Here is a 72,089-nt window from a genome sequence, read left to right as displayed (position 1 = left end):
GAAATCGGTCCAAAATTACCAAAATCGGACCCCTGTCCCTTTTAGCTCAAAATCGGTCCAAAATCGCATCCCAGGCCCTTTTAGCCCAAAATCGGTCCAAAATTACCAAAATTGCACCCCCAGCTCTTTTAGCCCGAAATCGGTCCTAAATGACCAAAATCGCACCCCCGGCCCTTTTAGCCCAAAATTGTTCCAAAATTACCAAAATCGCATCCCCGGCCCTTTTAGCTTGAAATTGATCCAAAATGACCAAAATTGTTCCCCAAGCCCTTTTAGCCTGAAATCTGTCCAACATGACCAAAATCGGACCCCTGTCCCTTTTAACTCAAATTGGTCCAAAATGAACAAAATCGCATCCCGGCCCTTTTAGCCAGAAATCAGTCAAAAACGACCAATATCGCACCCCCCACCCTTTTAGCCTGAAATCGGTCGAAAATTACCAAAATCGCACCCCGGACCTTTTTTGCCCAAAATCAGTCCAAAATGACCAAAATCGCACCCCTGGCCCTTTTAGCCAGAAAATGGTGCAAAATGAACAAAATCGCACCCCCTGGCCCTTTTAGCCCAAAATCGGTCCAAAATGACCATAATTGCACCCCCGACCCTTTTAGGACCAAATCGCTCCAAAATGACCAAAATCGCACCCCCGGCCCTTTTAACCCGAATTGGTCAAAAATAAACAAAATCGCACCCCCGGCCCTTTTAGCAGGAAATTGGTCCAAAATGACCAAAATTGCACCCCTGGCCCTTTTATCTCTAAAATCGTGCAAAATTACCAAATTTGCACCCCCCGGCCCTTTTAGCCCAAAATTGTTCAAAAATGACCAAAATCGCACCCCCGGCCCTTTTAGCCAGAAATCAGTCAAAAACGACCAAAATCGCACCCCCAGCCCTTTTAGCCCAAAATTGTTCAAAAATGACCAAAATCGCACCCCCGGCCCTTTTAGCCTGAAATCGGTCGAAAATGACCAAAATCGCACCCCGGACCTTTTTTGCCCAAAATCAGTCCAAAATGACCATAATCTCACCCCCAACCCTTTTAACCCGAAATCGGTCGAAAATGACCAAAATCGCACCCCAACCCTTTTAGCCAGAAATTGGTCCAAAATGAACAAAATCGCACCTCGACCCTTTTATCTCTAAAATGGTCCAAAATGACAAAAATCGCACCCCTGGCCCTTTTAGCCTGAAATCGGTCCAAAAAGACCAAAATCGCACCCCCGGCCCTTTTAGCCCGAAATCGGTCCAAAATTACCAAAATCGGACCCCTGTCCCTTTTAGCTCAAAATCGGTCCAAAATCGCATCCCAGGCCCTTTTAGCCCAAAATCGGTCCAAAATTACCAAAATTGCACCCCCAGCTCTTTTAGCCCGAAATCGGTCCTAAATGACCAAAATCGCACCCCGGCCCTTTTAGTCTGAAAACCGTCCTAAATTACCAAAATTGCACCCCCGGCCCTTTTAGCCCAAAATTGTTCCAAAATTACCAAAATCGCATCCCCGGCCCTTTTAGCTTGAAATTGATCCAAAATGACCAAAATTGCTCCCCAAGCCCTTTTAGACTGAAATCTGTCCAACATGACCAAAATCGGACCCCTGTCCCTTTTAACTCAAATTGGTCCAAAATGAACAAAATCGCATCCCAGGCCCTTTTAGTCCAAAATCGGTCCAAAATTACCAAAATCGCACCCCCGACCCTTTTAGCCCAAAATCGGTCCAAAATGACCAAAATCGCACCCTCGACCCTTTAAGCCCGAAATCAATCCTAAATGATCAAAATCTCACCCACGCCCCTCAAAGCCCGTAATCGGTCAAAAATGACCAAAATCGCACCCCCGGCCCTTTTAGCCAGAAATTGGTCCAAAATGAACAAAATCGCACCCCGGGCCCTTTTATCTCTAAAATGGTCCAAAATGACCAAAATCGCACCCCCAGCCCTTTTAGCCCGAAATCGCTCCAAAATGACCAAATTTGCACCCCCGGCCCTTTTAGCCCAAAATTGTTCAAAAATTACCAAAATTGCACCCCCCGCCCTTTTAGCCTGAAATCGGTCGAAAATGACCAGAATCGCACCCGGACCTTTTTTGCCCAAAATTGGTCAAAAATGACCAAAATCGCACCCCCGGCCCTTTTTGCCCGAAATCAGTCCAAAATTACAAAAATCGCACCCCCAACCCTTTTAGCCAGAAATTGGTCCAAAATGAACAAAATCGCACCCCGACCCTTTTATCTCTAAAATGTTCCAAAATGACAAAAATCGCACCCCTGGCCCTTTTAGCCCGAAATCGGTCCAAAAAGACCAAAATCGCACCCCTGGCCCTTTTAGCCCGAAATCGGTCCAACATGACCAAAATCGGACCCCTGTCTCTTTTTGCTCAAAATCGGTCCAAAATTAACAAAATCGCACCCCAGGCCCTTTTAGCCCGAAATCGGCCCAAAATTACCAAATATGCACCCCCAGCTCTTTTAGCCCGAAATCGGTCCTAAATGACCAAAATCTTACCCCTGGCCCTTTTAGCCTGAAATCGATCCAAAATTACCAAAATCGCATTCCTGGCCCTTTTAGCTTGAAATTGATCCAAAATTACCAAAATCGCACCTTCGGCCCTTTTAGTGCCAAATCGCTCCAAAAAGACCAAAATCGCACCCCCCGCCCTTTTAGCCCGAAATCTGTCCAACATGACCAAAATCGGACCCCTGTCCCTTTTAGCTCAAAATTGGTCCAAAATGAACAAAATCGCATCCCAGGCCCTTTTAGTCTGAAATCGGTCTAAAATTACCAAAATCGCACCCCCGGACCTTTTAGCCGAAAATCTGTCAAAAATTACCAAAATCGCACCCCCGGACCTTTTAGCCCAAAATGGGTAAAATATGACCAAAATCGCACCCCCGGCCCTTTTTAGCCCAAAATGGGTCAAAATGACCAAAATTGCACCCCGGCCTTTTAGCCGAAAATCTGTCAAAAATGACCAAAATTGCACCCCCGGACCTTTTAGCCAAAAATGGGTCAAAAATGACCAAAATCGCACCCCCGGACCTTTTAGCCCAAAATGGGTCCAAAATGACCAAAATCGCACCCCTGGCCCTTTTAGCCCAAAATGGGTCAAAAATTACCAAAACCGCACCCTGGCCCTTTTAGTTGAAAATGGGTCCAATAATGACCAAAATCGGACCCCCGGACCTTTTAGCCAAAAATGGGTCAAAAATGACCAAAATCGCATCCCCGACCCTTTTAGTCCAAAATGGGTCCAAAATGACCAAAATCGCCCCCCCCCCCCCCCGCCCTTTTAGCCTGAAATCAGTCAAAAATGATCAAAATCGCCCCCCCCCCGGCTCTTTTAACCTGAAATCGGTCAAAAATGATCAAAATCGCACCCCCGCCCCTTTTAGCTCAAAATCGGTCGAAAATGACCAAAATCGCACCCCCGGCCCTTTTAGCCAGAAATTGGTCCAAAATGAGCAAAATCGCACCCTTGGCCCTTTTATCTCTAAAATGGTCCAAAATGACCAAAATCGCACCCCCGGCCCTTTTAGCCCGAAATTGGTCAAAAAATGAACAAAATCGCACCCCCGGCCCTTTTACCAGGAAATTGGTCCAAAATGACCAAAATCGCACCCCTGGCCCTTTTATCTCTAAAATCGTCCAAAATGACCAACTTTGCACCCCCAGCTCTTTTAGCCCAAAATTTTTCAAAAACGACCAAAATCGCACCCCCCGCCCTTTTAGCCTGAAATCGGTCGAAAATGACCAAAATCGCACCCCCCAGCCCTTTTAGCCCGAAATCGGTTGAAAATGACCAAAATCGCACCCCCGGCCCTTTTAGCACGAAATCAGTCCAAAATGACCAAAATCGCACCCCCGGCCCTTTTAGCCCGAAATCGGTGCAAAATGACCAAAATCTCACCCCCAACCCTTTTAACCCGAAATCGGTTGAAAATGTCCAAAATCGCACCCCCGGCCCTTTTAACCAGAAATTGGTCCAAAATGAACAAAATCGCACCCCGGCCCTTTAATCTCTAAAATGGTCCAAAAAGACCAAAATCGCACTCCCGGGCCTTTTAGCCCGAAATTGGTCCAAAATTACCAAAATCGCATCCCGGACCCTTTTAGCGCCAAATCACTCCAAAATGACCAAAATCGGACCCCTGTCCCTTTTAGCTCAAAATTGGTCCAAAATTAACAAAATCGCATCCCAGGCCCTTTTAGTCCGAAATCGGTCCAAAATGATCAAAATTGCACCCCCGGCCCTTTTAGTCTGAAATCCGTCCTAAATTACCAAAATCGCACCCCTGACCCTTTTAGCCCGAAATCGGTCCAAAAAGACCAAAATCGCACCCCCGGCCCTTTTAGCCCGACATCGGTCCAAAATTACCAAAATCGCACCCTCAACCCTTTAAGCCCGAAATCAATCCAAAATGACCAAAATCACACCCCCAGACCTTTTAGCCTGAAATCGGTCCAAAATGACCAAAATTGCACCCCCGGCCCTTTTAGTCCGAAATTGGTACAAAATGACCAAAATCGCACCCCCGGCCCTTTTAGTCCGAAATCGGTCCAAAATGACCAAAATCTCACCCCCGGCCCTTAAAGCCCGTAATCGGTCCAAAATGACCCAAATCGCACCCCCGGCCCTTAGTAGCCCGAAATCGGTCCAAAATGACCAAAATCGCACCCCCCGGCTCTTTTAGCTTGAAATCGTTCCAAAATGACCAAAATCGCACCCCCAGCCCTTGTAGCCTGAAATGGTCCAAAATGATGTTTTTGTGGGTTTTTTTACTTTTGTGTTTCTTTACCTCCACAACAGGAACTGAAAGGAAATCTTTTTAAAAAGAAGGAAAAATCCCTTCTTAAACCATTGTCACTAGAACAGGATTTTGGAGTCTTTCCTTATTTTCAGTCCCAAGAACAATAGCCCCCAGGACAAACAGAGTAAATAATACCGATTGAGGACAAAGACAGCTACAAAAATCCAACCAAATGTTTGTAATCTTTTCTCACTCTATCCAAAACTAGAAAAAAAAGTTTTATTTTTTATATACTTTATTCATTTTTTTCCTGAAATATTTTTAGTAAAAAGGAAAATCAATCTGACACAAAAAAGAACAAAAGACAAAAACAAAACAGACATTATGTGCAAAAGCATGCTGGACATTTCAGAGAGATAATTCTTAAAATCAGACAGGATTAAAACATTTCAGGACATACTTATTATGAAGTAAATATAACTTCCACCAAACATAAAAAACATGCACCTATAATAGTCATCTATGATTCGGATTTATTGCTTTAAAACATATCCCATATGTGAAAGTATGCCGTAAATTGCAGTAAGTTTTACATGTAGATTTAGAAACACACTACAGGCGGTCCCCTACTTAAAAACATCCGACTTACAAATGACTCCTACTTACAAACGGGGGGAGACAACATGAAGTAAGAGGAAATCTACCCCTAGGAAGGGAAATTCACTCCTGTAAAAGTTAATATGGGGGAAAAGGTACCTCCACTGATGCTTTATCACCAAGGCATGTTTCCACAACAACCCAAAATTTTAAAAATCCAATTGTCATTGAGACAGAAAGTGAGGTGAAATCTTCTGAACAGGGGCACAGACAGCAAAACAAACTTTGCAGGGGATTTAACCCTTCCCTATGCTATCCAAAAAGCTTAAAACTTTTGGCTGAAGCTACACTTAAAAAATGTACCTGTTCCGACTTACAAACAGATTCAACTTAAGAACAAACTTACAGACCTGATCTTGTTTGTAACCCGGGGACAGCCTGTATTTAGAAATAGCAACAAAAAGGAGAACTTAATGCTATGAGAAAAAAAAACAGCCTCTAGAAAAAGAGTTTATGAGATTAAAGATACAAAGAACCAGCTAGCCAGTCTGAGGTATACACAGGACACACATTCTCAATATTTTCTAGGACCAGTACCAAGACCATTACTAAGACTACAAAATACACTGACACAGTTAAAGGCAAAGTACAGATCAGACTCCAGGTATGTCTATACTTTTAAGAAATTGTTGTAATGATTAAGTTTGTAAGATGCAAAAAATAACTGACAGTCTGGCCAGCCCTTAATTGTCTTGTTGGGTGGCTACAGAGGAATGGGGTGGCGGTGGAAATGTTTGAGTGTCCTAAACTGGCCTTACACCTGAGCTGGCCTTACATCTGTGGAGTTTTACTAGAAAATCATTGTTTTTGGAATATTCATTCAATTATCTAAGAGTTAAAGGGGGTGGTTCAACAATTGGTTTCAGCAACCGCAAGCAAAAAAATCAAAAGACAAGAATGGAAAACTTTTGTGAAATCTAATGGGAACTAAACAAAAATTCTAACATTTGAATTATCTTCCTGCTGAGAAATATTATAACTAGTCTTAAGCACATGCACTTGTCATAGTTAATGCAGAAGTAGACTGTTTGTTCTATGAAAATCAAGACATTAATATGGTACTTGGATGAAAAGTTATTCAAAATAAGTCAAGTCCATGAAGGCACCATTGAATGGTCAGACAAAAGATTGTAATACTTTCTCATCTGAATGTGCAAACAAAATTCTACAGGTGTAAGGCCAGCATTAGAATGAGACTTCACTGGTGAGAACAAGAAGCAAATTGCTGGGATTACAATTTCTGCAACAGACCACACACCATAAACAATAAGGAATCTTGGAAGAGAGTGTTTTCCTTTGATATGACTGTTGTATGCATTTTTCAGGATATATGTTCTTGTTATCTAATAGGTCAATCCAGGTTCAAATGACTCTACACCAGGGATGTCCAACCTTTTGACCTTCTTGGGCCACATTAGAAGAAGAGAAATTGCCTTGGGCAACACATAAAATACACTAATAATAATAAGGATAGCCAATGAGCAGAAGAAGTCAGGCAGATCACAAGTTAATGATCACTGATATAGATAATGTATCTGAGTAAAAAAATATATATATATTTTATCATAACAGTAAAAGAGGGCAACATAAAACTAATACAATATCTGACACTGTTTTTGATAAACGAATGCATCGATGTCTGGTTGGACTTATGGAGTAGCAATTCTCAATGAATTTCCAAGGTGGTTTTCAGATATTTTGGTTCTTATTTTGCCCTTTATGTGCTTTATCCTTGTAAATAGTTGCTCACAAATATAGGTGCTGCCAAAAACTGATGACATAAATAAGGCGTGACTGTGAAGAGTAGGATATTTTTCTTTGGGAAGATAGAACTTATAAAAGTCCAGTAAACAGACACGGTCAAATTTTTCTTCGGCTGCATGTGTTCCCTAAGTGTAAAAGCATTTTTGCAAAAAAAAAATGTAGATTTTTTTTAGATAAGTCAAAGATTTCATTTTAGGCAACATTCATAGTCGCCTTGGGCTGCATGTAACCTGTGGACCACAGGTTGGTCACCCCTGGTCTACAACTTTTCCCATTTTACTAAATTTGCAAGAGACTGGGTAAATACTGCAGGAAAGTCACATGTTTTTGTGGTCATGCCGTGACAAAGTTAATTTCTACACTTGCCTACACCCTAGTGGAAGTGGTCTCGACTCAGAACCCGCAGGGGACCATAGGCTGCAATCTTTTTCTTTCTAGTTTTAGACATTAGATCATATCCTTGTATAGTTATAGTCACTTGCTTCTTACATATTCAACTTCCTCCCCATTGGTAATGACACTTCCAGTCCATTGTGTGTTATAGATTTTTTAAAGCAACCCTTTAAGGAGAAAAATCTTTGTTCTATCTTTAAAAAAAAAAATTAACCAGTTGCCTACCTCTGTACACAAGGCGTCTCCTGTGCGTCCTGCAGTTTCTTATCTCCCCTGCTCCCTTTTCATGCACAGCCCTGTGAGACCTGGTATCTGTAGAAAGATGATCCTATGACTGGGAGCCAGTCAGAAGCCTTCCTCATTGAATGATCACTCTGACAGACAATCACAGGGAGCATTCAGTGTAACATTTTAAATTAAAACAAAAGTAACACAGTAGCTATCTTATCTCCTCCATTCCCTGTGAGACTGATTTGTGATTGAGAGAGCTGCAGCTGACAGAAAAATGTTTATTGTGTGCACAGGGAGTTAGTTAACTCTTAACATGCTCTTATTTTACTACTTAACCCATTAATTTCAACCTATAAAGCACATTATAAAACACATTTATACATTGTTATCTTTAAGGATTTATTGTTAAAAATATGCGTTTTAGGATATATCAGTTTTATTTTAACTCAGTAAGAACTATAAATTACTGATGCATTATGAGAAAAATGAAATGTATGCAAAAAAATATTATTTCTTTTGTAAATAACTTTAACATGCTTTGTACCAAAAATTGAATTTCAATGTTGCAGTAAATAGAACAAGAGACAGAATAAAATATTTTCCCGACAGTAATGGTGTTCAAAATATTACTGATCAAACTTGAAAAAATACATTTTTTCATCAGATTTTTACTCTTTTCCCCTTAAAATGCAAATAAATTAAAACAATTCTCAGAGGACTTTAGGGTCACAAGAAAGCCCAGTTTGCCCCCCATAAACAATATATGTATCAATTATTTTTCATAAGTAATTACAAAGTTATAAACTCATGAACAGACACATAGCAGAAATGTGAAAATATGGTCTGGTCCATACGGGGTAGACAGGTGAAAAAATCTTAACAAAATCTAAAAAAAAACACAAAATAAATACTGAAATAGATATTTTTTTTCTCTTAGATCCCTCTGGCTAATATAGTTTATTTATCATTGTATATGTGTTATGTTTCTTCATGTCTGTTTCAGTATTTATTTTGTGTGTTTTTTGAAATTGTGTTAGAGCATGTACCCTATAGAAGCATATGTAGCGAAATGCGTCGGTGGTGACACACTTGCTATACCTATGTGCATTTGGTTGATTGTTTTGTACTGTTGATTTTAATCTAGATGCCATCTTTTAACAAGATACAATTAAACTGATGTTTTTATGAAGTGAGGATTTTTTGCATATATTATTTCTCACTTGTTTGGTACATTTAAAGCCCTTTCCCCATGGAGGAATAGCCTTGTATCCGGTTGGATCCTGGCATCGCTTCATTAGGGGAATTTACATTGTATGGAATTTTAAACTAATGGGATGGTGCCACAATGAGACTTTTTTTTTCTTTGTTTGAGTTTGCCGGGTCCACCTTTTCTTTTATTCATATTTATGAACATGGAGTGAAGGAAATTTCCCCACAGCAACATGGATAGAACTACTAATCTGATGGAGGTTCTGGCTTTCCTATATTTGCATTCACCTCACTTCCAGTCTGGTAATATAAAGTCAGCAGGACAGAAAGTCTAAGATATATACTTTAAAAAGTATTAAATACAAAGACATAAATGTGATTACCAATGGAAAAAATTACAGCAAGTAAATGGTCTCATGTATAAGGATGATCAGTGCTATGTGTACTGTAAGTTCCTGTGTGGTTTATCTAAGTTACATAAGTTTTTCCAATGAAGTGTAGGAAACAAGAGTATGAGAGTAGAGGACATTGAGCTCCACAACAGAGGGCACAGCTAAACCAGGCAAGTACGGTATATAGAGCCGATCTTTGTTGCATTATTATTATTATTATTATTATGTATGTTTGTATTTTATGTTAAATTATTATTTTATAAATAAAAAGTTCCCAATGTAATGATTATGTGCATATATCACATTGGGGTTGGTTTACTTAAAGTGGTTGTAAACCCTTTACAACAACTTTATGCTACAGGTAAGCCACTTTAAACTGGAGACTGCAAAATCTGGTGCAGCCATGCATAGTAACCAATCAGCTTCCAAGTTTTTTTTTTTGTCAAAGCTTAATTGAAGAAGCTGAAGTTAGAAGCTGATTGGCTACCATGCACAGCTGCACCAGATGTTGCACTCTCCAGTTTTAGTAAATCAACTTCATTGTGAAATCCTTATTATAAGTCAGTTTATGTTCACCAGTTTCTTTATTAGTGGCTGCTAAGTATTGCATTAGTTTCTGTGTATTTATTGTGTGCTAAACGATTACTGGCAGGCATAGGCGTGCGCAGCCTATTGCATTAGGGCATGCACCCCAGAGGTAAAACACACATGTGCACATGTGTGTGTGTGTATATATATATATATATATATATATATATATATATATATATATATATATATATATATAGATATACACATACACACACACACACACACACACACTATAATGTCAAAAGTACACGCCCATGAACTTTGAGATCCCAGTCTTAGGCCGTAGGGTTCAATATTGAGTTGGTCCACCCTTTTGCAGCTATAACAGCTTTAACTCTTCTGGGAAGGCTGTCCACAAGGTTTAGGAGTGTGTCTATGGGAATGTTTGACCATTCTTCCAGAAGGGCATTTGTGAGGTCAGACACTGATGTTGGATGAGAAGGCCTTGCTTGCAGTCTCCACTCTAAGACCCCTTTCACACCGAGCCGCCTATAGCGTCGGTGGTAAAACGCCGCCATTTTTAGCTGCATTTTACCGTCGGATTAGCGGTGCATTTCGGCTGAGAAAGGGTTAAAACCGCCCGCAATGCGCCGCAATAGCGGTGTTTTGCCAGCGGTATCCCAGCGCTGCCCCATTGATTTCAATGGGGAGCAGCGGTGGAGGAGCAATAAACACACCGCTCCAAAGAAGCTGCTGACAGGACTTTTCCTGATGTCCTGCCCTCGGGCTTTCACACTGGAGACAATGCTGCAATTAACTTCAAGTAAAATAATTCACATTATAATAGTAACTAAAACATAAAAAAGTGTAACAATCTAGAAAATAAAAATTCCAAAGTGCTATAATGGTGTGAACCTCCCAACTAAAAAGTTGTTGCACTTGAACTTAATTTGTATTGCCATTATCCCTAGAGGGGTTTCCACCATCCTTGCTAAGTTAAAAAAAATGTATGTCTTATTCTCATTTTGATGTGTATTACATGTGAAATCACACATCACTGGAATTATTGCAGTTGAAGTTAATCTGTATGGCAAATATCTATAGGAGGGGTTTTCACCATCCCTGCTAAGTTTCATTTTTGTCTTTTTTCAGTTTGATGTGTATTATATATGATGTTACATATCACAGAGACCGGTATTGTGGTAATATTGACGTTTATTGAGATTTCTATACATTAGAGGGTTCCACCATTATTGTTAAGTTATTGATCAATAATCTAGCGCAGCGCTTTTTTTTGTGGTGTGGGAACACATAACAGTGCTTAGTGGCAGGCCTTTTACTGACACTTTTTTATTTTACCTTCAGTAGTTTATTTTAAATAGTAGTGTGGTGATTACCTATTATACTAAAGTTTGCCATGTGGCATTAATAAACACATTCCCCCCCCATGAACAATGTGCCTGGCTGCAGAGTTCATCTCCCCATCCCTGCACTGATGGGCACTGATGGGCACTGATAGGCAGCACTGATTGCCATTGATAGGCATGACTGATTGGCATTGATAGGCTGCACTGATTGGCAGCATTGATGGGCACTGATAGGTGGCACTAATAGGCGTCACTGATTGGCACTAATGGACACTAATAGGTGGCACTGATAGGCAGCACTGAGCGGCACTGATAGGCAGCACTAAGTGGCACTGATTTGCAGCACTCATGGGCACTGATTGGCACTGATAGGCAGCACTTATGGGCACTGATTGGCAGCACTCATGGGCACTGGCAGCATTGATTGGCACTGATGGGCAGCACTGATTGGCACTGATGGCGGCAGTGCCAATCAGTGCCAATCAGGCAGCCCTGATTTGCACTGATGGTGGCACTGATAGGCAGCACTCATGGGCACTGATTGGCAGCATTGATTGGAACTGACAGCAGCACTGATAGGCAGCACTGATGGGCACTGATTGGCAGCATTGATTGGCACTGATAGCAGCACTGATAGACAGCACTCATGGGCACTGATTGGCAGCATTGATTGGCACTGATACCGGCACTGATAGGCAGCACTGATGGGCAGCACTAATTGGCACTGATAGCGGCACTGATAGACAGCACTGATTGGCACTGACTGGCAGCACTGATTGGCACTGATGGGAAGCAGTGAAGGGCACTGATTGGCAGCATTGATTGGCACTGATGGGCAGCACTGATGGGCACTGATTGGCAGCATTGATTGGCACTGACGGGCAGCAGTGATTGGCACTGATGGGCAGCAGTAATTGCAACTAATGTGCAGCAGCACTCATGGACACTGACAGAGGAGAGGAGTTTTACATGCAGTAGATCGTGGCAAGAGCTGCTCGGTGTGTGAAACTGTCATGATGTAATGTATCTGCATGCAGTGAAAAGACCAGCTGTTACAACTCAGGGGTGATGTCGGGGGAGGGGCAGGACCGAGCAGCTATCAAACAGCCAATGATCAGGCTGCCTAAGAAAGGGGGCGGGCCACATACATGTAGCGGCCCACCCAGACCACATCCCATTGGCTGGTGTTTGATGGCTGTTCAATTCCACCCACCCCCGACATCACTCCATCTGCCCATCAAATGCAGCCACTTGTGCCCATCATATGCAGCCACTTGTGCCCATAATATGTAACCACTTGTGCCGATCAAATGCAGCCACTTGTGTACATCATATGCAGCTACTTGTGTCCATCAAATGCAGCCACTTGTGGCCATCATATGCAGCCACTTGTGCCCATCATATGCAGCCACTTGTGCCCATCATATGCAGCCACTTGTGCCCATCAAATGCAGCCAATTGTGTCCATCATATGCAGCCACTTGTGCCCATAATATGTAGCCACTTGTACCTGTCAAATGCAGCCACTTGTGCTCATCATATGCAGCTACTTGTGCCCATCATATGCAGCCACTTGTGGCAAACATATGCAGCCAATTGTGCCCATCAAATGCAGCCATTGTGTCCATCATATGCAGCCACTTGTGCCCATCAAATGCAGCCACTTGTGTCCATCATATGCAGCCACTTATGCCCATCAAATGCAGCCACTTGTGGCCATCATATGCAGCCAAATGTGCCCATCAAATGCAGCCACTTGTGTCCATCATATGCAGCCACTTGTGCCTATCAAATGCAGCCACTTGTGTCCATCATATGCAGCCACTTATGCCCATCAAATGCAGCCAATTGTGCCCACTGACCCCCCCACACTCACAGGGCTCGTGGCTCTGGCAGCACCCCCGACCCCTGCGCACGGCTCTGATATTGTGGCACTTACTGTGACCTCCACTCCAGCGTGTGTCTCCTAGTCCTCTGCTCCTCTTTCTAAGCGCCAGGCATCCAATAGGGTGGCCTGGCACATTGGCCAATCAGGAAACAGGTCTGACTCCCTGCCTCCTGATTGGCGGGGAGGAAGGTTAGTGTGAAAATAGCGAAAATAGTGTGCATGAGGCCCTAAAATTGTACAATGCCTTTAAAGTTACCCTGTCAAGTATGAAAATTAGGCTATGTTGAGGTCCCTGCAAGAAAATAAGTATTATGCCGTGTACAGACGATCGAACATTCCGACCACAAAATCCTGGATTTATTTCCTACGGATGTTGGCTCAAACTTGTCTTGCATACACACAGTCACACAAATGTTGTCGGAAATTCTGATCGCCAAGAACGCGGTGACTAACAACACATACGACGAGCCGAGAAAAATGAAGTTCAATAGCCAGTGCGGCTCTTCTGCTTGATTCCAAGCATGCGTGGAATTTTGTGCGTCAGAATTGTGTACACACGATCAGAATTTATGACAACAGATTTTGTTGTCGGAAAATTTGAGATCCAGCTCTCAAATTTTTTGTTGTTGGAAATTCCGACAACAAATGTCTGATGAAGCCTACACACAGTCGGAATTTCCGACAACAAGCTCACATCGAATATTTGTTGTCGGAAATTCCGACCGTGTGTACGCGGCATTACACTCACTACTCCAGCAGCCATGCCTTCCACCTTCCCTCCATTCCAATGCTGCAGCTTCCTAAACAGCCTTTAGCATTTAATATTCCAGGAGTGTTGGATGCCAGGATCCCCAACTGTGTGTGCTGCTTCATCACTCCAAATGTTAGGTCACTACAAGACTTAGTAATCACCTAGGGGCTAAGAGATGGAACCACAACATGTAGAGAGGTACATGGACATCTGACATTCCTGGAAGTGCTGAATGCCAAAGAGACTGACTTAGGCTATGGTGTGGAACAGACACGGTATGTTTCTTAGTTTTCCATCATTTATTTTTTTACAGATCTTTTTCAGAGCTGGTGCTGTTCTTATAGTCAGGATGCGGCATCAGAGAGGTGTGATCTTGGTGCAGATGGTGGCAGTACATTGGTTCCTGCTCTGGAAAGGTATGTATTATGTATAAAATGTGGGAGATTTTAAATAGATCAGTGAAGCACTGGGGATTTAACCTGAACATTTTAAAGGAAACCTCCTGTATTGGGAGAAGACTGTTGCTGACCCCCCTTTAAAAACGCTTGTGGCCTTGCTGTGTCTTCCTTCAAAACTTCTGGTGTCTCATAGGATTCACACAGCACTGTGGGTTTCTGTGATAGAACAAAGCAGAGGATGATTACCTTCAGTTTCTCTGTGTGCATCAGGAAGAACATCCAAATCCAGGACCTCTACTGTGTCTGGCAATGGCATTTCCTACTGAGCCACCTGAAGCTCTGAATATCTCCTTGCTTGATCTCTTAGTCATTATTTATTGATACCCAATTTCATGCTGAACTCAGAACTCCTTGCTCCTCTTTTGAATTTCCTATTTAAACCATGCCTCTACAATTCCTCAGTATCTTGCTTTTGTTGCTACTGCTACACTCATCCTTATCTACCATTACTCATATAGACATTGTTGGCTACAGATTTACCAACCACTCTTCAAATCCACCTAAAACATGATACCTTCATCTACCTACTTTGGCTTGGCCTCCAACTCTTTCTGCTTGATCTTTTACTTTTTTTGCTATTTGTGTACAAAACCTGGCCTGTTACAACCACAAACTGCCTGCTGTTTAAGCAACTGGACTCTGAGCTGATCCCAGATCGTGACACTTTGTGTGATTAAAACATCTTAAGACCCCAGGCGGGGGCTGGGCTACCAAAGCTATAGCTAACTTTAAAAGCCCCCAAAAAATTAGAGGGGGGCCAAGCCGACCATAGTGTAGAAAGCAAGTTTATTGTAGAGATAAAAAAAAAAGATAAAAGTTGCACTCACAAACAAAAGTAAATAAAAGCATATCTCTTAAATCAGTGTGTAGTCTGGACATCTCTGGAGATAGAAGCTCCCTCTGTGGCTGCTATACCAGAACCACTGCAGCCAGGCACTATAGACAAACAGATAGCAGTGCATGATTCTCTTTAGTAAAATGATAACAATTTATGCAACAAAAAAAAAATACTACACTTACATGATAGATTCTTCATAGTCAGCATATAAACTGGATAGGAACACTGCAGGGCTGTCTTTCTTTGTCAAAACACTGGCATCCCAGTGCCAAATGCTGAACATTGGCGGGACCTTGGACAGCTGTCAAACCCAGGCAGGTAGAGATACACACCAATGCCGATCCACGCTGTGCATTCCACAAGCCTCTGTACTTCTGATACATGCTGACAGCCCTGCAATGTATATATTATGTAAGTGTATTATTTTTTCTTGTTGAATAAATTCAACAAGAAAATTCAACTAATTCAGGAGGAAGAACCACCCTTGCTGGACAGAGAAAACATTGCTGGATGATGTGCTTACACTGCCAGGACATATGTAGTCCCGCCCCACGCTGATGAAGTCCCGCCCATTGGACGTAACGCGTACGGGGGTCAGGAGCGCATGACGTCACCCGCGGCCATTGGCAGATACGATCACAAGCTTTCTAGCCGGCACTCGGATCTGAGTGCCGGTCTCTGTGAGTGTAACATTTTATCATTTTTATTCAATAAACTGGCTACGGAGAGCACTATGTTTTTTGCCTTTTCTATTACATATGCAACATCCGTTTTTATATGCTGAATGCTGAAACGTGAGGGGGATACCACCATTATTAGGATCGATCCATCCAGGGTATGCTGTTCATGCTGTATGACCTGTTTCAGGTCGAGTATCTAAGGTGAGGGGCCATCCATGTCCGGTGGAGGGATCTTAGTCACCATTCAGATATTTTTGTCACCCTGAGTGTCCACTGGTGGTTCCTGTCTTCCAATTTACTCATCACATCTGATATTTGTTGTTTTAAGGACTTTTATTTGCGCAGCACTATTTTTTAGTATAAATGCCGAACATTGGCGGGACCTTGGACAGCTGTCAAACCCAGGCAGGTAGAGATACACACCAATGCCGATCCACGCTGTGCATTCCACAAGCCTCTGTACTTCTGATACATGCTGACAGCCCTGCAATGTATCTATTATGTAAGTGTATTATTTTTTCTTGTTGAATAAATTCAACAAGAAAATTCAACTAATTCAGGAGGAAGAACCACCCTTGCTGGACAGAGAAAACATTGCTGTATGATGTGCTTACACTGCCAGGACATATGTAGTCACAAGGGCTGTCAGGAAATGCCTTTCAGAGGCTAGGACCCACCTCCTTCCTCAGTCCTTTTTTTTTTTTCTTTAACCTCCCTGGCGGTATGATTATTTCAGATTTTAGGTGCTGAAAGCGGTACCATTATTTTGCATGCAAATTTGGCGTTTTATATTGTAGGCCTGTAATTCTTAGAAATAACTCACTTAAATCTGTCCAAACAAGAGTCTAGTAGACATCCTGGGTATGATAAAGTTTAAAATACGAAATCATAAATTATAATATAATAAATAACTATAAATAATTATAACAAATAATAATAAAAAAATTTCAATTATGTAATCAAATCAAAAACACTGAAATTTGCTCAGTTGCAGAATTGTCGCTGTCGTTACTTTTAGTGTTTGATGATGAATTTCCCCACAAATCACTATCGCTCAATTCTGCAAGTGATTCTAATTTATTATCGCTGTTTTCTAGCTGGTCTAAAACCACTTTTGACGTAAATGGACATTTTGTAGTTGCTATGGACAATCTCAAGTTTCCTGGCAAAAAGAATAGTATTTATAATATAAAACTGCATGCAGGACACTGGACAAACCACTAGGGACAAAGGGGATGTGTAATTTTTTGATACAGTACTGTAATGTTTTTTACTTTTTGAATGTGACGCCGAACTCCGTCCCTGTGTGTCACAACACTTGCAGGGAATGGAGTTCGGCACTGTGAATCGAGCGAGACACGGTGGCTTGCAGATCACAGCGGGGAGACATCCCAGGATTCAGGGGACAAGGTAAGTAACCTCTACATGGACCCTGCGATGCGATCCTGAGTCTGGCTCAGGGTTACCGCTTTTGGTACTGAAATCTCACCCCGATCCAGACTCGGGAATACCACCAGGGAGGTTAAGAGCCCCCTCACAATTGTGGTGCATTGCATTGCTGCTCACACATGCATTGTTTTAAGACAAACTAATTTTGAATGAGCTGCTTACACAACACAGAGCAGCTAAATCTGGACCTGACCTCTTGTTTCTTTGTTTTTATTCTCTTCCCTCCCCTTCCCAGCAGAGCCGGTACAAGGCAGGGGCGGGGGGTTGATGCCCTGGATGGTACAATATTCTGGAGGGAGGGGGGCACAGGTGAAGTGTGGCAGTGTTCTTCACAACTGTGTGTGTGACTGTACACACTAGCCACTGGCGCCGCTAATAGCGATAATCACAGCTGATCCCAGGCAGGTGCCACGATCAAGGGCAGAGGGGGGAGGGGCCCAGAAGCCCAGTTGCTGCGGAAACTCTTTTTGATGGCAAATGATAGAAACGGTGAGCGGGTGTGAGAAGTAGAAACTGTGCTGCCCCCCTCGAGCCGCTGCTGTCAGGAGAGGGCTCCGTTTCCAGCCCATTCCCCCTCCTTCTTTCTGTCAGCACTCAGCAGACTGCAGGCAGGAGAGTGGCCATGTCTCTATGTAGAGAGAGCAGCCGCAAGATCTTCTTTCCCCCCCTTCTCCGGCTGCTGTACACGGGACCGGGGAGCGGCACCCTCTCTTTCCTATTGGGCAGAAGAAAAAAAAATTGAAAAAGGAGCACAAAGGAGGATCATGGGATATGTAGTGCTGAGGACTGCCCCAATGCATTTCCAAGAGGAAAACTGCAGCCCCAACCATGCTGAACTGAAGGGGAGAGAGAGAGAGCCAGGCTATGGAAGGCAAGTGACATTTTGAATCTAGCAGGAGGTGATGGTGGTGGTAAGTGACACATGACATCTGGCAGCAGATGATGGTGGTAAGTGATGTGTGGTATCTGGCAGGAGATGGTTGTGAGACGTGGCATCTGGTAGGAGGTGACAGTGGTAAGTGACATGTGGCATCTGGCAGGAGGTGACATGGTAAGTGACACGTGGCATCTGGCAGGAGGTGATGGTGTTGACATCTAGCAGCAGGTAACGGTGGCAAGTGACACGTGGCATCTGGCAGCAGGTGACAGTGGCAAGTGACATGCTGCATCTGGCAGCAGGTGACGGTGGCAAATGACACATGGCATCTGGCAGTAGGTGACAGTGGTAAGTGACATGTTGCCCTGAGGCCTGTGCTGATAATCAATGCAGGACTCTTTACAGAGGGAATGCTCGCTTTTTTCCTTACACCCGGGGGGGGTTGCCATCTTCGCTCTGGGCACCGAATGACCTTGTCCCAGCACTGCTTCCCATTGTCCTTTTAACAGGGTCCATGTGTTGTGGGCATGAAGGATCAGCTGATCACATAACCACTGTGATTGGCTGTCACAATGGACACATATACAGGAGCTGTTCCTGGCTTTGACAGCTCAGTCACTGTCAGGAATCAGCAGCAGGGATGGGCAGATCTGCATGGCTACACTTAGGAACCTGAGAACGGAGTGTGTATATTATAAGTAAGATTTATTTTCAGTGAAACCAAAGTCCAGCCAAACACCTGAAAACAAAGCAAACATGAAGATACAGTTGAATAATAAACCAAGTGAAAAAATACCTAACAATCTATCTACTGTATAATACAAAATACAAAATAAGGGACACAGATCACAGGGAATACTGGAAATGCAAGGAAGGGGGGAACCAGCACTGGAAATTAAAACAGGGGGCGCAGGTACAAAGCAGCATGGTACAAGACAGTAGCAAGATATAGGTGAAAGGCAGGAGCAGGCTCAGGATTTACCAGCAAGCATGCATCTTGCTGGCAGGCAAAACACTGATGTGAGAAGCACTGGTTGAGGAGGAACTACAGTAAGTACCCTCCCAGCAGCCAGCATTAGGTGGAAACTGTTTACTAGACATGTGCAATTCGTTCCAGTCCAAATACAAATTCGGACACATTTTGGTTATTCGGAGATTCAGATGTATCCAAATCTCCGAACAAAATAGTAACGAATAGCAGTGATGGGAGTAAGTCACACATGTGCAAGTCACAAGCAAGTCTCAAGTCTTAACCTTCAAGTCACAAGCAAGTCCCAAGTTACTGTGGTGAAAAGCAAGCAAGTCAAGTCGAGTCCTTGCTAGAAGTCAAGCAAGTCAAGTCAAGTCATTTATTTTGGTCGTCACAAATTAAGTCAAAATACTGATCTACCCTGAAGCCGGGACTCGGGGGGAGCTTTCTTTTGTGGGGGGGCGGCTTTTGCCTAGGCCAAGACACAGCACTGGTGGTGCCAAGTCATTGCAAGTCAAATAGCCCAAGTCAAAGTCAAGTCGCAAGTCATTAGTGACAAGTCAAAGTCAAGTCGAGTCATTTATTTAATTTTGTCAAGCAAGTCGCAAGTCCTCAAACAGGTGACTCGAGTCTGACTCGAGTCAAGTCATGTGACTCGAGTCCCCCACCTCTGACGAATAATAACGAATTTCATTGAAGTCCGTTAAAATTTGTTTTGCTTATTTGTTTTCTAACAAATTCCAACTTTTCAGAACAATTAGAATTCAAGATCGGTCGAAAAACGATCGACCAATTCGAATTCAGTTTGAAGAAATAGCTGGTTGTTAAGAAGCTGGTCACCCAGGTCCTTAACAACCATGAGTCATCATTTGTCAGCGGGCTTCCCCACGGACAGACAGATGAACGTAAAGATAAGGAATACCGGCATTTCCCGGCAATAGAAAAATGTTTTAAAAAACGGCGTTGGGTCCCCCCCCAGTCCATACCAGGTCCTTCAGATAAGGAAAGAAACAAAATGTTACCCCAGCTCCACTGCTTTGATGAAGGTTTCAAAGCCGAAACGCGTCAACATATAGCCTATGCCTGTGTATCCATGTAACCAATAAAGTACTTTTATTCAAGAGCATCCGAGTTGCCAGCCTTCCTGATTTAAGAATTGCACCTTCAGTTAAGGCTCTGGTATTGATTTTGGTGTGACCCTACTGTGTTTAAAAAAAAAAATGGCATGGGGCGCCCGTGAAAATCCATACCAGACCCTTAACCGAGCATGCAGCCTGGCAGGTCAGGAAAGGGAAGGGGGTGAGTGAGCCCCACCTCAAAGCACCTTGTCCACATGTTGATGGGGACAAGGGCCTCTTCCCAACAACCCTTGGCTTCTTATTGGAATCTGGAAGCCCCCTTTAACAAGGGGGCCCCCAGATCCCGCCCTCCTCATGTGAATGGGTATCAGGTACATCATACCTACCCATTCACCAAAAAGTGTCAAAAAGTAATAAATACCAAAAAAAAGTAATAAAGACAAGAAACAGTTTTTGACAAGTCATTTATTAAAAAAAGAAAAAAATAGTGTCCCTCGATGTATATTCATTGTCAAACATGATGCCCGCTGCACCCGAAAAATAGAAAAAAAAACGCTCTGCCTCCTGCTGTCTGCCTGCTCTGAGCTTTGACAGTTCTTATATAGGCAAGGGGCGGGGTCACCCTGCTATGTCACCCAGTGGCACCGTCCCCTTCTGACATCACATGACATCAGAAGGGGGCGGTGCCACCGGGTGACGTAGATGGTTTACTCCGCTCCTTGCGTATATAAGAATTGTCAAAGCAAAGAGCTGGCATTCAGCGGAAGGCCTTTCCTCCCCTTTCCTCCCCGCTCATCTCCTCCCCTTTCCTGACCTGCTGGGCTGCATGCTCGGATAAGGGTCTGGTATGGATTTTGGGGGGACCCCACGGCATTTTTTTTTAAACTTTTGGCATGGAAGGGCCTGCTATGGACTGGGGGGGCATGCAGTTTTTTTCTTTTAAATAGGAGTCATGGGATTTGACTCGTTTTTTTTTCATTTAGAAATGTCATTTTTGCTGTAGCATGTTTTATGTATGCTACAGATGCACCATTTTACAGGCACATTAAGGGGACCCCCGGGCACTATATTTAAAGGAATTTTTCATGTTTATTGTTGCACTTTAAGCATAATTAAAAGCACTGCTTCTGAAATAAAAAAAACAATTGTTTAAAAGAAAAAAAAATATTGATACATGTCCCCCAGGGCAGTACCCAGACCCCCATACCCCTTTTATGGCCAATTACTTGCATATAAGCCTTCAAAATCTGCACTTTTGATTTTTCCTGTTCGGCACCCATAGACTTTAATGGAGTTCACCATTCAGGTTTTCAGGTTAGAGGGTCTTTGGCCTATCCCTAGAGATCATATCAGTGTGTGGGAATAAGTCTCCATTCTCAGGACTTAGGGTCACCTGTATGGCAGTGCCATAGCAAAAGGAGATATGGTGTTAAATAAAAAATGAAGAGGGACAAAGAGGGGGTAAGCTACAGGAAATAAATAAGAGAAAGAATAAGGGAACAGTTTATAAATTATATTATCTTTTAAACAATGGATACTCTGTGCTCTTTAAAAAAGACTACTTGTATTCTGTAGTCAGAAAACTTTCTTTTTTTCACAGGTGTCATTTATGGTCATCAACCTGGATATTCTATCCAAATAACCAACAGTGTCACTGTGCAGGAGGGACTATGTGTCACCATTTCATGTAACTTTACTGCTGATAACAGGACAACATTTATAAACTCTACTGGCCTGTGGAGCAATTCCTCTGGGAAATATGTTGCGTATAGTAATAAATCTACAAAGGGGACAAAACCAAACTTCCATGTAGTGGGAAATCCAGACAATGGAGATTGTACCCTGAACATAACTGATGCCAGGAAAGAAGACGCTGGAGCATACTATTTCCGGTTTGAAGACAGTGAGAAAACCTCAAAACAATTTTCCTATCTATCAGGTGTAGAAGTGAATGTTACCGGTATGTTTATATGAACAAGATACAAGTCTAGATCTTAATACATTTGTACATTTTGTAAGTTAAGATCCATAATCCATTTAAAAAAACGCCGTTCACTTTTTACTTTTAATTTTACAATTTCATAAAGATGCGACTTGGTTCGACATCACCACATCCAAAATATAAATATCGACATAAAAGAAAAAAGAAAAAGGGATTATTATGGTGCCCAAACTCTTAGTAATAAAGTCATTATCATCACTCTAATGCCTCGTACACACGGTTGGACTTTGTTCGGACATTCCGACAACAAAATCCTAGGATTTTTTCCGACGGATGTTGGCTCAAACTTGTCTTGCATACACACGGTCACACAAAGTTGTCGGAAAATCTGATCGTTTTAAACGCGGTGACGTAAAACATGTACGTCGGGACTATAAACGGGGCAGTGGCCAATAGCTTTCATCTCTTTATTTATTCTGAGCATGCGTGGCACTTTGTCCGTCGGATTTGTGTACACACAATCGGAATTTCCGACAACGGATTTTGTTGTCGGAAAATTTTATCTCCTGCTCTCCAACTTTGTGTGTCGGAAAATCCGATGGAAAATGTCCGATGGAGCCCACACACGGTCGGAATTTCCGACAACACGCTCCGATCGGACATTTTCCATCGGAAAATCCGACCGTGTGTACGGGGCATTAGGCTGGGTTCACACATGTGCCATGCGAATTGCAGCTCCGGTTTCCCTGTGAAGATAAAAATCAGTTGTTCAGGGGTTCCTCAGCATTTTATCTGCGGATCAGTTGGCCAGGGAGAGGGGGGAGGTGTAGTAAGGAGGTGGAGAGAATTTGTGTTTAGAACGGAACACAACTGCGAATCAGATGCGTTCCCATTGAAGATTATGTGCCTGCCTGTGGATGCAACACACATATGTGAACCAGACCCATTGAAAAGAACATATTATCAAATGTTCTGAGAATTGGATGCGGTGTAAGCCACATCCAATTCCCATATGTATGAACCCAGCTTTAAGAAGCATAACATTTTTACAAAATATACAAAACATCAAAATAAAATAAAAGCATTAGTAAGAGAGATAGATTATATATATATATATATATATATATATATATATATATATATATATATATATATATATATATAGAGAGAGAGAGATATACATACATACATACACTATAGTGTCAGAAGCATTGGGATGCCTGCCTTTACACGCACATGATCTTTAATGGAATCCCATTCTTATGCCCCGTACACACGGTCGGACTTTGTTCGGACATTCCGACAACAAAATCCTAGGATTTTTTCCGGGGGATGTTGGCTCAAACTTGTCTTGCATACACACGGTCACACAAAGTTGTCGAAAAATCCGATCATTCTGAACGCGGTGACGTAAAACACGTACGTCGGGACTATAAACGGGGCAGTAGCCAATAGCTTTCATCTCTTTATTTATTCTGCGCATTCGTGGCACTTTGTGCATCAGATTTGTGTACACACGATCGGAAATTCCGACAATGGATTTTGTTGTTGGAAAATTTTATAGCCTGCTCTCAAACTTTGTGTGTCGGAAAAAACGATGGAAAATGTGTGATGGAGCCTACACACGGTCGGAATTTCCGACAACAAGGTCCTATCACACATTTTCCATCGGAAAATCCGACCGTGTCTACGGGGCATAAGTCTGTAAGGTTCAATATTGAGTTGGCTCACTCTCTGTGGCTAAAACAGCTTCAACTCTTCTGGGAAGGCTGTCCACAAGGTTTAGGAGTGTGTCTATGGGAATGTTTGACCATTCTTCCAAAAGCGCATTTGTGAGGTCAGGCACTGATGTTGGACAAGAAGGCCTGGCTCGCAGTCTGCGCTCGAATTCATCCCAAAGGTGTTTTATTAGGTTGAGGTCAGGACTCTGTGCAGGCCAGTCAAGTTCCTCCAGCCCAAACTCGCTCAGCCATGTCTTTATGGACCTTGCTTTGTGCACTGGTCCAAATCATTGGGTGGAGTGGGGATTATGGTGTGGGAGTGTAACATGGGAAGGACACATGAACATGAGTGATATAAATGCTACCGCCCCGAATGGGTTACAATATGGGAAAGTCTCCCCCAGTGGGGGTTTTCCGCAGCAGAATTACAATCGAAGGAAAAATTTGAAAAAAGTTTTTTATTTTTGAAAAAAATGGCAACATGGCATGGACACAAACATTTCAAATCTGAGCTCTGGTCGGAGATATATAGCACCATTCTTGTAGAATTTGAATGGTGCTATATAATCTCCGACCAGAGCTCATATTTGAAATGTTTATGTGTCCATGCCATGCTGCCATTTTTTCAAAATTAAAAAACTTTTTTTAAATCATTCCTTCAACGATTGTAATTCTGCTGCAGAAAACCCCACTGGGGGAGACTTTCCCATATGGTGTGGAGTTGTTTTTCAGGGGTTGGGCTTGGCCCCTTAGCTCCAGTGAAGAGAACTCTTAAGGCGTCGGTATACCAAGACATTTTGGACAATTTTATGCTTCCAACTTTGTGGGAACAGTTTGGAGATGGCCCCTTCCTGTTTCAACATGACTGCGCACCAGTGCAAAAAGCAAGGTCCATAAAGACATGGATGAGCGAGTTTGGGGTGCAGGAACTTGACTGGCCTGCACAGAGTCCTGACCTCTACCCAATAGAACACCTTTGGGATGAATTAGAGAGACTGCAAGCCAGGCCTTCTTGTCCAACATCAGTGCCTGACCTCACAAATGCAGTTCTGGAAGAATGATCAAACATTCCCATAGACACACTCCTAAACCTTGTGGACAGCCTTCCCAGAAGAGTTGAAGCTGTTATAGCTGCAAAGGGTGGGCCAACTCAATATTGAACCCTACGAACTAAGACTGGGAGGCCATTAAAGTTCATGTGTGTGTAAAGGCAGTCGTCCCAATACTTTTGGCAATACAGGGTATATATACAGTGGGGACGGAAAGTATTCAGAACCCCTTACATTTTTCACTCTTTGTTATATTGCAGCCATTTGCTACAATCATTTAAGTTCATTTTTTTTCTCATTAATGTACACACAGCACCCCATATTGACAGAAAAACACAGAATTGTTGACATTTTTGCAGATTTATTAAAAAAGAGCATGGTTTCTTGAGCACTAAGAATTATTTGAGACACATACTTTATAATATTGACATTTTACACTTTAGCGCAGCGTATTTTTATATATTTTTTCCGTCGTGACACACGGTGTATGAAACGTGTTCTAACCAGGCAAGCTAGGTGTTTTCCACTCTTGAGGCATCAAATCATTGTGGCTCGCAAGGTTTTCTTTTTTCACTGAAATATCACATGGTCCTAAGTATTCAGACCCTTTGCTCAGTATTTAGTAGAAGCACCCTTTTGATCTAATACAGCCAGGAGTCTTTTTGGGAAAGATGCAACAAGTTTTTCACACCTGGATTTGGGGATCCTCTGCCATTCCTCCTTGCAGATCCTCTCCAGTTCTGTCAGGTTGGATGGTAAACGTTGGTGGACAGCCATTTTTAGGTCTCTCCAGAGATGCTCAATTGGGTTTAAGTCAGGGCTCTGGCTGGGCCATTCAAGAACAGTCACGGAGTTGTTGTGAAGCCACTCCTTCGTTATTTTAGCTGTGTGCTTAGGGTCATTTTCTTGTTGGAAGGTAAACCTTCGGCCCAGTCTGAGGTCCTGAGCACTCTGGAGAAGGTTTTTGTCCAGGATATCCCTGTACTTGGCCGCATTCATCTTTCCCTCGATTGCAACCAGTCATCCTGTCATTACAGTTGAAAAACACCCCCACAGCATGATGCTGCCACCACCATGCTTCACTGTTGGGACTGTATTGGACAGGTGATGAGCAGTGCCTGATTTTCTCCACACATACCTCTTAGAATTAAGGCCAGAAAGTTCTATCTTGGTCTCATCAGACCAGAGAATCTTATTTCTCACCATCTTGGAGTCCTTCAGGTGTTTTTTTAGCAAACTCCATGCGGGCTTTCATGTGTCTTGCACTGAGGAGAGGCTTCCGTCAGGCCACTCTGCCATAAAGCCCTGACTGGTGGAGGGCTGCAGTGATGATTGACTTTCTACAACTTTCTCCTATCTCCAGACTTCATCTCTGGAGCTCAGCCACAGTGATCTTTGGGTTCTTCTTTACCTCTCTCACCAAGGCTCTTCTCCCCCGATAGCTCAGTTTGGCCGGACGGCCAGCTCTAGGAAGGGTTCTGGTCGTCCCAAACGTCTTCCATTTAAGGATTATGGAGGCCACTGTGCTCTTAGGAACTGAAGTAGAATAATAAAGTATCGAACCAGGCAGAACTTAAGCAATGCAGGTTTATTAACAGCTGATAACATTCAGGTTTATGTTCAAAATATTACAATATACAGGTCTAATTTATACAGTTTCTTACAATGCAAGCATATTAGATATAACTATTCTTATCCTCTACCCCAATTGATATAATTGTGAATTGTTCTTACCTTGAACCAGAATGGGTCATTATTGCCAATTCTTGGGAACCTGTCACCTGATAGGGACCAGCCGGTCGACCAGTGGTCTGGTCCCCTCACAGAGTTCTGGGTTCCAGCTCGACCAAGTCTTTGAGGGAAATTCACCTGAGACCACATTCTGGAACAAGTCAAGAAGTCTTCTCCGACTCGTACGAGGAGACAAGTCAGGACAGATACTTGCCCATTGGTTCTGACCTCTATGACCCGTGCAATAGGGCAGCATACATAGAGTTCAGCCTTATGAGCTCCTATCTGACTTGTCCGAGGGGACAAGTTAGGACAGATACTTGCCCATTGGTTCTGACCTCTATGACCCGTGCAATAGGGCAGCATACATAGAGTTCAGCCTTATGAGCTCCTATCTGACTTGTCTGTCTAACAATTGCAGAGCTTGCATTTATATACCATTTCACAAGTCTTATCTCAACTATCTTTCTTACCTATGATTGGTCGCTAAGATCTACATCAAAGTAACCAACCATAAATCTAACACCTGTTCTACAACCAGACAAACTTAATTATTCCCAAAATTCCTATATGTTCATTAAAGTGATTTATAACTGTTTTTGTCCAATTAAAAACACCTGTATAGAGACAGTCTGGCACCCAGCTGTGTTATCAAACTCTCCTTATCTTGATAAGATTTAACTAGCTTTAAGGATTTGCAGATTTACAACTTTGAGACAATTAACTTTCAATAACCCCACCAGATGTTTTATATGTTTCACTATATGTATGTATTTTAACAGTTTTAATGAGGGCACAAGCAGACCTTTGTTTGACCCTGTCAAACTTAATTAATGTTCTGTACATAACTTTCCTGTATTCCACCTAATTATTTTAACCACCTGTTTTCTTATCTGTCTGAGACCATTCTACATAACTTGAATCTATTCTAATGAACTTTCATCCAGTAGACTATCTTAATACATTTTCGAGAACACCTGTTTACAAGTACTTGTCATAAAGCAGAGGTCATTTAAAGTTCAACACTTATAAATGAAGACTTTCTAAATCTATGGAAAACACAGTATACATTATTAAAAGATTAATAATTGTTGCTTTACTTATTGAATAATAATATTGATAAAACCACTACTATATAATAATATGAATAATAATAATAATAATTATTATCAATAAAATATATGCAAATCAATATATACAATATGAAATACATTGGCTAATATGAGATTCCACAACAGAACCTTAAGTTCAGCAGAATTTTTTTGTAACCTTGGCCAGATCTGTGCCTTGCCACAAGTCTGTCTCTGAGCTCTTCAGGCAGTTCCTTTGACCTCATGATTCTCATTTGCTCTGACATGCACTGTGAGCTGTAAGGTCTTATATAGACAGGTGTGTGGCTTTCCTAATCAAGTCCAATCAGTATAATCAAACACAGCTGGGCTGAAATGAAGGTGTAGAACCATCTCAAGGATGATCAGAAGAAATGGACAACACCTGAGTCAGATATATGAGTGTCACAGCAAAGGGTCTGAATACTTAGGGCCATGTGATATTTCAGTTTTTTTTTTTTTAATAAATCTGCAAAAAATGTCAACAATTCTGTGTTTGTCTGTCAATATGGGGTGCTGTGTGTACATTAATGAGGGAAAAAAATGAACTTAAATGATTTTAGCAAATGGCTGCAATATAAGGGGGTCTGAATACTTTCCGTCCCCACTGTAAATCCCAAAAACATCTAATCCATATAAAAAAATTGGAGATAGAAAGCAGGACTTTGTGTGAGGCATGTTGGTGAATGGGTCCACATAACAAAAAATGTTGGGAGGGAATATCTGAGATAGATCCTATATTGAGTGATGATACCACAATATATGTTACAAGAAAAATGATATATATTTTAATAAAAACAAATGAAAGACAAATTACAATGTAAAAAAATATACATTAGAACTACAATGAGGCATGTTAGCATACGTCAGTTTACAGACATAATTGGAATATTAATTGTACATATACATGTTACAATGAGATGGTATATAGTACAGTAGATGAAAGTATGCATCAATAGATGTTAACTCTACGCGTTTCTTGGCTTGAAACCAATCGTCAGGAGTCTGATGCAGTATAGCTACATTGAAGAAATAACTGTGTGTCAATAAAAGTGTGGAAAAATGGACACCAAAAAATGCAAATATGTTTTGATATACTCACAAAAAATGCATGGGTGGATGATGTCCCATACATTGTGGTGCAATGTTGGCCCGGGTATACTGACTCTCCCCCGGGGTTGAGGCAGAGAGCACGCTACACAAGACCATCGGCCCCGACCGACAAAATGGCCGGAGCACCTGCAAGGGCCACCAAGAGGGAAGGTGACGAGGCCCAGGAAATGGAAAACACACTGGGAATGAAAAAGGGGGGATTATTGAGTGTCAGTGACATAGGTGAGAAGTGAGTAGTGAAGGTAGGAAGAGGGACAGGAGATAGGACCCAAAGTGTGCATGGATGTGAAAATGTGGGAAACCCAAGACCAAGGGGAGGGGTGTGAGGGGCAGAAAGTGAATGTGCAAAGTGGGAAGCCACTGTAGGGGTACGTGGAGGATTGTGAGAGTGTACAGGGGGAGTTACCTGTAGTGAAACTGCCGGGCCAGGTGACGTGCCCCAAGGAGACATGATGAGCGCTCGAGGTGCCCGGCCAGTGACGGCCGTTTTAAAGCCGAGGGCTAGGGGCGCGCTCACGCCAACGTCATGAGCAGGCGTGATGACGTGAGGGGGGCGGGAAGCCAGAGACAACGTACAGCCAGCCTCCCAACCCCGCAACGCCAAAGCCATAGATGGTGATTCACCAAAGAGGCTCCGCCCCTGACAACCAGAGGCGGGACCTGGGAATCATGACGCCGATGCGTCGAGGCCAGGGCCCGCCCCCGTCAAGGTAGGACGGGTAGCGGGTCGTGGGCTGGACGCTACGCAACCCCGGAAGAGGACCAGATAGATCCCGGGACCAACTACACCAAGGGGTAGTGAAAACATAATATGCATGAGTAAGGAGAATAATAATGTAAATATTATGAAAAAAGAAAGAAAAATAAATAATAATAATACAGTAAAAAGAAAAACCGAAGTGTGCAAAATGAGCAAGCCTTATAAGGGCAAGTAATCTCCCCTTTTGTGGGCAGAGAAAGTAACATAAAAGCCACAAAATCTTGCAATGAAAAAAATCATTGAGCAAGAGAGTGTGGACAGAATTAGCTATAGCTCTGAATAATCGTGAGATATGACTGAGGGAAAAACCGAAATAAAGGATAAAAGTAAGGAACAATTGGGAAGCGGGTATATAAAGATAAAAACATAAATAAACGCGAACAAAAAAGCAACACACAAACAAACAAAACACGAAAGGCAACTTTAGCCCTGAATTAAATCAGTTTATATTATCTGACTAAAGGAAGAAAAAACAAAAAACAAAAAACAAAAAACAAAAAACAAAAAACAAGAAAAAACCACTTTAGCCCTGAATTGAATCAGTAATTACCTAACTAAAGGGGGAACAATAGCAACATAAATTTTAGCCCTGAATTAAATCAGTATTATTATAGCTAAAAAAAGGGGGGGGGGTTTTATACTAGCGGTATCGATAATAATGTTAATATAACTCTGGCACTGAAATAAATCAATTAGCTATAATAATACTGATTTAATTCAGGGCTAAAATTTATGTTGCTATTGTTCCCCCTTTAGTTAGGTAATTACTGATTCAATTCAGGGCTAAAGTGGTTTTTTCTTGTTTTTTGTTTTTTGTTTTTTGTTTTTTGTTTTTTCTTCCTTTAGTCAGATAATATAAACTGATTTAATTCAGGGCTAAAGTTGCCTTTCGTGTTTTGTTTGTTTGTGTGTTGCTTTTTTGTTCGCGTTTATTTATGTTTTTATCTTTATATACCCGCTTCCCAATTGTTCCTTACTTTTATCCTTTATTTCGGTTTTTCCCTCAGTCATATCTCACGATTATTCAGAGCTATAGCTAATTCTGTCCACACTCTCTTGCTCAATGATTTTTTTCATTGCAAGATTTTGTGGCTTTTATGTTACTTTCTCTGCCCACAAAAGGGGAGATTACTTGCCCTTATAAGGCTTGCTCATTTTGCACACTTCGGTTTTTCTTTTTACTGTATTATTATTATTTATTTTTCTTTCTTTTTTCATAATATTTACATTATTATTCTCCTTACTCATGCATATTATGTTTTCACTACCCCTTGGTGTAGTTGGTCCCGGGATCTATCTGGTCCTCTTCCGGGGTTGCGTAGCGTCCAGCCCACGACCCGCTACCCGTCCTACCTTGACGGGGGCGGGCCCTGGCCTCGACGCATCGGCGTCATGATTCCCAGGTCCCGCCTCTGGTTGTCAGGGGCGGAGCCTCTTTGGTGAATCACCATCTATGGCTTTGGCGTTGCGGGGTTGGGAGGCTGGCTGTACGTTGTCTCTGGCTTCCCGCCCCCCTCACGTCATCACGCCTGCTCATGACGTTGGCGTGAGCGCGCCCCTAGCCCTCGGCTTTAAAACGGCCGTCACTGGCCGGGCACCTCGAGCGCTCATCATGTCTCCTTGGGGCACGTCACCTGGCCCGGCAGTTTCACTACAGGTAACTCCCCCTGTACACTCTCACAATCCTCCACGTACCCCTACAGTGGCTTCCCACTTTGCACATTCACTTTCTGCCCCTCACACCCCTCCCCTTGGTCTTGGGTTTCCCACATTTTCACATCCATGCACACTTTGGGTCCTATCTCCTGTCCCTCTTCCTACCTTCACTACTCACTTCTCACCTATGTCACTGACACTCAATAATCCCCCCTTTTTCATTCCCAGTGTGTTTTCCATTTCCTGGGCCTCGTCACCTTCCCTCTTGGTGGCCCTTGCAGGTGCTCCGGCCATTTTGTCGGTCGGGGCCGATGGTCTTGTGTAGCGTGCTCTCTGCCTCAACCCCGGGGGAGAGTCAGTATACCCGGGCCAACATTGCACCACAATGTATGGGACATCATCCACCCATGCATTTTTTGTGAGTATATCAAAACATATTTGCATTTTTTGGTGTCCATTTTTCCACACTTTTATTGACACACAGTTATTTCTTCAATGTAGCTATACTGCATCAGACTCCTGACGATTGGTTTCAAGCCAAGAAACGCGTAGAGTTAACATCTATTGATGCATACTTTCATCTACTGTACTATATACCATCTCATTGTAACATGTATATGTACAATTAATATTCCAATTATGTCTGTAAACTGACGTATGCTAACATGCCTCATTGTAGTTCTAATGTATATTTTTTTACATTGTAATTTGTCTTTCATTTGTTTTTATTAAAATATATATCATTTTTCTTGTAACATATATTGTGGTATCATCACTCAATATAGGATCTATCTCAGATATTCCCTCCCAACATTTTTTGTTATGTGGACCCATTCACCAACATGCCTCACACAAAGTCCTGCTTTCTATCTCCAATTTTTTTGCACAATTTGGGATGGAGGCATGCTGGTGCATATATACAAAAATAAGTGGACAGGTCACAACCCCAATTTTAAACATCTAATCCATATAGTTCTTCATGCTAGAGGTGTCTCTAGTATGTATTCATTTTGTGCCTTCACACAACTGTTACGTGCTCTCAGAACTCGCACCTTAAGACCCCTTTCACACTGAGCCACCTAGGGAGTCAGCGGTAAAGCGCCGCTTTACCGTCATTTTGGCGGCGCTATTTGGCCGCTAGCAGGGTGGTTTTAACCCCCGCTAGCGTCTGAAAAGGGGTTAAATCCGCTGGCAAAACTCCACCAGAGCATATTGCAGCGCTGCCCCATTGATTTCAATGGGGAGCAGCGGTAGAGGAGCGGCGCCTTCACCGCTCCAAAGAAGCTGCTGGCAGAAGATTTTCTGACACCCTGCTAGCGCACCGCTCCAAAGTGAATGGAGCCGCTTTTTTCAGGCGCTATGCAGGCGCTATTTTTAGCACTGTAGCACCTGAAAAATGCCCGCAGTGTGAATGGGGTTTTAACTAGTGAATATCCAGCCTCTAGTTTTAAAGGAATATCCAGCCTTCAAATATGTCACTCCAGGATCCTCTTACTGGTATATTCACACCTTCCTGAAACCCATAGGGTAAGCCAGCATCCGGACTTCAAAACACCCGACTTTAAACTGAAACCAAATCCCTATAGGCTCCAGTTGGAATAGGAATCAAAGAGAAAAAGAAAAATGCCCTCCATAGTGTAGTAAATTCGAATTTGTTTGAGCGCCTTCTCACTTCACGTACGGTCCGGGTGGCCATTGACAGACGTGGACCAGAAGTGAGGTGAGAAGGTGCTCATACGCCGTGTTTTTATACTTATGGCAATTTTAAAGCTATATTATTTATAATAATAATATTTGATAATATTTGATGTAAGAGTCCACTTATTTGCAATAAATATCACTTTATTCGAATTTACTACACTATGGTAGGCATTTTTCTTTTTCTCTTTGCAAAGCAGGAATGAGAAACTTAAAGATCTATTAGTAAAAGTAGCACACTTTACACATATTACACATCCTGTAGTTAGACACACATTTAATCCCTTGATCACTCTAGATGTTAACCCCTTCCCAGCCAGTGTCATTAGTACAGTGACAGTGTATAGTATAATCACTGATCACTATATTAATGTCACTGGTGATGTCAATGGCAGTCAGTCAGTTCCCACCCAGTGTCAGTTAGTGTCAGATTGCTCACCGCACTATTGCAGTCCCATTATAAGTCACTGATCGCCGCCATTAGTGGTATATAAATAAATACAAATTTATTTATATTTATTTATATTATTTATTTAAACTAATATATATTATAACTTTCACGCAAACCAATCAATATACACTTATTGGGATTTTTTTTCTATCAAAGACATGTAGCAGAATACATTTTCGCAAAAATGTAGGAAAAAAATTAATTTTTAATTTATCTTTATCTTTCTGATTTTATAGCAGAAAGTAAAAACTATTGTTTGTTTTTTTCTTTAGATTTTGTGTCTTCTTTCATTTAAAACGCAAAACATAAAAAAACCCAGTGGTGATTAAACGCCACCAAAAGAAAGCTCTATTTGTGTAAAGTTTTCTCCTTCACTGATGTGCGCTGATGAGGCTGCACTGATGGGCACTGATAGGTGGCACTGATAGGCAGCATCGATGGGCACTGGTAGGCACTGGGAGGCGGCACTGATAGGTGACACTGATGATTAGGCACTGGTGGGAACTGATGAGGTGGCACTGATGGGCACTAATAGGTGGTACTGATTAGGCGGCACTGGTGGGCACTGATGAAGCTACATTGTTGGGCACTGATGAGGTGGCACTTTTGGGCACTGATGAAGAAGCACTGGTCAGCCTCAGCAACTGCCCTCACATCCCCACCTCCCCCTTTTTCTATATGTCAGCTTGGATGATAACTATCCAATAATATGTGAGGCTATACTCAAAAATCAAATTGTGATGAAGAGGTACTGATGAGGCTGCACTGGTAGGTGGCAGTGATGGGCACTGATAGGTGGCAATAATGGGCTCTAATAGGAGGCACTGAAGGGCACAGAGAGGCGGCACTGGTGGGCAGGACTGATAGGTGACACTGATGAGGCACTGGTTGGCACTGAGTAGCAGCACTGGTGGACACAGATTGGGACCGATGTCCCTGTAATGCCCCGTACACACGGTCGGATTTTCCGATGGACATTGTCCGATCGGAGCATGTTGTCGGAAATTCCGACCGTGTGTGGGCTCCATCGGACATTTTCCATCGGATTTTCCGACATTCAAAGTTGGACAGCAGGAGATAAAATTTTCCGACAACAAAATCCGATCGCGTCAATTCCGACCGTGTGTGGCCTGTTCCGACGCACAAAGTGCCACGCATGCTCAGAAGAAATTCCGACACGGGACAGCTCGTTCTGGTAAACGTAGCGTTTGCAATGGATACAGCACTTTCGTCACGCTGCAATGTTAAAAATGGTTTAATACAGCGCACTCTCTTCTTCTTTATAATGTGACAAGAATTAAGTAGTTTTGATGCTCATATTCACACACACTTCTCACAAACTTCTTTCGTTACTATTTATCGGGATTCCCTCAATATATTTTGATTTCTCACATCTGACAACATATATTTTTTTTTGTTACTTTAATGTAGAATCTTTTTTTGTGTTTCTCTTTTTAAATTTTTTTTTTTTGGTGATTTTGATTTGTACTCCCGAAAATGTTTGTGTGTTTTTTGTGACAAGTTCCCACAACACCATTGATATGTTGTTCTATTTAATCTGTAGGAGATTGTTTGGTGTTGTTGTCCCTTGTTAATTTAACATTGTACTTTAGAAATGTACCTGAATCGTCACCAACAAACTGTCCTTTTTGGATGAAAACACACACAGGAGAGTAGAATTTACCTAAAAAATTTTATTAAGGGCTCACAACTATAAACAAAGAGGGAGGCAACGCTGGAGAAACTGCAGAAGTGGACGAAGCCTTGGACCCCCAGGGCAGACATCAATTATTTAAAAGCAAAATTGGTGGCCTGAGGAGTCCATATCTAAGGGAGGGCAGTCTGGTCCAGAAGTCACAGAGATCCGGAAAGCAGCAGATGACATCTGTGTCCCCAGGCTGTGGTCATACGAGAGACTGCAGCTTTTGTCAGACCAGACTGAACCCAGGGCCATCACTCTTTGGTCTTCCTTCCACGCTTCCTTCCAGCCTTTGGCTGTGGTGGTGGAGTTGTGGCAGCAGGAGGAGGAGGAGGATCGTCGATCTCAATGACATCCGTCTTGTGTGTCAGTTCCCCACTCTCCCCCTTACGTAGGACTTTATAAATCAGTCCTCAGAGATCTTGCGTTGGCCCTCCTGCATGCCCAGCAATTTGGTGGCAGCCATGCAGGCAAAGGCCTCTTCAGGACTGGGGAAGGCTCTGAGGGACGCAGAAGCCTCCTGGATCAGCCTGTATGCTGAATCCTGCACAGGACTGGGAGTGGCCTTCCTGGCTCGTTTATGTGGCAGGCGGAGGGGAGGAACCTGAGACTCAGTCAGGCTGCGACTGGTCCCTGGCTTCTCTTGGCTGACACTTAGCCCCGCCTCCTCCTGGCTGCCACTAATCCCCGCCTCCTCCTGGCTGACACTAATAATCCCCGCCTCCTCCTGACTGCCACATTCCACAGCCTCCTCCTGGCTGAGGTCTTCCTGTGTATGAAAAAGGGACATAGTTTTAGTTTTTTTTACATCAATCACACACAATTTTCACCTCCAGACTGCTGCAAATTCAATGTTAACAAATATAACAGACTATCCTTCTGAGCCCAGCATTTTGCATTCTTGTCCCAATTTTTGGTGCCCACTACTGTCTATTGATATGTAAAACACTTTTTTTAATCAGCAATTAATGATCAATAATAACATCTAGTAAACATCATTTATTTATTGCCCAGAAATCTGTAGAAGAATGCTATACCTGACTCCAGCTGGGCTCCTCCACTTCTTCCTGGCTGGAAGGCCCAGGTTGGACATCGGAAGCCTCAGCTGGGATGGAAGGAAGCGTGGAAGGAAGAGTGGAGAGGGATTCCCTGACTTCAGTGTGGTCTGACAGAAATCGCAGTCTCTCGCAGTACCACAGTCTGGGGACATAAATGTCATCTGCTGCAGCTCCGGACCTCTGGGAATCTGTGACCTTCTTGCGCTCCCTAAGATAAGTGCTCCTCAGGCCACCAATTTTAGCTTTTAAATAAGGGATGGTTGCTGTGGGGACCACCGGCTTCACCAACTCCAGCAGTTTCTCCAGCGCTGCCTGCCTCTTCTGTTTGTGATTATAGTGGGGGTGTCTCACCTGCCACAGACAGGGCAGCTCCCTGTACTTGTCTATGAACAGGGGCAGGAAATTGTGGTCATTGAACCCATCCATTTTCTCTGCAAGACACAACACAAGACAAACCCTAATATCAGGCCAAACTCCCCTAATCTTGTTACAATATAGGCTTCCATTTCGAAGCAGTATAGGCCCAAGTTTAGATCCTACCTTCGTTAGCACGATCGGCGTCTCCGATGCTCCTTCCCCTGCTCACAGATCGTACGTAAGACGCGCGCGTTACGATTTATACACACTGCGCATGCGTATAACTCCGCCCGCCCCTGACGTTCTTTCTATTCTATTCCCCGCCCCTTTTCGTTCAGCGCAGTGGAGGAAGAGCACATGGCGGAGAGACAGCAGGATCCTGATAATTGGAGCAACAAGGAGGAGGAGGAAAGGCCGGAGCCTGAAACGTCCCAATCCAGAAGGAGATTAAAGGACTCAAATATGTCCTTTGGGGAGATGTTGGAAATGGTGGACATCCTGAAGAAGGCCGACTATGATGGAAAGTATGGGCCTTACCCCAACCACAATGTCCAAAAGGCCAAGATCATGGCGAAAGTGGTCAAGAGTCTGCACCAGAAATTCAGGGTACGACGATCGAAAGATCAGCTCAGGAAGCGGTGGTCGGACCTCAAATTACGAGAACATGAGCAGTACAGAAAGATCCGGAGAGTGCTGCAAAAAAGTAAGTAGTTGTGTTCCTATTGTTCTTGTGTTTATTACGTTCATGCTGCTCCATGTGCTTTTAGGAACTGTTGTACAGTTTAAAATGGCAACTTTCATGTTCATGGGCACATTATTCGTTCGGATCACACATTTTTATTTCGGACTATAAAATACCATTGTTTAGGCCATATGCATTTGGTCACCATTTTGAGGCCCTATACTTGTCTTCAAAGAATTGGGTTGTGTAGATGGCTTGGTTACTAGAATGAAATGCAAACTAGATTCTGTGTAAGGAGAGGACACTCAGCAGCTGTTTTCACATCTGGACACTGGAGCACTAGTGTGGGACCCCAGAACACCCTTTTTATTAGGGGGGCCACACAGGTGCTCCAGTGTATACTATAGGGGGGGCTACATCTGTGAAGCTTGTACCAAACAGGTAAAGTATTGCAGCTTGACAAAGGGCACTAAAAAAGCTACATCTTGGAACTCTGCTAAAATAGATCATTGTACCCCACTTCCAAGCAATGTTTCATCTTTCTAGTTCTGCCATCAAATATCTGTGTGCTAATTATACCATTTTTGTTTTACATAGGGGAGAAAAGACTCGGAGGACACCCCTCATCTGAGGAGACCAGAGACACCCCCCCTCTGGAAGAAGGGGAAATCCACCCAACACAAGATGAGCAGGAGGAAGAAGACGTGGTGGAACTAGTCACCACAACAGGTGAGTGTCTGCGACCACAGGCTCAGATAAGAGATGGATGGCGGCATTTTTTTTTCGACCTAATTTATTTTGGGTTTCCTCTCTTTTTAGGTGATCGTGAGGTTGTGGATGAAGATCCTTTCACATCAGAAAGTACCCAGATCGTGATCGGGGAGATCATGGGGTGTAATTTACAATTGGAAAACATCAAGCAAAACATCAATGATGTTATTCCAAAATATAAAAACATCATTGATGTTTTGGGGCGAGTTTAAAGCCCCTCCAAATCACTTTCTTCTTTTGTGTGCTACAATGTGCTAAATGTTTTTGTGATTTTTCCCAAAACCAAATTTGGAGGATGCACACAGTGTGTCAACATGTGCTATCTGCCATCACGGGAGATCAATGGACGCGTTTTGGGGGTGCAACCCCTTCCTCAATTATAAAGTCGCGTTGAGGAAGGGCTTTCTCACCCAAAACACGTCCCTTGATCCCCCGTGATGGCAGATAGCACATGTTGACATTGTGAAATTTGTGTGCATCTTCCAAATTTGGCTTTTCCAGGGGTGATTTCCCCCCATCTGAACGCAATATCAAACACAGTTCCTAAATACTCATGTCTGATATTGCCTTCAAGTTCTACCAAATGTGAACTTTGTAAGATCAAGATTTGTGTCTTTCTTGTGGGTTTTACACAGGCCTGTTTTCTATAAAATGGACATTTTGATTTTGGATAATGACACCACAAAAATTGTTATACGACAAACATGTTGGTTTGTCAGAAAAACCTTTCGTAAATGTACATGTGATTGTGCAGGTATTAAAAAGATTGCTCATCAAGAATGTGTGGATTATTGTCTCAACGCTACAACACTTTTGGGGTGATGAAATTGTTGTTTTATGAGAAAATGGGGGTAATTTCCTAAGGGCAAATCCACTTTGCACTACAAGTGCAGTTTCAGTGCAGTTGCAAGTGCACTTGTAGTGAAAAGTGTCTTTGCATTTAGGAAATAACAGCCAACAGTGCTTTGTATAAGGTTACACAATCACGACATTTTCTGCACTCCACACATTTCTGTCAGGGTCAGCTCAAACAAACACAAGCAGTAAATGTCCACAAAGAAGAGCCTGGGGGGAGATGCCTGTCGAGAACTTGAGGTCCTGCAGGCTTCTCCCTGTCGCCAAATACCGCAGGGTAGCGACCAACCTCTGCTCCGGAGTGATGGCTTGCCTCATGCAGGTATCCTGCCTGCTGATATAGGGGGTCAGGAAAGCCAACAAACGGTGAAATATGGGGTCCGTCATCCTGAGAAAGTTCCTGAAATCATCAGGATTATTCTCACGGATCTCACGGAGCAAAGGCATATGACAGAACTGGTCACGCTGAAGCAACCAATTCTTGGTCCATGAACTCCTCCCCACCCTGTTCATGGACTGGACTTGTGTCAAGGTCAGGACCCCAACACCAAGCCCCCGCACAGCACGAACTGTACGAGGAGTACGTATACGAAACATGGCTAGAAAACGGTCGGCTGCTCAGAACGAAGTAACAGAACGCACTGAAGAACAGCAAGGCCTGTGAAGAGCGACCTGAAAAACAGCAACGAGCAGGCAAGATCACACAGAAAACTCTGATACGAACTGACTGCACGCACTGAAGAGCAGATACAAACCCACAAGCACAAACTGAACGGCAGAAAAAGATCTGAAAGCCACGAGTCTGAAAAAGCGCGAATCGTCTCTCACCAAACTTTTACTAACACGAGATTAGCAAAAGGAGCCCAAAGGGTGCCGCGCTTGGTTCTGAACCGGCCTTTTCTAGTCTTGTCGTACGTGGTGTACGTGACCGCGTGGTTGTCGATTGGAAATTCCGACAACTTTGTGCGACCGTGTGTAGGCAAAACAAGTTTGAGCCAACATCTGTCGGAAAAAATCCTAGGATTTTGTTGTCGGAATGTCCGAACAAAGTCCGACCGTGTGTACGGGGCATAACAGAAGCCAGTTACTGGCTTTCTTTTTTTTCTCCTCACACTGATCGTGAGGAGAAAAAAAGCGGATAACTGGCTTCAGTTTAATTCCATGCACAGCTGTCATTGGCTGACAGCTGATCACATGGTAAAGGGCCGCTATGATTGGCCCTCTACCCTGTTCTGTGATCAGCCAAGTCCAAAGGACTCGACGACCACAGAGCGTGCTGCAGGGGGAGCGCGAGCAGCGCGATCACGGGAGGATCTCTATTGACGCCCTCCCAGCACTGGAAGACTGCGCTGTAGCTGTCTTCTTCAGCGGGCGTTCCGCTTTCAGATAAAAGTGGTCTCTGTGGCTGATTCATTCGTGAGATCACTTTTATTGGCGGCGGGAAAAGGGCCGCCCCTCCCACTGCGCTCCGGGGCCCTCCGCTGCTTACCGGAGCCATCGGTAGCGGCGGAGGTGATCGGATCCTTCTTCCTGCTAAGCATGGAGATGAGTGATGGGAAGATGACCCCCACCTGTCTCCATATCATTGCAGGGCGGAAGCGACGTCAAAACATCACTTCCGCCCATAGCTCTTAAAAGGCCTATTTTTTTTTTTTTTTCAAATGACTATTTTTTATTTAATTATTTTTTTTATTGCATTTTTGACCCCAGATCTCATATTTAGGAGGACCTGTCATGCTTTTTTTCTATTGCAAGGGATGTTTACATTCCTTGTAATAGGAATAAAAATGACACAATTTATTTATTTTTTTTAAGAGAACAATGTAAAAATAAAAATTAAAGGTAAAATAAATAATAAAAAAAAGGTTTTTAAATGCGCCCCGTCCCAACGATCTCGTGTGCAGAAGCGAACGCATACGTGAGTAGCGCCCGCATATGAAAACGGTGTTCAAACTACACATGCGAGGTATCGCCGCAATTGGTAGAGTGAGAGCAATAGTTCTAGTCCTAGACCTCCTCTGTAACTCAAAACATGCAACCTGTAGAATTTTTTAAACGTCGCCTATGGAGATTTTTTAAGGGTAAAAGTTTCTCGCCATTCCACGAAAATTTCCAAGCGTGACATGTTGGGTATCAATTTACTCGGCGTAACATTATCTTTCACAAAATAAAAAAATTGGGTTAACTTTACTGTTGTCTTATTTTTTAATTCAAAGAAGTGTATTTTTTCCCCAAAAAAGTGCGCTTGTAAGACCGCTGCGCAAATACGGTGTGACAGAAAGTATTGCAATGACCGCAGATAATGAGTATTGCAATGATTGCAGATAAATCGGTTACATTCATTGGGGTTGGGGTGTAAATAGGTTACTGCTTTATGATTAACCATGTCCTGTATATTGCACAGATCTCAAAGACAAACCTCAAATCACAGTAAATGGAAAACTGATCGCAGGTGAAGAGACGACTCTGAAATGTAACCTTCCTGGAGATTGTAATGGAACATCTTCACGTGTTGAATGGGTGAAGAATAATACAAAAAAACCCTGGAAAAAATCAACATTTGTAACATTTGTCCCTTCAAAGAGTGACCACCAAATAAATGTGTCCTGCAAGGTGACCTTCAAGAATGGGAAATCTGTCACCTCTGACAGGAAACTCGACGTTCTTTGTAAGTCCACAGTCCACCGTACTCTCACTTAATTAGTCCTTATTCATGTAACATTGGACATGTCTAGATTGCTATGATGGAAGAAAAGAAATGATCACAGTTTTATTACACATCAAACAGCTGAATACAAATTGTCAAACTCACATTAGCATACTAATCTAATGGAGGATCATGTCATTATGAAAGTGGTTGTAAACCCTTCCATATACCCAGTGTAGTGACTGGCCTCAGGTGATACACAGAGATGAAACAAATCCTCCTACATAAGTTGTTTCTGTTTATCTGCAGTCTTCTCTGCTCTACATCCATTCAAAGTGCCCAGTTTACACGGCTTTTATGAGCTTCCAGGAGGTTCTCAAATCACACACTGCACAGCTCAGTGTAATCTCATCCTGAGGGGAAGAAATGGACACTAGACATGTGCGGTCCATTTCATTCCGAATCAAAATTCTGACTAATTTTCCGTTACTCGATTACAATAACGTGTTTAAACTAATCTGAGAAACCGAAATGAAAATTTCTGACGAAATTCGAATAGTTTTATAATCAAATTCGGATAATTTTCTTATTAAATTTGAATACTGTTCGAATCAAAATCAAAATTTCATAAGAGAATAAAATAGAATAGAAAATAATGGCATAGAATAGAAAATAAAGAATAGAATATAATAAAGTAAAACAGAACAGCATACAAAATAAGAGAGTGAAAAAAAAAAATAGAATAGAAAATAAAGGGATCAATTAAAAAAGTAAAGGAATAGAATAGAAAATAAAAGAATAGAATAGAATAGAAAAGAAAAACAGAACAAAATAAAATAGAAAATAAAAGGACGGAATAAAATAGAATCAAAAATAAAAGGAATGAAATAGGTAAAAAAAGAATAGCATAGAATAGAATAAAAATAGAACATAACCATCTTCTGAAATTTCAACAAGAATAAACGTAAATTCAAATAGACAAAAAAATAATACAATAAAATAGAATAGAAAAGAATAGAATAGAAAAAAAAATAGCATAGAATAAAATAGAAAGAATATAACCTTAAATTTCAATTTCAAATAGAATAAATTCGATTTAGAATAAAATAGAAAGTAGATTAGAATAGAAAATAAAAGAATAGAAGAAAACAATAGAATTGAATAGAATAGAAATATAACCATCTTCCAGAATTAGAATTTTGCATAGAATAAATTATAATTTGAATAGCATATAATAGAAAATAATATAATTGAAAATGAAATAATAGAAAATAATAGAGTAAAGAATGTAACAATATTATAGGGACTATATACAAGATTTTAGTAATGAGAACGATATCATTAGCAGTAATCAGCATGGATTCATGAAGAATCGTTCTTGCCAAACCAATCTATTAACCTTCTATGAGGAGGTGAGTTGCCAGCTGGATTTTGCAAAAGCATTTCACACAGATCCCCATAAATGTTTACTGTACAAAATAAAGTCCGTTGGCATGGACCATAGGGTGAGTACATGGATTGAAAACTGGTTACAAGGGCGAGTTTAGAGGGTGGTGATAAATGGGGAGTACTCTGAATGGTCAGGGGTGGGTAGTGGGGTCCCCCAGGGTTCTGTGCTGGGACCAATCCTATTTAATTTGTTTATAAACAACCTGGAGGATGGGATAAACAATTCAATCTCTGTATTTGCAGACTATACCAAGCTAAGCAGGGCAATAACTTCTCCGCAGGATGTGGAATCTGTAAGAGCGGCAAGGATGTGGAATTCCCTTCCACAGGCGGTGGTCTCAGCGGGGAGCATCGATAGTTTCAAGAAACTATTAGATAAGCACCTGAACGACCGCAACATACAGGGATATACAATGTAATACTGACATATAAGCACACACATAGGTTGGACTTGAGGGACTTGTGTCTTTTTTAAACCTCACCTACTATGTAACTATGTAATCATAACCATCTACCAAAATTAGAATTTTGAATAGAATCAATTTGAATTTGAATAGAATAGAAAATAAAAGAATAGAATAGATAATAACAAGATAGAATAAAAAAACAATAGAATAGAATGGAATAGAAAGAATATAACCATCTTCGAATAGAATAAATTTGATTTTAAATGGATTTCAAATGGAATTTAAATGGATTTCGAATGAAATTCGAATTGATTTGAATTTTTTGAATTCGGTCAAATTGAGTTTGAATAAACTAAGCAAATTCAGAAAACAAATTAAATTAATTAAACAAATTTAACCAAACTAATTTATGCAAATATCGAATCGAAACAAAACACTTTTTTTCGTTCTGCACATGTCTAATGGACACCCCCCTCTATGCAATCTCATAGGGAAATAGGCACAGCTGAGACAGCCAATCACAGGCTGCTGGAAGCCCCTTCACCTCCCAATCCCTTGGAATTGGCTCAACCTGTCAGAAGTGACTCAGATAGCAGAGGAAGGGGGCACCAGACAGAGATCACTTTGGATTGAGGCAAGTACACACTATAGAATGATATACTTTGTTAATTTTTCATGTCAGAGGTTTACAACCACTTTAAAGCTGAACTCCAGGCATGCAGTTGAAATACACATATGTGAATTGTCTTATCTACTAAACCATTTGGAATTATTTCCAGCCACTTTTGTGATTCATAAACCTCCTACAAACCACACATATAGGAGGGTGACACCACCTACATCATATGTAAACCCTTCATCTTTATTTTACTATCTCCAGCATCATGTCCCACAGGCTTCATAAGAAAATCAAATTTCTTCTCTTGGGATCCTGACAGAGTAATTACTTCCTGTTACAGGTTGACAACACCTTGTCATCCTGCCATGTATGACCCTTTACTTGGTCATTGGGCTGCTATCTTATAGTCATGATAGACAACCTAACAACCAACTAAAGGAGGGGTTGTTCTCATTCTTAAGCCAGAAGCTTTCTCCCCAGTCCAAGCAATACTCTTATTGCAATACATATGCCGTCCTTTTTCAGGATGAAACACCTGATGATGTAATAATGAGAACTCAATGTTTCAAGGGGGTTTGGGCATGGACAGGATACATATCTTTACCCGTAGACCTTAAATGAAATGCAGTTTTATTGCAGTTCTATAAAAACAATTTTCCTGACAGACTTCATGGCAGCATATGTATGGGTTTAGCCCCACCTCCTCTCCTACCCGATAGGACCCCACTCCCATAAATCTTTGCTCTGAGCCAGCGGCCGTGTTCCTTTTTTGTCCTCCTCCGAAGCCTATGTATTTTTCTGATACCTAAGGGGGGCCTACCTACCATAACCCACTGTAGAAATTGAAGTGGACTATGCTGTTAGAGGTACTACTCTGCATGTCAAGTGGGCACTATTAACCATTTAGCTACCGGACAGAAGTCCACAGTATTGACTCCTGCTCCTTGAAATCAGGATCCAACACAGAGACTCAGCTTTGCATGATATTAGAGAGACCTAGAAAGAGAAAAACCTTCAATGATGTTCGCAGACGACTCAGAGATAAGAGCATTAAATACAGCATGCTTTACCCCGGAACGGAGGACCACGAGGTAGCTCTCTAACGCATACCTGTTGGCCAGGAGGGCCAGCAGGTGGCTGTAAAACGAACCCCAAAATATGGCGTCTGTCCCATAAATACCCTCGCCCAGAATGCAACTCGGAGGACCACCTCCACCGAGTCCTCTCCGGGACAGAAGAGCATCCATACGCTTTGACACGTTGCCTTTCCAACACTAACCAGTGATAACAGCGACACCCACTGGTCAGCACGGAAACACACACAACATCAGCCAAGCTGAAACAGAGGCAAACTTAACCTTCCTAACGAACAAGTTACTAAATTTACCTAACATGCGGTAGATCGCAAATCTACCAGCGCTACACACGCAAGGTCATCGTACTCCAGTGGAAATCTTCTACTGCACCATCCGTCAATCTCTGTAAATGGCTGATTAACTTTGCCCTTCCGTTGTATAAGGCCACTTACTTATCCAGAGGATGTGCTAAGAAATTTCATAAAATGTGGGACATATGGGTGGAAGCCCCATCTTCAAATATAGACTCTGTAGATGACTTGTAAATATCCGTACAATTATTCAACCATTCCTAGTTAACGGAACTTTGAATTCTTGTTGCACTAGTCAGAAATCTTACAGGTGCCTAAGGTCTGAGAGGGAATCTATCTTCATAGTGAGCTAGATTCTGAGGTTTAACCGGTGAGGCAGATATGAATCAAACTGCATAGGTGGTCCGAGCATACCTAGTTTTTAGGGGTTGTGTTCTAGTTTTATAGTTGTTTTAGTTAAGTCTGCTTTTTTTTTGTTCGAGCCTGGGTATGCCCACTAGGCTCTATTTTGTAACTAATTGAAATACTGCAATAAAAAGAATTTTCAAAAAATATACAGTCAGGTCCATAAATATTGGGACATCAACACATTTCTAATCTTTTTGGCTCTATACACCACCACAATGGATTGGAAATGAAACGAACAAGATGTGCTTTAACTGCAGACTTTCAGCTTTAATTTGAGGGTATTTACATCCAAATCAGGTGAACGGTGTAGGAATTACAACAGTTTGTATATGTGCCTCCCACTTTTTAAGGGACCAAAAGTAATGGGACAATTGGCTGCTCAGCTGTTCCATGGCCAGGTGTGTGTTATTCCATCAGTATCCCATTTACAAGGAGCAGATAAAAGGTTCAGAGTTCATTTCAAGTGTGCTATTTGCATTTGGAATCTGTTGCTGTCAACTCTCAATATGAGATCCAAAGAGCTGTCACTACCAGTGAAGCAAGCCATCATTAGGCTGAAAAAACAAAACAAACCCATCAGAGAGATAGCAAAAACATTAGGTGTGGCCAAATCAAACAGTTTGGAACATCCTTAAAAAAGAAAGAATGCACCGGTGAGCTCAGCAACACCAAAAGACCCGGAAGACCACGGAATACAACTGTGGTGGATGACCGAAGAATTCTTTCCCTGGTGAAGAAAACACCCTTCACAACAGTTGGCCAGATCAAGAACACTCTCCAGGAGGTAGGTGTATGTGTGTCAAAGTAAACAATCAAGAGAAGACTTCACCAGAGTGAATACAGAGGGTTCACCACAAGATGTAAACCATTGGTGAGCCTCAAAAATGGAACTGGTTCTCTTGTATTTATTGATGATGTAACTGCTGACAAAAGCAGCAGGATGAATTCTGAAGTGTTTCGGGCAATATTATCTCCTCATATTCAGCAAAATGCTTCAGAACTCATTGGACGGCGCTTCACAGTGCAGATGGACAATGACCCGAAGCATACTGCGAAAGCAACCAAAGAGTTTTTTAAGGGAAAGAAGTGGAATGTTATGCAATGGCCAAGTCAATCACCTCACCTGAATGCGATTGAGCATGCATTTCACTTGCTGAAGACAAAACTGAAGGGAAAATGCCCCAAGAACAGTCAGGAACTGAAGACAGTTGCAGTAGAGGCCTAGCAGAGCATCACCAGGGATGAAACCCAGCGTCTGGTGATGTCTATGCATTCCAGACTTCAGGCTGTAATTGACTGCAAAGGATTTGCAACCAAGTATTAAAAAGTGAAAGTGTGATGGATGATTGTTAATCTGTCCCATTACTTTTGGTCCCTTAAAAAGTGGGAGGCACGTATACAAACTGTTGTAATTCCTACACCGTTCACCTGATTTGGATGTAAATACCCTCAAATTAAAGCTGAAAGTCTGCAGTTAAAGCACATCTTGGTCGTTTCATTTCCAATCCATTGTGATGGTGTATAGAGCCAAAAAGATTAGAAATGTGTTGATATCCCAATATTTATGGTCCTGATTGTATTAGCGAGGCCTGTATGTCTGTTTGTGGTGGCCACCTGTGTCCTTAGAACAACTGTCTATTTTACATGTATGTGGGGGAGGTTTGGTTTCTTTATACATTTATAAAATGTCATTATGTGGATTTTTCAATAAAGTAATTTTTTATTCGTGAATACTGATAGTTCCTTTTTGAAAAATTCTTTGGGAAACGCTTTCTTTTCCCTCCTTTTTGTATGATTACTTTAATTCAGAGGAACACACCTATATGGTTGATTACTTTTAATCCCTGAGGTGACGGTTTGCTATGACTGCTATCGGTACTACTCTACTGTATAAGTCCCCACTCTAGTTCTCTTTACTGGGATGTAGCCCTGGTGTCTTCTTTTATATTTTTGTTTTGTTCAAATTGGTTGTTTTCCTAACTTTCTTCCTAGACAGAGTGGTTCTAATTCCTATGCTGGGGTTGAACCCCAAAGTTACCTCAGTCTTCCATGAAAATCAGGAGATTGTGCTTGCCACCTCTAAATCAGCCGAAAATGCTGATGTCCATCCTCTTGATGTGGGAGATACCTTGAAACAATATCTGAAGGCTACGGCTTCCTTTCTTCTGTCCGAATACCTTTTTGTCCTCTGCCACAGGAAAAACAAGGGGATGCATGCCTCAGCTAGATCCATTGCTGCGTGGATCGTTCAGTCAATCCAGTGGGCCTATAGAGCAAAGGGCTTGGTGGTAGTGACAGTGCATTTAACCAGAAGTGTCTCAGCATCATGGGCAGCCTCACGACATGTCACTCCCAAGGTGATCTGCAGGGCAGCTTCCTGGTCCTAAATTAACAAATTTATGTCTGATTATTGTGTTGAACCTCTCTGCTCTATCTTCTGTTAATTTTGGTTTACAAATCCTGTCAGTTGACAGTGTTAATTAAATCTTTTCTTTGCTCGGCAATTGCCCACCTGGGTGTGTATGGCGAGTTATTTCCCATACGTATGCTGCCATGGAGTCTGTCAGGAAAATGGAAAATTCCCTATCAATTACTTACCATAATTTTCCTTTCCTGATGGACTCCATGGCAGTAGGATCCCAATGTCTTGAGTTGGCTATTTACAAAACAAGGCCGCTTGCTCAGAGCAAATATTTATGGGAGTGGGGTTCTATAGGGTAGAAGAGAAGGCAGGGCTAAACCCAACCCATATGTATACTGCCATGGAGTCCATCAGGAAAGGAAAATTACGGTAAGTATTTGATAGGGAATTTTCCGTTTCTTAAAATTTTCCTTTTATTAAAATCTAATATTTGTCATGGATTCTACTTTGTTACAGATCCTCCCTCAGTTACGATCACAAATAAAGGTAAGAATGAAAGGCTTCAATGTGCACCATATCAAACATATTGGAGGGGAAAGAGGGGATATGTTTGTCTCTCTCTCTCTCTCTCTCGTCACTTTATTAGGTACACCTGTTCAATTACTTTACTTGTTAACACAAATTGTTAATCAGCCAATCACATGGCAGCAACTCAATGCATTTTGGCATCTAGATCTGGTGAAGACGATTGCTGAAGTTCAAACTGAGCATCAGAATGTAGAGAAAAGGGGATTTAAAGTGGAGGGCCACCCTTAAAAAAAAAATTGCACCAAAAATCTTTAAAAAATTTAAAAAAAAAAACATGTGAAAAAAAAATTTACTTACCTGAAACCCTTGTTGCTAGGCAGTCTTCCTAATCTGCCTCTTCCTATTCCGCGGCATGTCCTGCTTCTTGGTGAGCGGCCCCGTTGCCTTCTGGGAACTGTGTGTGTTCCCAGAAAACCACGGGGCCATTCACAGAGCCCCGCGCCGCTCACGTGTGCGCAGTAGGAAACTGGCAGTGAAGCCACAAGGCTCCACTGCCTGTTTCCCTTACTTAGGATGGCGGTGCCGGGAGCTGAGAGCCGAGGGACGGGTCGGCCTCGGCGGCCGACATCGCGGGCATCCAGGACAGGTAAGTCTACTTATTTAAAGTCAGCAGTTACAGTGTTTGTAAAATTATCCTGGCCGGAATCCCGCTTTAAGTGACTTTGAAGGTGGCATGGTTGTTGGTGCCAGACGTACTGGTATTGAGTGAATGTACAGCTTGTATAACAGTGTAAATTTGCTGTCCCCTCAAATAAACTCAACACACAGCCATTAATGTCTAAACCGCTGGCAACAAAAGTGAGTACACCCCTAAGTGAAAATGTCCAAATTGGGACAAAAGTGTCAATATTTTGTGTGGCCACCATTATTTTCCAGCACTGCCTTAACCTTTGTGGGCATTAAGTTCACCAGAGCTTCACAGGTTGCCACTGGAGTCCTCTTCCACTCCTCCATGACAACATCACGGAGCTGGTGGATGTTAGAGACCTTGCGCTACTCCACCTTTCATTTGAGGATGCCCCACAGATGCTCAATAGGGTTTAGGTCTGGAGACATGCTTGGCCAGTCCATAACCTTTACCCTCAGCTTCTTTAGCAAGGCAATGGTAGTCTTGGAGGTGTGTTTGGGGTCTTTATCATGTTGTAATACTGCCCTGCGGCCCAGTCTCTGTTTGCAGGCTTTCTTGTGCATCATCTTTAGAAGAGGCTTCCTTCTGGGAGAACAGCCATGCAGACCAATTTGATACAGTGTGCAGCGTATGGACTGAGCACTGACAGTCTGACCCCCCACCCCTTCAACCTCTGCAGCAATGCTGACAGAACTTATACATCTTTTTTCCAAAGACAACCTCTGGATATGACGCTGAGCACGTGCACTCAACTTCTTTGGTCAACCATGGCGAGGCCTGTTCTGAGTGGAATCTGTCCTGTTAAACTGCTGTATGGTCTTGCCCACTATGCTGCAGCTCAGTTTCAGGGTCTTGGCAATCTTCTTATAGCCTAGGCCATCTTTATGTAGAACAAAAATTCTTTTTTTCAGATCCTCAGAGAGTTCTTTGCATTGAGGTGCCATGCTGAACTTCCAGTGACCAGTATGAGAGAGTGAGGGCGATAACACCCGATTAAACACACCTGCTCCCGATTCACACCAGGAACCTTGTAACACTAACGAGTCACATGGCACCGGGGAAAATGGCTAATTGGGCCCAATTTGAACATTACTTAGGGGTGTACTCACTTTTGTTGCCAGCGGTTTAGACATTAATGGCTGTGTGTTGAGTTATTTTGAGGGGACAGCAAATTTACACTGTTATACAAGCTGTACACTCACTACTTTACATTGTAGCAAAGTGTAATTTCTTCAGTGTTGTCACATGAAAAGATAGAATAAAATATTTACAAGAAATGTGAGAAGTGTACTCACTTTTGTGAGATACTGTATGCCACAAAGAATGAAGGCAGGTCTAAAGACAATAGGGGGTCCAACCCGGTACTAGCAAAGTGTACCTAATAAAGTGGCCGATGAAAATTATATATATATATATATATATATATATATATATATATATATATATATATATATATATATATGCTCTGTACAGACAGGAAGTGTGGTGATGTCATTTATTATTTGCTTCTACAGCCCCTATAACCAGGCTCCATTTTAAATGAGCACTGGGGATTCACATGGTTATGTGTCCAACCAAACTGGATGGACTGGAGAAGAATTGGTAACATCTACTACAGAAACACAGACACCACACTCTAAACTTCTAAAGGAAAAGGAAGGAGCGCGCCATATAAAAGCATTCTATGCAAGTTATTCAGACTTTCCATAGTCCAGACAATTCCACCTGGTTTGTACAACCTTTAACCTGTTTAACTCATATCAGAGCTTACTCTAATCCTTCCACACTCTCTCCAAAATAAAAAAAAGAAAGTTTTTTATGGACATGTGCTTTATTAATTTTTGAGGTTGGGGATAATAATAATAATAATAATAATATTAATACAAAAATACATTATAAATATTATTAGTAGTAGTATTTTTTTATTTATTATTATTGGTAGTATGGTAAAATTGTCTCCTTATCACTCCAATAATGTTTTGTAACCTATTGGTAACTCAGAGGCAAGATAATGCTCCTTGTGGTTTCCTGCCCAAAGACAGGTTCTCATTAATTTATGCAGCTTTGTTGACTGGCAAAAATGGAGCTCCAAATAACATCTTTGCACCTTCCGCAGCATACATTATAAAGAACTGTTGTATGATAAAAAAGTATCCTTACATATTAGCACTGGTCATTCTTGTACTTAATTTAAAAACATGTATAATGCTATTGAAAATAGGAAAGAATCAGCCACACTCTAATTAAAGTGAATGTAAACCCAATGTCATCCTTTCTAAACTACTGCCATAGGGGTTATCTATAAGGATATACATGTCTCCTTCCTGCATGTATCTTTACCTGTCAAATGTCTCCCCTCTGTCTGTTATTAGACCCGAAAAACTGCAGATTCTGTGGGCGGGTCTGTTGTCTGGAGCTCAGTGGGTGGAGTTGCGATGTCAGTAGACTCCCCGCCCACCTCTACACTCCCCTTGTCAATATGCATTTTCTCCTGTGTATTTCTAACACTGAACTTCTGCTATGATCTCTAACATCCAGTGAAAAGACAGGAAAGTAGCCACATGACTTCAGCATGCCAAATCATGCTGAAGTGTGGAACAGCCAATCCCTGCAGAGCTGCTGAAGAAAGAAGTGGGGGTGGGAATTAAAAAGTAATGCCTGTGTCTTAGGCTAGTGCATGAGATATGTAAATCACCTGTCACTCACAGCAAGGGGGAGGATTTGACAAAGTTTTTCTCAGTTTGTCAAGAATTGTCTCACTGAACAATAAAAGAGGATTGCTCAGAGATGGATTAATTCTTTGTGGCAAGATTGGGCTCAAATGATAGGAAATCTTATACTCTACAGTATGATTAAAAAAAAAATCAGGTTTACATCCACTTTAACTCTTGAAGTATTTTTAATAATCAGTGCGCTGACTGCATACAGTGAAGTCCTCAACACCAAACCAGCCTTCCTTCACACTGTTCACCAGTCCTGGCTTGCTCAAAAGGATAGGGGAAGTCCTTGTGAGCAAGCAAGGAGTGGTAAAACGCCTCAAGAAAGGTTGGTTTGCATCACTATATGCAGTCAATGCACTGATTAATAAAAACACTGCAAGAAGAGCTAATATAAGTGAGGCTGAATTTTTACTATTTTTAATGAAGAATGGAGATGGACTGTGATGGATGGCAACCAGGGTGTCCATGTGCAGAAGAGGCCAGTTATGAATGAAGCTATAGATCTGTGTGTATTTATGTATAATGCTATGCTGTATTCTGGATCTATGACTTTATTGCATAAATAAATGGTAAAATTAAAAAAAAGTATAGTTTCTTAATTGTATAATTAATAAAAATGAGTTACTGCTGTCCATCATGGATATCAGTTAATATTTTGTTGTATATTTTTAATTGCAGGAAATAAACCTGTTAATAGGTCTGTTGATCTTAGTGGACGGAAGGCTGTAACTCTGATTTGTAGAGCAGACAGTAACCCAGAAGCCAATGTTACTTGGCACAATGAAAATAATATTGTCAACAGGAGTAAATCATCAGCTGCTCTGCGGATTGATATGACAAATCATGGCATCTATGTATGTTTAGCACAGAATGATCTGGGCATGAACCTAAAATATGTGGAAGTTTTCTTGCAAGGTATGTGTATTGCCTACAAAATATTAATAAACAAGCAAAATACTAAATCACATACAGTATGTACACTGCGGGACCAAAGCCTATAGGGTTTAATGAATGCCTCTTGAGCCCCCCCAGGAAAAGAGAGCCTTGACTGATGGGGGCATGGCCAGGTGCTGGACAAGAGAAATGATTGGTAGAAACATGGGGGATGGGATGGGCCTGAGCTCAGGGAACGTGGGCCCCCAGGGAATTCTGGGTCTTTCGGAAAAATCGGATGGAAGGGCTGCCTACCCTCCCGCCCCTTTTTTCCTCTGTTATAGTATGTCACAGCTTGCTGCGGTTTCTTGACGTTGCCAGCATTTAAATTTGCTGTAATGGGCTATGCCCTTGATGAAAAATTGGAAGTAGGCTGTCTGTCCAGCACTTATGGTAAGGACAGGCCCCACTTCTCCCTTTTGGAATTGAGTGCTCACAGTACGACTGTGACTGGCACTGGTTAAATGTGTTCACATGTTACGTGTTGGAATTGAATAAAGCTGTGGCCTTGCCCTTTACAACCTAATGGTTGTAAGTGTTTTATTTAATGGGGTAAAAGGGCAAGGGTGGTGGGGGATTTGATCCCATTGGTTAGATTAATTTGGACCTGGGCCCATTGCGCCTCAGCAGTCATGTATCCTACAAGCAATGGGTATGTGTGTAGAGGAAGCTTCTCTAGTTGTGCTCCCTATACCTCAAATAAAGATCAGATGGCCTCCCAAATAGCCATGTAAATATACCCTTAAGAGAATCTGTTAATTTGCCTATATACTAGACATGTGCCCACTGAAATATTTTGTTTCAGAATTTCGGGGATTTTCATCCGAAAAATACATTTTTTTTAGTTACTCCCGAAATTCGTTTTTATTTATTTTGTTTCATTAAAAAATACATTCGTACAAAAATCCAAATTAATTAAGGTCGAATCTGTCAATTGAAGACTTATGGTGTCTGTCGGATGTTCTAAGAAGATTCGACGAAGCAGCTAAACTGTACGACGCCGCAATCGTACATTTCCGGTCAAATGCTCCGCTCACAAGCTATAGTAGAACTCTAATGTTGTTTGACTAGTAATAATTATAATTATTAGTTAGTATTATTAGTCAAGCAACATTAGAATTCTTCTATAGCCTATGGGCGGAGCATTTGACCGTAAATGTCCGCTCGTGACGATCCTATGTTTTAAGCTTCTTTTACGTTGAATCTTCATGTCGAACGGTATTATTCTTAAGTGAAAACTAAATGAGAAAAATGATCACATGTTACTCCACTCATATATTTATTATACTGACATACTGAAATCTGCCTATACCCAAACTACTGCTGATTTACATCTATACATCGCAGGAGCGCACACATTACCATGCGTTGAAATTCATTTTGACTAGCAACCCAACACAAGTCAATGCACATGTGCTGCAATGCACCAGAGTGTGTTACACTAAAAATTATGTAAAATGACCAATATTTGAAATGTTTTGGTGTGTTTTAGAAGATCATTGACTTCTACAGGCTACCTTAATGCAACAAACATTAACACATGGCATAACATGCATGAGTTTATGTGCACTAAAGCGGTTGTAAACCGTGGCTTGAAGAAAAAAAAAACACCTGTTAGGCAATTGTATAATGTGCTGGTATGCATACTAGCACATTATAGATTACTTACCTTAGCCCATACTGTTCCAGCACTGCATCCTTCCAGAAGTTTTAGATGTCTGTGTCCCCTGCTCCATGTACTGCACCAAAGCATATCTAAATTTACTCATTTCACAACATTTTAGGTTCAACACACTCTGGCGCATTGCCTTAGTACTGCTTGGACCTTGAAGAAGAAGACACACCCTGAAAGGTTGTCCCAAAAATGTGGATGTTAGTGCAAATTAAAAATACTCAGCAATGGTGTGGAGGTCAGAGGAAAGAACCATAGCACATGGGTGTCTAACACTCCTGTAAGTGTTGAATACTGGAGACATTAATGGAGGCTGTAATAGACACCATAAAAAGGTATATGAATCTGGTATGAAATTCAATTCAACTATAACCATAAATTCAAATGAACCGACCATTTAGTGAAAGCCTTTGCCAAACTTGAAAAGTGTATAAATAATTTGAGTTACAATTGCTGAAATATTTAATTTTCCTTTCAGGCACACCTTCAAATTCACAACGCTTCTTTCAAGGTATGTTATCTTTTGATGTGATGTCACTTGACTTAAATTTGTGCTCTTGCCATACAATGCAGACTGACAAGGCACCATACACATTACAGTCTAATATTATGCAAGAAAGGAACAACAGGGGACGCTAGACTAAGTGCAGCAAATAATACAACAAGGTTTATTTTGATAGCCAAATAGCTGCTGACATATGTAAAAAACAGGCAGGCATGTAGTAGCTAGTAGTGTCTGAAGTAGATGGAGATGTCCCGGAGTAAACCGCAAAGGGCTAGCCACTCCCGAGCCGGGTGTGCCGAAGTTGCACCACAGGGTGTCAGCCGAATGGTATCTTAACCAGTGTGGAACGCACAGGTAGCCGGGCCGAACGTGCCATCCACAGAAAAGTCAGGTGATGCATTTCAAAGCTTCCACTTTTCATCAGACCTAATTTGGCTGCCGAAGCTTTGAAACATGTCACCTGACTTGTCTGTGGATGTCATGTCCGGCCCAGCTTCCCGTGCGTTCCACACTGGTTATGTTACCATACGGCTGACACCCTGTGGTCCGGGCACAGACACACCTGGCTTGGGAGTGGCTAGCCCTTTGCTGTTTACTCCAGAACATCTCCATCTACTCCAGACACTTCTAGCTATTAAATGCCTGCCTGATTTTTACCTATGTGAGTAGAAATTTGGCTGTCAATTTAATTTGTATCATCTGTTGCACTTGGTCTGGCTCTCCCTTAAAAATACTCCATGTTGCTACTTTATACTTACTACATCAGCCATCAAGTGGGAAGCTCCAAGCAAGAACAACAACTTAAATATATTAAATTTTAGAGCTCTGATAGAAGGGGAACTCAAAAAGCAGGGGAGATCATATGACAGTTTTCTAGCTGAGAGGAGGCGCACATCACGTGGGAAGGTAGCAGGCTAGGAGTAGAGGGAGGTATAATGCATTTTCTTTACCCATTCCTGTTTTTGTTTGTATTGCTTTTGCTATAGACTATAGAGATGCACTATAGAGATTGTTATGGAAATGATTAAGAGCTCCAATCGAGCTCAAGGTTATCTGCTGCTGTCTCTAATTTGAAAAGTGTTGATATGCATGCATATAAAAGTAAACACACTGAGACACGCTCAGTTTCGTTACTGTTACACTTCTAATTTATTCAAGGCGGTGTTAATGTTTTATACACACAAATACGTCATTGCTATGTCAGTCTAATAGGTACATCTCATTGGTCAAGATAGAAAAGAAGATGGATAATTTTCATAACGAGGTTTGGCTCTCTTTGTTCTTATCTCCAGTTCCGCGTTCTTCTGTGTGTGGGAGGTAGGGGGTACACGCCATTTTGAGAAAATATAGGAACAGAGCAAATCTGTATACTTATATAATGAGTAAGGAGAAAAATATGTATGCACATAAGAAAATAGACATTTTCAGATTACTATTATTATTATCTACATCACATTCCTTCACAATCCCCCCTAAAATGACTATTTTCTCTTTTCTGTCCCTAATACTAAAGGTCCTACTTTTTAGCCTGGCCCTTCTCCTCAGCAACTCTTGTAGGCTGTATATAGAATTGGGCAGCAACTGTTCACTTCCCTCCTCGATACAGCTGGAGAGGTGCAGTCAGGCGCTATCTATCCCTATAACCCTATAGGATTGTGAGGTTATGGACAGGGAGTGATTGTAGAGGAGTGAAGGGTTTGTCATCTTCCATCATAAGGGGGTCCTCTTCTTCTTGGTGGAGAAATGTAGGTGTGCTATTGTCTACAGCCTTGCTCATTAACTTTTTTACAAAAGGTAGAATACAGCATATAATCAGGGCTAAAAGAACCAGGATTATTAATACCGTTACCCGTATCTGGGCGAGCACCTTCTGCCACCCACTCATCCAGCTAAAATATTGGTCCCATGGGTCTGTGATACCTGAGTTCTTCTTCAACTCTAGTGACAGATCTTCTAATTTCTTTATAGCTAAAGTAACCTTACCATTTGGGCCAGTATTATCAGGAATGTATGTACAACAGGTTCCCGGTTTTTCCTATGATTTTACAAAACACCTCCTTTCCCCACTAGCACCATGTCTAAGGCCATCCGGTCCTGGAATGTCATGTAGGAAGTGGGGGCTAACTGATCAGAAATTCCCTGGAGGGCATCTTTAGTGTAATTTACAAATCTCTGTTGGTTATAATATGTGTAGTGTCAGGTCACCTAGAGGCTGGGTGACAGATGCACACCGTTGGGATCAGGAGTGCACCGCAAGGTAGTAGACCCTACGGCTGACTGCTGCGGATTGTACCCTGGGAGGTTCAGGAATCAGGTCTACTGGATCACTGACACAGATCCCACTGGGAGCTAGAGCATAGATTCCCCAGGGCGCGGAGTCTAAGAGCCAGCGGGTGTTCACCAGAGCCTCTAGTGGTGAGGATGGACTGCGCTGCAGTCTGGCTCCAGGTCGCGGTCCCCAGGGTCTCACAGCTCACGCTCACGGTAGACTACAGGAGATGAGGAAGGAGGGAGCTGGCTGGAACATCAGGGTCACAGGCAAACAGGGATGGTCGGGAACAGGCCAAAGTCGGTAACAGGAATCAGATGTAGGAAACACAGCAAGTACACATAGAGGCTAACACACAGTGGTTGATCAGCACTGCTGGCTTGCAGTGCACAGGTTAATATAGGGTTCCCTGATAGGGCCTGGGGTGGGGTCATGCTTAGAGGGGAGGTCACAAAAGCAGTCAGGTGAGGGTCAGCTGGTCTCTAGAGATGAACACATGGAGACAGGTATGCTGATCGACAAACTCTATTGCATAACCATGACATGTAGTTAATCCAATCTACATTCTTGCTGACAGTTGTTATGGGGATCAAAGACTCAAAACCAGCTTTTACCTGATCCCTGCCTTTAAACTCATCAGGGACCCCCCTTGTAACCCCTATGACATGTATGTATACATGAGGATCAAAGCTTCCGGAGAGAGCTGCTCGCTTCCTCCTCTGACTGTGTGCTGGGTCAGTGTATGTATCAGGGGTATCTTTGGTTAGGATATGGGGGCTTTCTATTTTCATCTTTTTTGTCTAATGCACTCTGTGGTCGCCCATTCTGGCCCTGTGTTCCAACCCACTGGCCCCCACAGAAACCACAACTCTGTCCCCAGTAACTGTCTGTGTGGCATACATATATGTCCTTACCGTCAGGGATATCACTGTACCAATGGCATCACCATGAAGGGTCAAACGGACAAGGTACTATGTCACAGTAATCTAAGGTAAAGGTGGTCACATGTGTACCTGAAGAGTTACACCAAAACGTAATTATGTTATCATTTTTGTGATGGCCACCTCCTGGGCCCCTCCCCCCTAGATCAAACAGAAAAAGGATATGCAGCACCCGAAAACACGCTCTCCTGCAGTGATAAGCGTGCATTCAGGTGTTCTTCCTGGCCAACTTGACTGAGGTGGCTGTGGTCAGCAAAACTTGGAATGGACCATCATAACTTGGCTCAAGGATCTCCAGACAGTAGTTGGTGTGTTCCTGTATCTAATTCAGGATCTGGAATGGAAGAAAACACCTGGACATGCATTCAGGTTAATTCTCGTGATAATGTGGTTACATAATTAGTCAACACATCAGACTGTAACTGTAACTGTTGTGGAAAGTAACAACCAAGTCTGGGAGCTGAACCAAACAAAATTTCATAAGGGGATAGGGCATGTTTCCCCCCGGGGGGGTGTCTGACACTAAACAGGGCAATGGGCTAACTGTCTGGCCAACTCATGTTAGTCTCTTGGGCCATCTTTAACATCCTGTTTTTAGTGTCCCATTCATCCTTTCTACCTTCCCGCTACTTTGAGGGTGGTATGGGATGTGTAGTGCCAACTGAACCCCCAGTGCTGCCCAAATCTCTTTAGTAAGGGTTGTTGTTAGGGCTGGTCCCTGATCTCTCAATATCACCTCTGGGACCCCAAATCTACATACTATCTCACTCAGTAATTTCTTAGCTGTGGTCCTGGCAGTCATGACCACTTCCACTAGGGCGTATTCGAATCTGCCACTTCTTGGCACTTGAGAATGATCAATTTGCATCCTCTGGAATGGGGTATAGGGCTTTTGCCAGGTGCTTCTTCTGTGCATTCTGGGTTACATTTGGTGCAGATAATGCATGATCTGCAGAAGCTGTCGGTCAGTGGAGTAACTCTTGGTGCAACACTTGTTGATAAGAGAGTTCATAAAAGTCTTTGTCAAGTGGGCAGCTCCATGTGCCCATTGCACCACGGCTGGGTACATACTCCTGGGTAGACAAGGCTTCTTGTTGCACTCGAATAGTCCATTTCTGAGAGTTGTTCCTCTCCGTTTCCAGCTTTCCTTCTTATCCGGACTTGCTGTTTCCTGTAGTTCTTTTAGATAAACTCTGTCCACTGGGAAAGTCTGTAAGGTAAGCACGGGGTGGTCTTCTTCTACCACCCTGCTGTCCACTTCCCGCGGACCACCAGCTGTCTGTTTGGCAGCTGTATTGGCTCGATGATTGCCTTAAGCTTCTTTTGAGTTCATTTTGTCGTGTGCTTTTACTCAGAATAGTCACTTGGGTTGGGAGAAGCAAGGCATCAATCAATTTTTCACAGGTGTTCCTGCAGCCATCAGGAATCCTCTGTCCTAGATAACACCATAATCATGGGCAATGCTGAAAGCATATCTTGAGTCCATGAATGTTGGCTCTTTTTCCCTCTGCCCATTTACGTGCTGTAGTAAGTGCTTATAGCTCTGCCTCCTGTGTAGACATCACCGGTGTTAAGGCTTCAGCTTGTAGAACAGTGTTTTCAGTGGTGACCGCGTGTCCTGTGCGGTCACGGGGGTAACAAGTCAAGACTCTACTCCTCCTCCTCCTTTCCCCCCTCGAGAAGTGGAAGAAGGGTGGTAGGGTTCAGTGTTTGACAACTTAATAGAGTAATGCTGTCCAGTAGGAGGGAACACAGGAGTCTCAAGTGTCTGGTAGTGGACAAGTGTTTCGGCTGGATCTTGGTTGAATATGGCAACAACGTCATGGGGAACAAGCAGAACGAGGCAGTGTCCGAGGACCAAGTTCAAAGTTTTGTCAAGCAAGTCTTGTGTAGCAAATCCAGCTCGCAGACACAATAGGCCTCCTCTTGCTACCGCATCCAGCCGACAGGAATAATATCCTATGGGGCGTAGACTGATGCCGTGTGATTGGGTGAGTACACCTGCAGCATGTCCCAGACGTTCGGATACAAAGAGCTTGAGCGTTTTGTCGTAGGCTGGGAGCCCTAGCGCCGGGGGTGGCGCACTCAAGGGTTTCAAACTTTAGATATTTCTTCAGGAGACATCTGGAAGGGTCTGATTGCAGAGCATCAGTAGGAAGGCTTCTGGAATCCATGCTCTGCACTAGGAAATTAGTCCAAGGAAAATGACAGGTGTTGAGCACCACTGCAATTTGGGCTTTGAGGCTCTGCAGCCCTGGTTGGCAAGATAGCACAACAGGCTTTCTGAGGTGACTTCAAGAGGGGGTAAGTCAGCTGCACAAAAGAGAAGGTCATCAACATGTTGGAAGAGAATCACTTCCGGGTGTTCCTTTTGTCATGTGTCAAGGATGATAGCCATAGCTTTTGCAAACTGGCTTGGAAAGTTCTGTGCCCCTTGTGGCACAACTGTTTAGGTATGTTGCCGTTTCTTTCCGTGGATGAATGCGAAAAGGTACCAGCAGAAGGGGTGAGGGTGGACACTGAAGAAAACGTTTGTAAGGTCCACCTCTGTGAGGTATTTTGCAGTCAAAGGCATCCACAGTAGGTACCTGGTTCTCTTTTTAGGATTCTCTTCTTGGGGTTATTGTGGTTTCCGGGGCAATGAAGCGCCCTCTTTTAGCTTGACTGAAACTGGTGGCACCTTTAAGTTACCGTTGTCTCCCGGTCCTGTGGACCATAGGCACGCAGGGATTCTGTCAAGTACTTCCTGCAGTATTGAACTTGAAGTTTTTTTTTTTTTCTTCATTAAGTGTCATCAGGAGAGGCAGAGAACACAAAGCAGATGAGTCTTCTAAAGATAGGGGAGTATGTAACTTCACCCCCCTTCAGGCGTGTCCTGATTGAGGCCTGTAGTCTGGACAACACATCAGCTCCTAGTAGATTCAAGGGACATGTAGAGGACACCACAAATCTGGCAAGCAAATCAGGAAGTGGAAAGGAAAGAATTATTAGGCAGGTTCACCGCTCTCAACACACTTTTGGCTGCACCCCTGTCAATGAGGAAAGAGGTAGGTTTTTCGTCTGGGACATCTTGGGGCTCTGCATTCTTTCCTTATGTGACCCCGTTTCCCACAGTTGTAACAGGTGATCCTTACCCTGGTATTGGGCAGTGGTGGTGGACGAGTGTAGGCAGGATCTTCATCATGGGTTACCATGAGGGGCGTTGGTTTTTTACCTTTTTGATTTTCTATACCTCTTGTCACCAACAATAAATCAGACATTTTCATTGAATGGTATTCAGGGCGGGCCACCATCAGGCCTTTTCTGATATCCTCTCTGAGCCCTGAAACAAAAGCAGTTGATAACATGTGTGTGTGTGCCTTTATGAGTGTAGCATGATACTTCTTCACAGACTCCCCTTTATCTTGGGTAATATCTTGGATTGTGGTCTTCTGATCCGTCAACTTCTCCTTTGCCCAGTCGTGGAGTTGTGCACAGAACTCCACGCCTGAGGTGTAGGAAGTGGCACTTGTCAGGCAGGCATCATTGAAGGCCATCTGCATGACTGGCCAAAAGACATATCCTGCTTTGATTTGGCATAGGCTGATCAAGTCTCTCCAGGCAGCTGAGTAAGTTTCTTGTATCTGCACTATCCTGTGGTAGAAGGGAATTGGCTGCTTCTCTGGGTCAGGCAGACTTGTCACTAAGGCCGCTGCTTGTGATAGAGTAAAAGCGACATACATCACTGGTGCCCCTTCTGGTAACCGAGACTGTTGTTGGGGCAGGGGCTGGCAAGGGGCACTGTTCTTTACGGTTGCCAGCATGTGTTTGAGATCCTCTCGGAACTGAGAGTCTGGAGCCGGATTGGGGGTTAAATCAGTGGGTGGCCTTGCTGCCTGCTGTCGGGCTTCCCACTCAGATGCTTCTTCATCATTAACATATCCGGCCTGAGAATGTGATGCTCCCGTATTGGGGAAGACAGGTGTGTGGTATGAACCATCTTGGTTTAAAACAGGGAGGGCTGGGTACAGGCTGTTTAAGCTTACTGGGTGTACCAAGATGGCCGCCGGCAGGAAGTGCACTGGACTGGGTAGAAAGTGAAGGCATGGGTGCACTAAGATGGCCGCCGGGCTGAGTTGTCACAGTGGGTTGTGCTTGGGTGGTGAGAAAGGAGTGGTTGTTAGACGGAGGGCAGTGCTGTCCCTCCCCTCCTTTGTTTCAGGTTCCAACATATTATCAGTTTTGTGATAAACATACATAATACAATCGCCATCTTTCTTAACTTCCTTTATCCAATTTTCTTTATCACACAGGATTTTTCTCCCTGTTTCTTCTGCAACATAACTTTCGTCACTTCTTTCAACTTTGTTAACTATTTCAACATCTTCTTTGCAATATCACTTTCTTTTCCTTTTTTTTAAAAGAGAAAAATCACTTTCTTTTTTCTCTCGTACAACCAAGGGGTTAATATTTTTCTCAGCGTTCTTATCAGCAAATTCCTTCGGTGTGGGCACATAAGACTAATGTACAGTTAATCTCAGAACAAGAACAAACACATCAGGGGTAGTGAGGAGCAACGGCCGCGACCCAACAGATCCCCCGGGCAGCCCCCCTCCCCCTCTCGTGTATATCAAACAATAAACCACAAATACAATCACGACAGGACATTACACCTGCCACTCTTCGAACTGCAAAATTTCAGCAGGCTAAAATGACCACAAGGGCAGACCACCCTGCAAAATAAACACGTTTATAGACATTTGCCACAAGGGAAACAATCTCATCTCAGAGGCCAAAAGCTCATCTGGAGATGAGACTACCCATTCACACATGTAGCACTTCAGGCTGCAAAGCCAGCAGCTGAAATTCCCCTCAAAGGTTCGTCGAACCTAGAGTAACAAGTCTACAACGTTTGCTACACGGGAAACAATCTCATTCCAGAGGCCAAAAGCTCATCTGGAGATGAGACTACCCATTCACACATGTAGCACCCTTAGACTGCTGAGTTTCGTAGCCCAAAGAATGGCAGACAGTGAACAAAGAATACAGTCAGCAGAAACCCATTGGCAGGTTCGTTAAAACAACCTCAGGCGAGGAAATACCTGCCTCTAAAACAGTCTCAGCATACCGACAGAATCCAGCCGTCAACCGAAAGATAAGAGAGTCGTACAGTGGTAAGAATATCAATCAACTCACCGGTACTGTTAGGGCTGCGCAAACCCCACTCTCATTAATCAGTTAACGCCCGAATGCTTGTCGCGGTATAACTTCGACCGTAGCCTGAGATCCCGGGTTTCGGCACCAACTGTTATGGAAATGATTAAGAGCTCCAATCGAGCTCAAGGTTATCTGCTGCTGTCTCTAATTTGAAAAGTGTTGATATGCATGCATATAAAAGTAAACACACTGAGACACGCTCAGTTTCGTTACTGTTACACTTCTAATTTATTCAAGGCGGTGTTAATGTTTTATACACACAAATACGTCATTGCTATGTCAGTCTAATAGGTACATCTCATTGGTCAAGATAGAAAAGAAGATGGATAATTTTCATAACGAGGTTTGGCTCTCTTTGTTCTTATCTCCAGTTCCGCGTTCTTCTGTGTGTGGGAGGTAGGGGGTACACGCCATTTTGAGAAAATATAGGAACAGAGCAAATCTGTATACTTATATAATGAGTAAGGAGAAAAATATGTATGCACATAAGAAAATAGACATTTTCAGATTACTATTATTATTATCTACATCACATTCCTTCACAAGATGAGTGTAGCTCCACGATGGCAGGAAAAACTTCCAAAAGATAAAATAATTCATGCAACAAACTTCTGAGTTGAAAAGACACAACTCTCTTTTTTATTTATTTTTTGGATAGAGTGCGGAGTAATTAGAACGCTTGTGAATTTTCACTGCTGTCTGTGTCCCTGTTAAGGAAATTTACTCTCTCTAGTTGTCCTGTTTACCATTATCATTTTAAGTGAAAGTAAAAGAAAATTCCAAATGTTGGGTTGTCTCCAGAAAAGTAATAGAAGGGGTAAATCTTCCAAAGGGGACATTAGTCCTGGTGACCTGGGAGTCCCAAAGAATTCCCTTAATTTGTAGAGATTTCTTCTGACTTCCTGTTTTGGCTATGGGACAGGAAGTCAAGGGAAATCTCCTCATTGGGACACAGATGGTGGAAAATTTGACAGGGGTTATATCCCCCCCTTGCTCTATCGAAAATGAAAAACGTTGAAAAAGTTTTGCCTATAGTTCTACTTTAAAGCTCAAGTCTAGCTACCTTCTCCTAGTATCCCCACCCTCCACGAGGCCCTCTGATTAAATTTTTTTTTTACATACCTTCTGGACAGCCGTGTGGCACACAGGACCCTCTTCCTCTTAGTCTCTTCTCCAGCACTGGATCCTCACCACCAGCTGCACTTGCTGTGTCATTGTACTGTCAGTGCAGGGGATCATGGTGGTGTCCCCTTCATGAGTACATAATGCCTTGGGTACCCAGGAAATGGGCTGAGTGATACTAAACCCACCAAAGGGTGCTAAATTGAAGACTGTTTAGTCTATGGAGACAGCACCAGAGACAGTATTTCTCACCAAATACTCACCAGGTGAGTATTTCAGTGATAAACACCTATGGAGGAGAGATAGTAAAGAGACCACACTGATTAGATTGGAAGAGAAAAAAAACTACCCATTTCCAAACTAGAGTAGTATTCCATTTCAAATGATTCCTCAAATAATGATATGTAATAGTAGATGTATGATAATAGGTAAATGAAAATTGATGAGTGTCAGTTGGTTATATGCATGTAAAGCCTAATTAGAGCTTTCATATATTGTTTCCCCTTAACATAAACCACAGTTACGGATATGCTTATTGGAGTAGCATGTGGAATCATTATCAGCCTTATTATTGCTTTTCTTCTCTTCAAATTCTACCTAAGGTATGTTTCAAGATCACATGTCTTGCTCTTACTCAAACACTGCATCCACTGGAAGTCATGTATGTGCAGAAAAAACTCAAACAAGATTGTCTCTAAAGAATTTTTAAAATGTGTAATATGGGAAGTAAGGGGGAGAACTTCTAGGGACTTCAAGGATGGAGAAGGATCTAGGGGTCCTAGTAGAAGACAGACTGAGCAATAACACGCAGTGTCAAGCTGCGGCTACCAAAGCCAGCAAAATATTGGCATGCATTAAAAAGGGAATTTACTCCAGAGATAAAACGATTATTCTGTCACTAAAACTCTGGTTCAGCCGCATCTGGAGTATTCCGTCCAGTTCTGGTCACCAATCCTCAGAAAGGATGTGCTGGAGCTAGAGAGTAGACATGTGCATTCGTTTTCGTCCGAATGTATTTTCGTCCGAATTTCAGGTATTTTTGTTATCGTTTTAACAAATGATAATGAAAGTGCAGAATACGAAAACCGAAAGATCCGACATAAACAAATGCTTTATTTTCGTTTTTGTTGTGACAACAGTTCGATATAGATAGGAGATTCGACATGACGCTGACAACAACAATCTGTGTCCATCGAACCTGTGGTCGAATATGCCTAACCTTAACTCTATTAGTCCAAGATTATTCGACAGAGAGAAAATATTCGACATAGAGAGAAAAGATCGCTACTGGTGGGGGAAGTAAAATAAATATAATGATAATGATGAATGTTATTGGCCGATTGTAACCAAAGAGGAGGAGCAGTAAAATAACTAGAACTAAGTACACACGTACAGCCAACTTACTTTCACTTACGATTTGCTAACAGAGAGAGACACACACACTGAATCATTTCAGAAGACAGTCAATCTTAGCTGGTCCGTTTGTCAGAGAACCTGAATTATTTAGCAATTAAGCATAAGCACAGCAGCAGAACAATAGTGAAGCAAGCTACAGTTCAACTTAACTTTTTCATAATAATCTGCTGCTATTGTGTTAGTGTTGTGAACTTGATAATGATACTAAAGTTGCTAGTGTTGTGATAGCTTCAGAGGCTGCCCATGTTGAGGGGGGGGATTTATTATTATAGATTCTATATTATAATGCCATATCAATATCTGACACAACTTCGGATGTCGCTTCAGCCATTGCACTTGGAGATTGAGAAACGAATGTGAAAGTTGGCTGACTCTTGGGGTAGAGTAGACCATTCAACATGAACGATGAAGATTCGACAAAGCAACGAAAAACATACAAACGTCGAATCTTTGGCTTATGGTGTCTGTTGAAAGTTCTAAGAAGATTCGACGGAGCAGCTAAACTGTATGATGCCGCAATCGTACATTTCCGGTCAAATGCATCCGCCCATAGGCTATAGAAAAATTCTAATGTTGGTTGACTAGTAAAATAATTAATAAATATAAATATTACTAGCCATACAACATTAGAATTCTACTACAGCTAGCTTGTAGGCGGAAAATTCGACCGGAAATGTACACGTACAGTTTAGCTGCTCCGTCGAATCTTCTTTGAACATTCGTCAGACACCATAAGCCTTCAATGACAGATTTGACCTTAATTAATTTGGATTTTCGGACGAATGCAATTTTTAACGAAAAACAGAATAAATAAAAAATAATTTCGGCAGTAACTAAACACATTTATTTTTCGGACAAAAACGAAATTCCGTAACAAAATATTTCAGTGTGCACAGAGACTAGAGAGAGTCCAGAGACGGGTAACTAAATTAATATGGGGACTGGAGGATCTCAATTATGAGGAATGACTACAAAGCGCTAATTTGTTTTCCCTGGAGAAGAGACACTTGAGAGGAGATTTGATAGCGATATTCAAATATCTCAATGGTGATAACAGCGTAAGTATGAAACTTTTCAGTCCCAGAGAGTGTAAGAGGACACAGGGCCACACGATGAGACTGGAAGGGAAGCGGTTTAACCTTAAGCTGCGTAGGGGGTTTTTCATTGTCAGGGCGGTGGTACTCGCTTCCACAATCGGTGGTGTTGGCAGGAAGTATAGATAGTTTTAAAAGACTCTTGGGCACGCCTTTTAGCGAAAATAACATAAGGGGATATGGGTAATGATTTTTCTACACACACACACCTACATAGGTTGAACTGGATGGACTATTGTCGTTATTCAACCTTACCAACCATGTAACTATGCAACTATGTAAGCTAACAGCTATAACAACCACCAATGGGTCCTTGACTTTGAGAAGTCCAACCTGTGAATTTAATTCCAAAATGTCTCCTTAGTACCAACTCAACCAAAAGAAACACATTGTTCCAATCCTTAGGAATCAGTAAGAGTTTGAAAGTCCAGAAAATAACGATCACCAATAACTCCTAGACATATGCCAAGTGTACCACATTCCTTTATTATGTAACCAAAGTAATGTCACACCTGGTCAATGTTGGTGTTGATTTACCAAAATTAGAGAGTGAAATATCTGATGCAGCTCTGCATAGAAACCAATCAGCTTCTAACTTTAGTTTGTTCATTTAAGCCTTGACAAAAAAAAACCCTGGAAGCTGATTCTGTGAAGACATGCACCAGATTTTGCATTTTCCTATTTTAGTAAATTAACACATGTGTGACATACTTGCCCTTTAAGAACAAAAGCCACATGATCAACAAGTTAAGACCTTATAATCAGATTTTTTTTGTATATTAAAAAAAAAAAGAAAAACATTCTCAGTCCCATTTGTTGTTGTTGTATCCTTTTGTTGTATTATTTATGCCCGTATGTATTTATTTATTTTTTGTATCAATTATAATAATATTTATTATTATTATTATTATTATTATGTGCATTAATGCCAGTAATATAAACAGTGTGCTGGAGACCAACACGCAGTTCAAAAAGTTTTTTTTTTTTTTTCGTTAGGAATCAGCCAAAACTGACATCAGATCTTAATCATACTCAAGGACTTCCTTCATCTCAAGACTTTCCACCAGCTGATAACAGCCAAATATATGCACACGTTCAGGTGCCAAAATTACAAGTCAATGAATTAAATGATTTTATTTGCATATTTGAAAAAATACACAGTGGGGTTGATTTACTAAAACTTTGTTCAATTAAGTTTTGACAAAATTGACAAAATTACCTGGAAGCTGGTTTCTCTGCAGAGCTGCACCAGATTTTTCACTCTTCAGTTTTAGTAAATTAACCCCTGTGTGTTCTATTTAAATGGTCAGTCCACCCAAAGTGACCCAAAGGGGATTCTATTGAAAGAAAAGCTTCTTAGTTTTTTGTTTGCAAACTTCTGTAGAAGGTAAACTGAACTGACCATGCCTCATTTTTCAGATGATTTAATCCCCGTGCACATGCAAGGGAGTTGCACCATTCCTGGCAAGCCAATCAAAATGGCCAAAAAGGCCAAACCTGGAAAAAAAGACCAGGAGAAGAGGTTGGTGCCAGTTAGGGAGCTTGCTGGTCCTGCATTGCTGGAGAGGTGAGTATTTTTGGACTTCAGTCAGCTTTAAATATCAATTTTGGGTGGACTGACCCTTTAAATAATTTCCTGTATAATTATAGATTATGTTTTTTTTTTTAATTCAACAAAACTTTTTTTTAAGAAAAAGGTGGAACATACAAAAGTCAACAACACATTTACAAGGGCATGTATGCCCAAAATGATCTAATACAAAGGCATATGCATGGGTCTCTGTTGAGACCCGTGTCTTGACCACAAGAAATTGTGAGAGAAAGGGTAATGTATAAGAAACAAATGCATTTGACACATGGACAGTATATGTATACTAGCATCATGTAGACATATCACCCTGGTGAGCATAAGTGCCAAGAGCCTCACTCCTAAAGGTCAAAGTAAGGAACAGAATAGCAGCTACTAGGAAGGGGCCTATCAAGGCAGTGATATGTCTTTTCACAAAAAAAAAAAAAAAAAAAAAAGACAGGAGGAAAGGGTTAGAAACAAAGGTGGTCAAAGAAAAAGGGAAGAGAAAAATAAGAGAGGGAGGGGAAGAAAAGAAAAGAAAAAAGAAAAAGGGGTGAGGTGGTGGCGAGGGGAGGCGCGGGAGGGAAGCTACCTTAATAATGTAGGAAAGGAGAGAGAGCAAAGAGACATACAATCGCACCTCCCTAGCATAAGTCCTCTGAGCCTGACCTTCAAAAACCATTTGTTTTGATGAACCTGGAATGTATTTAGCTGATAGAAACAAAAAGTTTGATAGGTTTTTAACTTTTTCCCACATCATTTTTTAGGCACCTGGAAGCTCAAATGAGTCCTCAAATTTAAAGGATGTGAGCTACGCAACAGTCGCGTTTTCCAAAGCGATAGCCAAAGGCACACCAAAGCAACCTGAGACCGAATATTCAGAGATAAGGTTCCCATAATTCATACTGGAATTTCTGAAAAGACACATTAACAACATCACAGTCTTTACAGCTGTCCTCAATAGAAAAGTGAAAGGGCATTTTTTTCTTTAAATTCACCACCAATAATGTATTTGAAGCAGACTGGAAATGTTTAATTTTCCTACAATAAGATAACCTGCATATCTTTGATCATGGGGCACCAATTACAACGTTGGTTATTATGGGATGTGCAGGATCTTGGTGGATTTATTTTAGTAGACTCTACAGACAAATATCATTCTCCGAACATCCTGTGTCAAAGGCGATGTGAAAAATACCTTGGCAATGGTCACCTGATTGGGGAGGAAAAGACTGTGGAATTTACTGTATCACAGAATAGGGTATTAATTTTATGATTTGTAGCTAACCCTTAAAGTAAATGTAAACCCTGATGGAATGACATTTGGTTTGTTTGTGTATCATAAATAATCAACAATTATGTTTTTACTAATAATCTACCTGTTTTTAGCTTTTTATCTGCTTTGCATTGCAGTGCTGTTGATCTCTTGCAACTTTTTTGTAGCTATTTCCTGTCTACATAGACTCCAATGATTGCTGAAAGGCATTTCTCAGGACAGGTGGACCATGCCTGAACAATGTGTGTTGAAATGGCCTCTTGTGGTCTCCAATGGAAGCCCATGAAACATGGTTACATGGCAGGAGAACAATTAGGAAAAAGGACAGAATGTTGTTACCTTAGAACAGAAAATGTCTGAATAAAGTCATTTATGACAGGATCACTTGGTATTATTTAAAGCGGTGTTCCAGCCGAATTTTTTTTTTTTTTAAAAAGTCAGCAGCTGCAAACACTGTAGCTGCTGACCTTTAATAGGGACACTTACCTGTCCAGGGAGCCTGCGATTTCGGCCCCCCGAGGCCGATCCATCCTTCGGATTGGGTGCAGGCGCTGCCATTCCAACTAAGGGAAACCGGCAGTGGAGCCTTGCGGCTTCACTGCCGGTTTCCCACTGCGCATGAGCTAGTCGCGCGGCGCTTTGCGAATGGCCAGTTTGTCTTCTGGGACACACACATGTCCCAGAAGACAACGGGGGGGGGGGGGGCTCGCCGCAGAAGAGGATGTGACGTCCTCGGCCGCGGCCCGGCTGGTTCGGAAGTACTCTTTGTACTTCCAAAAAAAGTAAGTTAGAAAGTAAAAAATGTTTTTAAATATCCAAAAATGAGGGGTGGAGAGGTGGTCTCAAATCTCAAAATTGGATGGAACTCTGCTTTAATGAAAACTGAATATTTAAAAATATTGAAAATTACTTTTAAAATCATAATAACATAAAAATTATAAGAGATGTTAGTGAATGGTTTGGATCCAATTTAAAATACATGTAAAATGGGGCGTGGCCGAGCGGGGAATGGAGTAAGACGCACAGTACACAGCTCCGCCAGGAATCCTGACAAATCCTCCAAATATCACCGCCATCCTGATACATAGAGACTCGGCTCTTAGTGCACTGTGATCCCCTGACTGTCAGCTATCCTCGGAGGGGTAAATCAGCGAAGATACAATGGCCAGACGCGGACCGGCGGCACGAACGGCACTGGACACCCCTGGCAAAGATGGCGGCCTCCCGCCCCGCACAGCAAAGGAGGCTGCCCAGCGCCTATTTGGCATTAACTCTGCCCAGAGGGACCTCTCAGCATCTCTCATGCCTGATCCTGGGGAAGCGCTGCCGGAGGATGTTATGAGCTCCCTGGATGGGATCCCTCCTCAGCTTGCAACAGCTTCTGCAAATGTGAGTACTCTCCCACATTCCTCCAATATGGCCCCCGCATCTCTGCAGCAGGACACTGAACCTGAGCCCACACTGAGGGATATCTTTGCTGCAGTTACATCTTGCAGCTCATCTATAACTGCACTAACTGGGGAAGTGAAAGGTATGAAGGGGGAGATTTCATTAATAAGGCATGATATGCAGAAGCTGCGCGAACGCACATCTGCTTTGGAGGGCAGACTTAGTACATTGGAGGATGAGTGGCAGCCCTTACAGAGGGATGTGCGACATGTGACATCAGTGGCGTCTGTGAATGCGGCCCGATTGGAGGATATGGAAAACCGCCTGCGCAGAAATAACGTGCGGGCGGTCGGTATTCCGGAAAGAGCTGAGGGCAAAAACCCGGTAGCTTTTATTGAATCTTGGCTGAAGGACACATTTGGCAGCACCGTATTTTCTCCTATGTTTGCGGTTGAGAGGGCCCACCGAGTCCCCTCAAGGCCACCACCACAGGGAGCTCCACCGCGTCCTTTCCTCTTTCGGCTGCTTAACTACAAGGATCGAGACGCCATCCTGAGTAAT

At 42.3% G+C, this 72,089-nt stretch overlaps 1 protein-coding gene across 1 annotated transcript; it reads left to right on the top strand.

Annotated features, from left to right (window-relative positions):
- Window positions 1–14,240: 14,240 nt before the first annotated feature.
- LOC141109955 (sialic acid-binding Ig-like lectin 13) lies at window positions 14,241–70,585 on the top strand. The gene is made up of 9 exons (XM_073601210.1): window positions 14,241–14,343; window positions 21,879–22,238; window positions 41,335–41,598; window positions 48,726–48,755; window positions 52,824–53,060; window positions 55,229–55,261; window positions 65,304–65,385; window positions 68,290–68,392; window positions 69,631–70,585. Exons 1-9 carry the CDS (start codon window positions 14,277–14,279, stop codon window positions 69,760–69,762), a joined length of 1,308 nt encoding a protein of 435 aa, XP_073457311.1. The 5' UTR covers window positions 14,241–14,276; the 3' UTR covers window positions 69,763–70,585.
- Window positions 70,586–72,089: the final 1,504 nt, after the last annotated feature.

The sequence above is a fragment of the Aquarana catesbeiana genome, linkage group LG10 (genome assembly GCF_042186555.1).
Source record: "Aquarana catesbeiana isolate 2022-GZ linkage group LG10, ASM4218655v1, whole genome shotgun sequence".
NCBI lineage: Eukaryota > Metazoa > Chordata > Amphibia > Anura > Ranidae > Aquarana > Aquarana catesbeiana.
This window is presented reverse-complemented; position numbering and strand designations above follow the sequence as displayed.

Coding starts and splice junctions, on each gene's coding strand:
- LOC141109955 (XM_073601210.1), top strand. CDS start 14,277: ATGCGGCATCAGAGAGGTGTGATCTTGGTGCAGATGGTGGCAGTACAT. Junction 22,239..41,334: donor TGTAGAAGTGAATGTTACCG/GTATGTTTATAT, acceptor TATATTGCACAG/ATCTCAAAGACAAACCTCAA. Junction 65,386..68,289: donor CTCTTCAAATTCTACCTAAG/GTATGTTTCAAG, acceptor TTTTTTCGTTAG/GAATCAGCCAAAACTGACAT.